The sequence below is a fragment of the Elaeis guineensis genome, chromosome 11 (genome assembly GCF_000442705.2).
Source record: "Elaeis guineensis isolate ETL-2024a chromosome 11, EG11, whole genome shotgun sequence".
Lineage (NCBI taxonomy): Eukaryota > Viridiplantae > Streptophyta > Magnoliopsida > Arecales > Arecaceae > Elaeis > Elaeis guineensis.
The window spans coordinates 20951367-21023455 of record NC_026003.2 but is presented as its reverse complement, the minus strand read 5'-3'; the positions used below and the strand labels follow the sequence as shown (position 1 = coordinate 21023455).

Genomic DNA, 72089 nt, shown 5'->3' with positions numbered 1-72089 from the left:
GAATGTCTCTGATGGGATATAGGTATAAGTGTCCCTTAGACTTGAGATCGCCTCAGTGACTTGCAAGCAACTCACTGTGCTTTGGTACTGGACTAACTGAATTTCTAATTCAGAGACGGAAGGCTTCTGGGCACAGTCAAGTACTTGCGAAGTCAGAGTGTGATCGAGATGGGATTGACCACTCCAAGAGTTGGAGAAGAATGAGTCGCTGTATTTCAATTTAGCAAAACCTTGGCCAGGGTAATCCATCAGATGGATTTGATATTTTGAAATACAATGTGGACAACCTGATCAGAGTTGACAGTTGAGCTCTGGGGTGTCCTATGATCATTTTGGTCAAGGGGATGAATTATATGAAAACTATATCCGCATGGGTTCTAAGGATGTTGTTCTACACATTCGACCTATCCGGTCGTCAGGTACCATTGCTAGATGGTCACTTCGATTGGTATAGGAATTTGTTCCTATGCTACCGGCTTAGGTTCGGACCTATGAGGTCACACACATTAGAGTTCATGATCCGATCAGATGGATGATCAACGATTAAGAATCATTCTAGGGTTAGATGATCAATACGATTGATATTTAACCCAGTGCAAGTGTTGCAGGAGGATCGATTAGCAATTCGATTGCTAATTGGCTTAATTTGATTAAGCCAATGGGCTGAGATTAAGTCTAATTAAATATGATTTAATTAGATTTGGTTTGGGTTTGATTGGATCAAGTTCAATTGATTTATTGGATAAGCCAAGTGCAAGGAAAAACTAGTCCTAGTTCAACTAGGACTTGGGTCAATCTAATTTCTAATTTGATTAGAAAATTAAATCAGATTTAAATCTAATTTAATCTGATTAAATTAGGTTCTTAATTGGGTTAAGACCTATTTTAATTAGGTTGATCTAATTTTGATTTGATTTGGTTTGGAAAACCAAATTAAAACAAGTCATGAGACAGAATCCTAGTAGGACTAGGATTCCACCTTGCGCCACATAAGCCTTCTCCACGCCCTCTCTCTTATTCAACGCCAATCTCCACTTATTTTGTGTGACAAAAGCCCTCTCCCAGATCTCTCTCACGTTCACAAAAGGTCTCTTCTCTTCTTTCTTACATGGAAGGTGGTTTGGATCAAATCTAAAAGGAATAAGTTTGGATTTCGAATTCTATGAGATAGAGTTTTAGAAATCCAAAACTCTTTCAATTTTACATCGAATTTATCCAAATTTTTTTTGAAATTTTTGTGGCTTTTAGGGTATACATTATGTACCTTTTTCTTATGATCCATGCACGAAAATATGGAGGAGGTGCTCAAGAGTTGGGCGTTCCTTAACTTGCCATGTTTGGATAAGCCTTGACTAGGTGTTTGACCTAGACAAAGACTCTATCATATCTCTCTATATAAGATGAGTTTCTTTGTGAAAGTTTAGAGGGAGATAGATATTTGAGAGACCTTTCTGTCATCCAAAAATTAGAGAGAAATACCTTTGGGTCGTGGAGATATAAAAGATGCAAGTTTGGGTGTCTAGAGAGAAAAACGTGAAGAAGAAGAGGGTCTTCTTCTAGGGTTTTTATTTTCATATCTTTCCTCCTTCCATCTTGAGTTTCCTGAGAGCATCTCAGATCTGAAACTTCTCCTTCTACTTTTCATTTTGAAAGAGTCCAAATCAAGAAGAAGGAGGCACCTGATCAACCATCAAAGAAGGATCAGCGCAGTACTAGCATACTGTGCTGATTTCCTGAAGCAGGACTTCTGATCGAGATTCGTGGGCTCGTGTGGACGACTCCTAGAGGCCGGACGCGTGTGCGGCTTGCAACATCATCCTTAAGCCCGGATCAGCAAGGTTGGAGCATCTAACTTGCAAGGTAATAGATCTGATCTATTGTTTAATACATACATTAGATGTAGTATAGAAACATGTTGATATGATCAACATGTAGTTCATGCTATATTTATATATTTTAATTTCTGATTTAATGCCATGTAATAATCATGTAATAGGATCTTAGATCTAGAGATTTTTTTATCTTAAAAAATAAATTTTGATTTATTTTAGTCTTCCGCTGTATGATCTTGAAAAAGTTTTAAGATCTAACCCTCTTTTTCAAGATCTAACCCTGAAACCCTAGATCTGGTTCCTTCAGGAAGTACAAAAAAATTTCACAGCCGAAGTTGTCCCCTTGAATCTTGTGCACGATCACCCTCAGATATTTTGGTATTTAATGCGTGCGTGCCGGAGCCTTTTTCCAACCGGGGCGATCCGAAGGGTCCTTTCGAAATTCCCACCGGAGCGTAGTCCCAAGCATCACACCATAATGGTCCCGCCAGCGGTCAGCTCTATGCCGCGGTGAGTGGGACACATGGCGGGCACTGGTGGACTTAGGGATATCCGCCACCATAACTGCGCTAGGCCCCGTCGCTTATTTAAGCCCCCTCCTTTCCTCCTGAGGCTTCACTTCGCCTGAGAGTTGGTGCCCTTCTTCTGCCTGAGAGTTTAGCCACCCCCATCGGTGCCCTTTTTGACTCCAAGCACTCTTCGCACCAGTTTTCGCCATCCCTACCGGCTCCCCGCCGCCTTCAGTCTTCCGAGCCCCTTCGGGGGGTTCTCCCGTCGGAGCATCTGCCCCGGAGGCCAACCTCGAGAGGATGCCACGGACCAAGAGGAGTATGAGGGGGAAAACGGCGGCCTGTGAATTCTCCGACTATCGAACTGTCACTGAGGGTTCCCATCACCTCAAAGGGGGCTCGAGGGAGAATTCCTTCAATAACAGGGATTTAATAACGGGGACAATCGGTGAGCGCATTCCGCCCGAGAATTTCGGAGTAGTTGAACAGAGTGACACCGGTCAAGGGGGCAGAGTTGTTGTCACAAGTTGTGGCAGAATTCTTGATGTCGTCGGGGCCGAGGGATCAGAAGCAGTCGGCGCTGACGGCGGGGCAGTAGAACTTGTTGCGGGGACGGTGGAAGTAGTGCATGCCGACCTTGCTGGAGTACCTAGGATGGTGGTTGTCGTGGAGCACACGGTGGTGGTGCATGCCTCCGGCGCCATCGCGGCCTCCCGGGTGCCTCCGGTTCTTCTTGATGCAGGTCGTCATCGCCGCTGTCGTTGCCATCACTGCCCTTTGAATTCTATCCCCCCTTTTCCCCCTAGGGCTGGGGTTTCGACGATGGAGTGGAATGAGGTGGGGGGTGAGAGCTGAGGGATTTATCACACGCACTGAAAAATGCTACCGAGAAGGATGGAACCGGAAGGAGAAGTTGGGAGCTCGAAGTGGTCTCCAACGTGTTCCTTTTGAGTCTTGTAGTAATGTTTTTTTTTTCTCGGCCCCCAGGGCCTTGTAACATACACCTTTGTTAATCAAGAATGAGAAGGAGATTTGGTTACTTCGTCCGCACTTTATCGAATTGCTGCCTGCCGAACTTCTTTCATTTACCATTGTTATTGTTGTATTCCCTTCTTTTTCTTTTTCTCTCTTTTTTTTTCGACGTCGTCCAGAGGTCGCTGGTCGTTGCCGCGTCGGCTCGCTTTTTCAGTCATCCTTCTTCTTCAGCCTTAATGGCTCTGTAATGCATATTTAATAAATAACATGAGAAGAAAATCTTCCGCTACCTCTTTTACTCATGTGTTGAATTGTCGCTTGCCGAGCTTCTTTTGGCTTTTGCCTTGCTTGAAATCGATGCCGTTCGGAGGTACCCGATTGCCGTCACATTGACTCATCCTTTCATCCATGGCCGCAGATTTGCCCGGGGCCGCTCGGGTTTGATGCCCTCTTTCAGAGTTCGAGCTCGGAGGTCCGAGCTTCTCGTCACCCTGAGAAAGTCATCTCATCTCGGGCTTGCATTGAGGGCTTTCTTGAAGGCCGGAGTTTTTGATAAGAACCTCAATCCTTGCTGGGACGAGGTTCCCTGCATCTTTGATACCGTTTGTTTTCCATTCGTCGCTGACGCAGTCCGTCGCTTTTCTTTTTAACTCCCCTCTCCTTTCTCCTTTTTCTTTTTCGAGTGGGGGTTTTCCCTCTGCTCTTGGTGGGGTTGCGGGAGCGCGAAGGGGCCGCTGGGAAGGTCTCCTTTTTCCCAACCGATCTTGAATGACCAGACCTTAATTGGTGTCAGGACGGGGTTCTTCCCCTATTTCTGACGTAATCGATTTTAGCTCAGGTTAGGACGAGGTCCTCCTATTGTCGCTAACGGGGCTATGGGGGCACATATGGGCGTTGCGGGGCCTCTTCCCCCATCCGGTCTAAGTGTGACCGGGCCTTCGATCTTGCTCAAGTTAGGGCGAGGTTCTCCTCCTGTCCCTAACAGGCTGTGGGGGCACATATGGGCGCTGTTTGGCCTCTCCCCCCATCCGATCTAAGGAGAACCGGGCCTTCGACTTTGCTCAAGTTTGGACGAGGTTCTCCTCCTGTCCCTAACAGGGCTGTGAGGGCACATATGGGTGCTGTTTGGCCTCTCCTCCCATCCGGTCTAAGGAGAACCGGGCCTTCGACTTTGCTCAAGTTAGGGTGAGGTCCTCCTCCTATCCCTAACAGGGCTGTGGGGGCACATATGGGTGTTGCTTGGCTTCTTCCCCATCCGGTCTAAGGAGAACCGGGCTTTTGACTGTGCTTAAGTTAGGGCAAGGTCCTCCTCCTGTCCCTAACAGGGCTGTGGGGGCACATATGGGCGCTGTTTGGCCTCTCCCCCCATCCGATCTAAGGAGAACCGGGCCTTCGATTTTGTCAAGATGAAGTTCTCCTCCTGCTCCCGATACGGTTTGTTTTGATTGTCCTGTCGATATAGGCTCGTGCCAAGAGAGGAGACATGTAGATATGAAACTTTTATTTAAAATAAAGTTATCGATAATACATTCGTAAGTTTTTCGAGCTCCATGATCGTGGGAGGTCTGATCCTCCGAGCTCCTTGAGGTAATAAGTTTCGGGCCGGACTACTTCTTTGACTTCGTACGGGCATTCCCAATTTGGGGCGAGCTTTCCTCGATCCTGAGGTTGCGAGACAGCGGCTCGTCGAAGCACTAGATCTCCTGCTCTAAAGATTTTATTCTTGACCTGAAAATTGTAATAGCGGGCGACTTTCTGTCTGTAGGCTGCCATCCGAACTTGAGCTACCTCCCGCTTTTCTTCCAGTAAGTCGAGGTTGGCTTTAAGACCTTGCGAATTGTGATGTTCGTTGAATGCTACGACTCGTGCCGACGGGAGTTTAAGCTCAATTGGGATAACAGCCTCCATTCCGAAGGCTAGAGCGAAGGGGGTCTCCCCCGTGGGCCGTCTTTGGGTAGTTCGGTACGTCCACAGCACATGATAAAGTTCGTCCGCCCAAGTTCCCTTCGCCTTTTCGAGCCTTGTCTTGATCCCTTGCAGCAGGGTTCTGTTGGTCACTTCAGCTTCATCGTTCGCCTGAGGATGGGCTACTGATGTGAAGTTGTGGGAGATGTTTAGATCTTCACAGAATTCGGCGAATCTTGCTCCCGCAAACTGCCGCCCATTATCAGTGATTAGGGTTCTTGGCAGGCCGAACCTGCAAACGATTGACTTCCAGATGAAATCTTGTACTTTAGCTTCTGTGATTTTCGCCAATGGTTCGGCTTCAATCCACTTGGTGAAGTAGTCAATGCTATCAAGAGGAACTTCCTCTGCCTCGATGCCATGGGAAAGGGTCCAAGGATATCCATCCCCCATTGCGCAAAAGGCCATGAGGCACTCAAGGGTGTAAGCTCGGTGGCGGGCTGTCTCTGGATGTTGGCATATCTCTGACATCGGTCACTCTTTCTGACGTATTCAATCGAGTCATGATGCATTATCGGCCAGTAATATCCTTGGCAGAGTAACTTGTGGGATAAAGATCTTGCCCCCAGATGGCTTCCGCAGATTCCTTCATGCACCTCCCACAAGGCGTATTTAGCTTCCGAAGGTCGGAGGCATTTTAGAAGGGGCAAAGAGTATGATCTCTTGTACAACTTGTCCTCATAAAGGATGTATCGGGAGGCTTGATTTCTGAGCTTCCGAGCTTCTTTTGCATCATGAGGGAGAACTCCGTCCCTGAGATATGCCATCAGTGGGTCGATCCAATTGGGCTCGTGATCAATTTCTATAACGGGCCGCGATTCTTCCGTACTTGGGCACTTCAGAACTTCAAAGAGAACACCCTTGGGCAATTCAGCTGGAGCCAGCGTAGCTAGCTTGGAGAGAAGATCGGCCCTGATATTTTTCATTCTTGAAATCTGCCTGATGTGGAAGCTACTAAAGGTGAGGACGAGCTCTTTTACCTTTTCAAGATACTTAGCCATGCTGTCCTCCCGTGCTTCATAGTTTTCGTTAACTTGTCCCACTACCAATTGGGAGTCGCTGTGAACTTGGAGCCGATCTACTCCCAATTCTTTGGCGATCCTCAACCCTGTGATCAGAGCTTCATATCCAGCTCCATTGTTTGTTGCGGGGAACTCGAAACGTAGAGCGTACTCTGCAACGATCCCCTCTGGACTGATCAAGATCAGGCCTGCGCCTGCACCCGACATGTTGGAAGACCCGTCCACGTAGAGGGCCCAAAAGCAACCAGGGAGGTCGGCCTCTTCTTCAGGGGAGTTCAGTCGGGGCTCGGGGTCGTCCATTTCACCCTGTTCTGGTTCGGCCTCCTCTGAGATAGTGCACTCTACTATAAAATCTGCCAATATCTGGACTTTTACCGTCGGTCTAGATCGATAGTTGATGTCGAATTCGGTGAGCTCGATCGTCTATTTCGCCATCCTCCCGGAGGCATCTGCCCGATGCAGAATCGCCTTGATCGGCTGGTCGGTGAGTAACGTTACGGTGTGCCCTTGGAAGTAGGGTCGGAGCCTCCGGGCTGCAATCAACAGGGCGTAAGTTAGTTTCTCTAATTTAGTATACCTGATTTCGGTGTCTCTCAACGCGCGACTGACGTAGTAGATCGGCCATTGAATTTTCGCCTCCTCCTTAACAAGGACTGCTGCGAGAGCCATAGGGAGACCGCCAGGTACAAAAATAGCTCCTCTCCAATCTCGGGCTTCGCCAACAACAGAGGCGAGCCGAGGTAGCTTCTTAGCTCTGCGAATGCCTATTGGCACTCAGGGGTCCAACAGAAGTTCTTCGACCACTTGAGGGTTTGGAAGAAGGGTAAGCACCATTCGGCCGACCTCGCGACGAAGCGATTCAGGGCTGCTACCCTCCCTGTAAGGCGTTGAATCTCTTTTATCGACTTCGGGGCGACCATTTCCTGGATGGCGTGAATTTTCTCTGGATTGGCTTCAATCCCGTGCCCCGACACCATGAAGCCCAGGAACTTCTCCGAGGTCACTCCGAAAGCATATTTAGTCGGGTTCAGCTTCATCTTATATTTTCGGAGGGCGCCGAAAGTCTCCTCGAGGTCGACGACGTGGTTTATGGAAGATTTGCTTTTCACAAGCATGTCGTCCACGTAGACCTCCATGTTGCGGCCGATCTGCTCCTTGAAGATTTTGTTCACCAACCGCTGATAGGTCGCACCTGCATTTTTGAGGTCAAAAGGCATGACCCTGTAACAGTAAAGGCCATGGTTAGTGATGAAAGCGATCTTTTCTTCGTCTTCCGGTGCCATCCTGATTTGGTTATAGCCGAAGAATGTATCCATGAAGGTGAGAAGCTCATGGCCCGAGGTCGCATCCACCAGTTGATCAATTCTGGGCAGAGGGTAGCTGTCCTTTGGGCAAGCTTTATTCAGCTTTTTGAAGTCTATACACATCCTCTACTTGCCGTTTTCCTTTTTGACTAGGACAACGTTGAAAATTCAGTCAGGATAATTAACTTCCCTAATGAACCCAGCTTTCAGGAGTTTGTCCATTTCCTCGGCTATCGCTTTCTGCCTCTCCGGTGCATGACCTCGGATTTTTTCTTTCATCGATCGATGTTTTAGATCGACGGCCAGACGGTGCTCCATGACTTCCGTGTCAATCCCCAGCATGTCTGCTGGGACCCAAGCAAAAATGTCCGCATTCTTTCATAGAAAATCGACGAGATGCGCCCGCACCTCTTCCCCCATGTTGGAGCCGATCTTCACCACATGCTCCGCATTCTCGTCGTTCAAAGGGATCAAAACCAGATCTTCGATTGGGCCGCCCCTCTCCTCAGCGAGGTCATCGCGGACGTCCAGCCCATCAACTGGGCAGAGGTCGGATTGGTCACTTCTTTGCAAGGCTATGTTGTAGCAGTGTCTGGCCAGGGCCTGGTCTCCCCTGATCTCTCCGCCCCCCTGGTTGGTAGGAAATTTTAATTTCAAATGGTAGGTTGACACGACGGCCCGAAGAGCGTTGAGGCCAGGTCAGTCGAGGATTGCGTTGTAGGCTGACGGCGCCTTTACCATCAGAAAATCCACTAGAGCACTGGATTGCCTTGGATATCGACCCACAGCTACAGTCAAAGTTATTACTCCCTCCACCGGGACAGCATCGTCGGTAAACCCTACCAGAGGAGAGCTAATCGACCCAAATGGCCGTCAAGGATGGGCATTCTTGAGAAAGCGTTGTAGAACAAAATATCGACCGAACTTCTATTGTCGACAAGAATGCGGCGGACGTCATAATTAGCTATATTCAAAGAAACTACAACCACGTCGTTATGAGGAAATTGAACTCTCCGAGCATCTTCTTCAGTGAAAGTTATGGATTCCTCCATCTTTTGCCGCTTGGGAGGTCCGGCCAATACGTCGGTCGTTCTCCGTCGGGATTCTTCCGAGATGGTGTTGGCGAAATCCATCGGAGGCCGATTGTCTGACCGCTCCATGCCGACGGCCGTCACCGGAGGAGGAGGAGCCTGAAGAACTGGAGGCGAGGTCGGAGCCTGAGATCTGGCCGCGGAGGCCATGGGTCGCCATATGGATGCCTCGCGGAAAGGCATCGGGCGAAGATCTAGTGGGGGAAGGAGGAGAGGATGCCAGAAAAGATGACCGGAGGCGGTCCCGTTGAGCGCTCCTTTAAAAACAAGGGTACTGCGAAGATACAGGCCCTTCCTCTAGCGCCAATCCTGTTGGTGCAAAAATCCACCTGCGTCGGAGAAGCTGGAGTCGAGGGAGTCGCGGTCGCTGCCGGGACCTACAAAAGAAGTCTAGACCGAAGTTGGGGTTGCTCCGACAAGACCCTCCGATGCTCAAGTCAGTTCTCTGCCTCAACAAGAATGGAGTGCTCGAACGAAAATTTTAGCAGAGTTTTGGGATAGAAAATTAGAGCTTAGAGAATAACGTATCTGGGGTCCCCTTTTTATAGGCAGAGGGAGCAACGGATTGATAGCGATGTTTGTAACCACCTAGTAGTAGGCCGCTCGGGGCTAGGAAGAGTTTATTATGAAGAGTAATGGGGGGAGTCATGGCTGTCACTATGGCTCGCCACGTGGAGTCAGTTGCGGAGAGTGGAGCGGCGTCCGTTGTCGCGACTCGTCAGGGAGTGGTGGAGCCGCACAGAATCTGTCGCAGGAGGTGGAGCAGAATCGTGGCCATTATTGCGGCCAGCCAGGGAGTGATGGAGCTGCACGGAATCTATTGCAGGAAGTGGAGCAGAGTCGTGGCCGTTACTACGGTCAGTCAGGGAGTCCAGGCCTGTCGGTCGAAGCTCGGTTGATGCATCTGGCGAAGAGAGGTGGCTATCCCTCTGAAAGGAGCTCAGATGTTGCTGGCGGGCCGTCCACCGTTGGGTGCCTTGAGCGTTAGTACTATAGGTGAGGGCCATCTGTGATTCAGAGTCGGGGATGAAGTTCGACTCCCGTAAGAGTCCGGATGAAGTCTACCTGCAGTAGAAGTCAGGGACGAAGTCCGGCTCCCGTAGCAGTCCGGACGAAGTTCACCTGCAATTGAAGTCGGGGGTGAAGTCCGGCTCCTGTAGGAGTCCGGATGAAGTTCACTTGCAGTAGAAGTCGGGGACGAAGTCCGACTCCCGTAGGAGTCCGGACGAAGTTCACCTACAATTGAAGTCGGGGGTGAAGTCTAGCTCCCGTGGGAGTCCGGACGAAGTCTGCCTGCAGTAGAAGCCGGGGACGAAGTCCGGCTCCCGTAGGAGTCCGGACGAAGTTCACCTGCAATTGAAGTCAGGGACGAAGTCTGGCTCCCATAGGAGTCCGGACGAAGTTCACCTGCAATTGAAGTCGGGGGCGAAGTCCGGCTCCTATAGGAGTCCGGACGAAGTTCACCTGCAATTGAAGTCAGGGACGAAGTTCGGCTCCCGTAGGAGTCCGGATGAAGTTCACTTGCAGTAGAAGTCAGGGATGAAGTCCGGCTCCCGTAGGAGTCTGGATGAAGTTCACCTGCAATTAAAGTCGGGGGCAAAGTCCGGCTCCCGTAGGAGTCCGGACGAAGTCTGCCTGCAGTAGAAGTCGGAGACGAAGTCAGGCTCCCGTAGGAGTCCGGACGAAGTCTGTCTACAATAGAAGTCAGGGACGAAGTCTGGCTCCCGTAGGAGTTCAGACGAAGTCTGTCTGCAGTAGAAGTCAGGGACGAAGTCCGGCTCCCGTAGGAGTCCGGATGAAGTTCACTTGCAGTAGAAGTCAGGGATGAAGTCCAGCTCCCATAGGAGTCCAGATAAAGTTCACCTGCAATTGAAGTCGGGGGCGAAGTCCGGCTCCCGTAGGAGTCCGGACGAAGTCTGCCTGCAGCAGAAGCCGGGGACGAAGTCCGGCTCCCGTAGGAGTCTGGACGAAGTCTGTCTACAGTAGAAGCCGGGGACGAAGTTCGGCTCCCGTAGGAGTCCGGACGAAGTCTGTCTGCAGTAGAAGTCGGGGACGAAGTCCAGCTCCCGTAGGAGTCCGGACGAAGTTCACTTGCAGTAGAAGTCAGGGATGAAGTCAGGCTCCCGTAGGAGTCTGGATGAAGTTCACCTACAATTGAAGTCGGGGGCAAAGTCCGGCTCCCGTAGGAGTCCTAACGAAGTCTGCCTGCAGCAGAAGCCGGGGATGAAGTCTGGCTCCCGTAGGAGTCCGGGCGAAGTCTGTCTACAGTAGAAGTCGGGAATGAAGTCCGGCTCCCGTAGGAGTCCGGATGAAGTCTGTCTGCAGTAGAAGCTGGGGACGAAGTTCGGCTCCCGTTGGAGTCCGAACGAAGTTCACTTGCAGTAGAAGTCAGGGACGAAGTCCGGCTCCCGTAGGAGTCCGAATGAAGTTCACCTGCAATTGAAGTCGGGGGTGAAGTCCGGCTCCCGTGGGAGTCCGTCTGTCGTGAAGAATCTGATCGACGCTGGTGGGGGTTTATCCATCGATAGAACTCGAAAATGCTGCGGAGGCTCGGCCACCAGAGAGATTCGAAAAGATGTCGCCGAAGGTCGGAAGTTGGCAGAATCCCCGGAGGGTCACTCCTGGTGCGAACTTCGGCTGTTGGGGTATTTTGTACCCAACAAGGAGTATATATTGCAAAATCGATGAGCTTGAAGGATGAATAAACCTTTAAGTGAGCACATGTGGTTGATTGATATTCATACATTTGACTGTGCTTGAGTAAATGAAACTTGGTTCAAATGAAACTTGGATGAACACATTGTTAGAAATCGCTATAGTTTCATACGTGTAGTTTAAATTTTTTTCTAAAACTTTATGCAGTGAAAATAAATAAATTAAATTATTTTTAATTTAAAACACATACCTGATTTGATCTGAAAATTATACTTAAGATCTTGACACAAATATGTTACCTTGATCTGAAATCTGAAAAGAAAATAATGTCAGTGAAATAAAATTGGAGATCAGATCTCCATACCTTCGAATCCTACGGATGTTCAAAATTTTGATCGTTAGCCATGCACATGTCCGATCTTTGTTGGTATCTATACAGAGATGTCTGATCGGAGCATCGAGATCATCAGTGTACTAGCATCTTACAGATCTCACTCCTCAATCTTGAATCTACATCTCTTCTTCTAGATCTCGAAGAAGATGATCGCTGCACGAACTCCTTCGCACAGATCCATCGGGATCTGAACTAGATCACCAAGAAGAGAAGAAGAACCTTTCTTCTTCTCTTCTTCTCTCTCTTTTTCTCTCTTAGATCTAATCTCTATCAGGTGTTAGGCATGGAGATGTAAGGAAGAAAGAAAAAGAGGCACTGGGATGGTCTTTGTGTCCTAAAGAAGCCGTCCACTCCTTCATGCCAAAAACTCATGCCTCCTTTATTTTTGTCACATAAAATCCTTGTAATATCATGCCTAACCTCTTCCTAATACCTTAATAGATCAAATCTCATTTGATCTTAGGTGTTCAAATCCAAAGGGAGGGGTTAGATGCGATGAGATTAGGTTGTGTGGCAAGAAAGGAGACTCCCAATTAAAATAACGCACACCCCTTCTCTTCCCAAAATTTTGTCGCACAAAATTAAGGTCCAAAAACCTTTTCTTTTAGACATTATCTCCCTCTTAGTTTGAATCAAATTCAAATAGAAAGAGAGAACAAAATAAGAAAAGATGCACATAGAGGAGGGGCGCCCTATTTCCTTCATGCATGCAAATGTGCGCTCTCCTTTCTCTAATTTTTTTGTCGCACAAAAAAACAACTCCCACACTATATCAGATAATGATTTGATTCTATTTTAAATTAAATTCAAATAGAAAAAAAATCAAGAAGAAAGAAAATCTCAGATGGAGTGGGGCGCCAACTATTGGTGCCCCTCCCCTTCACGCATGCAAAAACAAAAGAGGGCACATCTTCATGCGCTCTCTCTTTTTTTATGTAAAAATTAGAGAGAGAGTCTTAAAAAATTTGAGCTCTCTAAGTCATGGTTCATTTGATTCAAATTGATCTCAATCAGATTTAAATTGAGTCTGAATCGAGTCGAATTCGAAAGGCTGTCAATCTTAATCCAATCAAACTTGAAATCCAAATCTGATTTAGATAATTGAATCTGATTAATATTAAATTAAATTAAGTCTAATTAAATTAAATTAAATTTAAATTAATTAATATTTAATTAATAATTTAATCAATCTCAATAAAATTATAATATTTACAATTAAGTCTCTGTACTAATAATTAGCAGCTGTCAAAACTGTAATACTTACAAATTAACAGTTTTTAAAATTTAAATTATCAATCTGATTGATAATTCGAATATAATTCAAACCATTGATCAGATCATGCTCTTTTTATGTATGACCCCTCAAATTCTATTCTGTCTGGTAGTGAGACATACTGTGATCTCCATCATAGTATCATCGAAACTTTTTTCGATGAGTTGGAACGATTCCAACTCACCTCAACAAGGATCGTTGATTTGAAAATAATTCTAGTGAATTCTCACAATCCATTAATGATGTCTAGTAGTATACAGTAGCAATCTAGTAGAACAAAAAAAATGAATCCTTAGGTGCAGTTATCGTATGATACAATCTCTCTATTGTGAGTTTCGACTAGACGGAGGTCATAGAGAACTCGTCAAATCCATCATCAGTCATATGCTAGATTGGCTCGACTCGAGTTCATCTGTAAATTTTATGAAAATTCTTTTTTAGTATTCACTCTTACTCTAGCCATAGATTTTTTTTGAACTCAATCTTGTGAATTGCATAGGACTTCTCCTTTTTTGTCAAGATTGATAGATTCTATTTAGGTGCATCCTACTCCAAACAACGAACTTGAATCTACAATAGCCAACATATACAGTAAAGACTCGAATGGCTAGGGATCAAGAGAACGTGCAGTCAAACTAAGTAGCCTCGCTATGAATAGCCAACACACTGCAGGTTAAAGGACCAGGCACACCACTGCAGTATCGAGAAAATCACTGACGAGTGAGTAACATCTAAGTTGTTTCTCATGTTGGTCACACTCAGTGTAAATTATTCTCTAACAACTATCTGTACTCTTATTTCAGTATCTCTATACCACAAATTCGAGACTCATCTGTCCTAAAGGAAGGTGATCCGTGCACAGATCTTGAATGGATTGATCACTGTCCTCCGTGATAATTCTTCGATCGAAAGTATTTAGAAATTAATCACTAATGATGTATATTTCAAATTCTCAATACCTTTAGAATATACAAAATTATCTTTATTAATTTCTAGGATAAATCAAAGACATATATGATATGATTGGTTATAAAGACTGCCCATCAAGTGTAAAATATATCCTAGAGAAAGGTACGTGTCTGTCAAGATTAACTTCTAGAGTACACATCTAACATACATATGTTCTCAAATGCTTATCAAGATTACAATAATCCTTTGAATTTCAACTTTAAATGTTGTAAAATAAACTTTACATTTGTGATTGAAGAAAAGGAAGAGATATACTAAAAACATGAGCATGAACTAAGGGGAAGCAAAGTTTAAAATTCTGAAAAGTTTACACTCTTATTAAATTAAGCATATTTCTCTTGAAACTAATACTGATATATTTAATTTCTATGTCAATTGCATATACTCAAAGTTTTGTCATCATCAAAAAGAGAGAGATTATTAACTCTAAAGATTGATTTTGATGAATAATAAAATATTTGAGTATATATTTGGACTAATGATTTTCTTAAGATTATGTTTTAAAAAAATTGTAGAGTATCAAGAGAGTAATTTTCAAAAGTGCAATCAAAAACAAATGAAAAGAATCCGAAAGCTTTTGGGTGTGATACATATCTAAAACAAAGTTGGAGAAGGGTATCCAAAGGTTGGAATCAAAGAATATTTCAAGTAAAAAAGTTTATAAAAAGTTTAGTACAGGGCACCTCGAGTCGACTCAAGCTAAAAAATAGAAGAAAAAAAAATTTGACATATAAAAATTTTAGCTGGCACGTCCTCGAGTCAACTCAAACATGATCCAAGTTGACTCAAATAGAGAATGACAAAAATATAATTATCTGAAACAGAAAATTAAAGCACCGAGCTGAAGGTCAAGTCGACTCGAGTTCCTTGAGTTGAAGTTATAGAAAAAAGATAGAGAAGCATGTTTTCGGAAAGTCAGGCTCCAAGCCCAATCCGAGTCGATTCGAGCCCAATCTAAGTTGACTCGAGTTCCAACGACTAGTTCTACAGAAATTTTATAACTGTACAGAAATGCTTTTAATGGCTCTTTTTCAGATTCCAACGGCTAAAAATGACTTTTTGAGGTTCCAAACAGTGGTTTATTATCTCCAACAATTGTTTGAAGTGATAAGACAAGAGAATTAAGGTGAAGAAGCAAAAATCAAGTGAAAAAATTCAAAAAGTATTGAAAAGAGAGCATTCAATTCTCAACCATTTGAAACATCAAATCAAGATATTTTCTTCAACAAGAAGATAAGCTCATCCCTCTATAAGCTTTCACAAAAGAAGAGTCACAACCTTCAACGATATTTATTTGCTTATTAAGGAGCCTTTTGTTTTCAATTGTCACTCTTTCTTTTTTTTCATTGTAACTAGCTTCAATTAAATTTTGAAGCTAGGAGATAGGCCCATTCAAGTCTGAAAATTAGGTTGTAAGTCAAGGATTGGCTTTGTGTAGATTGTGATTAGTGATTCGGTGTAAAACCAACTGAATTTTGGATAGTGAACTCGAAAAAACTATTCGACTGTAATCTTGGATAAATTATAGTGAAATTTCTAAGTGGATCTTAGGGAGTGAACGTAGGTGCTGGGGGCATCAAACCACTATAAAAATTATGGTGTTTATTTGCTGCTTGCTTGCTCTTTAGCTCATCATCTTTTTACATTTTAGTTTACTTAATCGCATAACTTTCAACACTTATTATTACTTCACTATTTTGCAAAAATAGCATATGTTGGTGCAAAAATCTGCTTGCGCCGGAGAAGCTGGAGTCGAGGAAGCCGCGGTCGCCGTCGGGACCTGCAAAGGAAGTCTAAATCGGAGGTGGGGTTGCTCCGGCAAGACCCTCCGATGCTCAAGTCAGTTCTCTGCCTCAACAAGAATGGAGTGCTCGAACGGAGAATTTAGCAAAGTTTTGAGATAAGAAATGAGCTTAGAGAATAACGTATCTGGGTCCCCCTTTTATAGGCGGGGGAGGTAACGGATTGATGGCGACGTTTGTAACCGCCAGGTAGTGGGCCGCCCTTAGTCAGGAGGAATCTACTGCGAAGAGTAGTGGAGCGGAGCCGTGGCCATCACTGGGGCGTGCCACGTGGAATCTGCCGTGGGAAGTGGGATGCAGATGCTGCGGCGTCTTGCCAGCGGATGGGAGAATCATGCGATATCTACTGCAGGAGGTGGAGCAGGATCGCGGCCGTTTATCGTGGCCTGTCAGGCAGTAATGGAGCCGCGTGGGCGCGGGATCCGCCGCAGAGAGTGGAGCAGTGTTGCGACCGTTACTGCGGCCTGTCAGGGAGTGATGGAGCTGCGTGGAGTTCGCCGCAGGAAGTGGAGCAGGATCGTGCCGTGATTGTGGCCTGGGAGTGCAGATCTGCCGGCTGAAGCTCGACAGCGGTTGGAGTTCGGCCCTCGTATGGATCCGGGCGGAGTCCTCCTTGCGATTGGGGTCGTGGGTGGAGCCCGGCTCCCGTGGGGGTCCGGACGGAGTCCGGACATAGTCTGTCTGTAGCCGTTGAAGTTGAGGACGGAGTCCGGCTCTCGTAGGAGCCCGGACGAAGTCCTCCTGTGATTAGAGTCGAAGGAGAGGTCCGGCTCCCGTAGGAGTCCGCTTGCAGTTGACGTTGTTGGCAGAGTCTGGCTCCTGTAGGAGTCCGGACGGAGGCTACTGGCAGCTGTTGGAGCTGAGGACAAAGCCTGACTCCCGTAGGAGTCCGGGCGGAGTCTTCCTGCAATTAAAGTCAAAGGCGAAGTCTGGCTCCCGTAGGAGTCCGGACGAGACTTACCAGCGGTCGACGCTCAGGACGGAGCCCGGCTCCCGTAGGAGCCCGGGCGGAGCTGTCCTGTAGTCGACGTCGGCGGTGAAGTCCGGCTCCCGTAGGAGTCCGGGCGGAGCTGTCCTGTAGTCGATGTCGGCGGCGGAGCCCAGCTCCCGTAGAGTCCGGGCGGAGCTGTCTGTAGTCGATGTCGCGGCGGAGCCGGCTCCCGTAGGAGTCGGGCGGAGCTGTCCTGTAGTCGATGTCGGCGGCGGAGCCCGGCTCCCGTAGGAGTCCGGGCGGAGCTGTCCTGTAGTCGATGTCGACGGCGGAGCCTGGCTCCCGTAGGAGTCTGGGCGGAGCTGTCCTGTAGTCGATGTCGGCGGTGGAGCCCGGCTCCCATAGGAGTCCGGGCGGAGCTGTCCTGTAGTCGATGTCGGCGGCGGAGCCCGGCTCCCATAGGGGTCCGGGCGGAGCTGTCCTGTTCGTAGTCGATTCCACTGAGGATTTCGACTGTGGGTATTTTATACCCAACATCAGTCCCCCTACTTTCGAGTTTGACTTTCAAACGAATGAAGTACAGAGAGAGAGATGGGCACAGCCGAAACCGTCCCTTCGAATCCTGCGCACTGCCGCCTCCGGATATTTTGGCATTAAATGTGTGCGTGCCGGAGTTTTTTCGAATTGGAGCGGTACGAGGGGACGCTTCGAAAATCCTGCAGGTACTCTGGCCTAGGTATGGCGCAATTATGATCCTGCCAACCGTCAGCCGCTTTTAGCCGTCTGCCAGGGGGAGTGGGACACGTGTTGGAGGCGGACTGGCCTGGGGGATTCGCGATCATTATGGCGCCGGATCCCAGGGTCTATTTAAACCCGTCCTCCCTCCTTTAGGCGTCCTACTCCATTCCTGAGTTTTCGCTGGTGTCTGTCTTCTCTTCGAGAGCCCTGCTTTAGTGAGCGTCTTCTTGAGCCGTAGGCGCCTTCCGTTTCTCGTCCCCCAGGTCCCTCAGAGTAATATAGGTTAGTGCCAACCTTCCTCTCACCGCCTAGGGGCTTCTCCTCTCATCATTACCTTTGTGCCTCCCTCCGAGTTAGCCTTCAGCTTCTCGTTCCCCTTTCGGTCCGTCCTTTTAGGGTCCTTTAGATCCTCCCTTCGAAACTACTCAAAATGTCCTCTGGCTCTTCTGCTCCCGGTAGTTCCGAGAGTTCTTCTGCTTCAAACCCCCAAGTCCCTGTCTCTGCGGACGAACCCGCGTCCGGGGCTGGGCCTCGCCCGGTTTTCGCACCGGACGTTATTCCAAGTTCGTCGACTTCGGAGGAACTCCTTCTGATAAGGGTTCGGTATGGGGTTCCTCCGGAGTACGACCTGGAGCTACCTGGCCCCTCTGACCGGGCCAGCACTCCTCCTTCCGGTCGCTTCTGTTTGTATCAGGAAGCGTTCCGTGCCGGACTCCGACTTTCGCTTCCTGCCTTTGTCGCTGCCTTCTTCCGCTTCTTGGACATTTCTCTCGCTTCCGTGGCCCCGAACTCCTTTAGGTTTCTGATAGGTTTTTCTCCCTCTGCCACATAGTCGAGGTTCAGCCGTCCCTCTCCTTGTTTAGGCATTTTTTACCTTCAAACGCCATCCTTCGGCGAAGGACTGGTGGTACTTCTCCCCCCAGTTCGGTAAGAAGGGGTTGCTGAAGGGCGCCCCTTCTTCGATTCACAATTGGAAGGGGAAATACCTCTTCGTCCACTATCCGACCTTGGAACTGGGCCTACCCCCTTGGGGTTCTCTGAGGGATTCCGTCCGTCGGGCTCCCAGCCTGGGGGAGGATGACCTCCAGGCCGCCCAGAAGCTTCTAACTTATCCCGCTCCTTCCCTTCCTAATCTTCTGAGGGAGCAGCTTCTTTTCAACATCGGCCTGAGCCCTCAGGATCCAGCGAGTATTCATCTTATCTTTTCTTTTCTTGCCTTCCTCTTCTTCTTCTCTTTACCTCTTTTTCCTTCCCACTCTCTTCTTTTTCTTTTTTTCTTCTTTTTTTTTTTTTTTTTTTTGACTCTTGATTGATCGATGTTGCTTCTTTTTCCCTTTTTTCTTCTTCCTTCTCCTTTTTTCTTTTCTCATCATTTTTTTCTTCTTGTAATGAGTCGATCTTTGATGCTTGCATCTTCCGATGGCAGTGCCCTGCTGAAGCACTCCCCTTGCCCCTAGGGGTCCCGCTGAAATCAACAATCCAGCGGTTGAAAAAGGAGGTCCTTCACCTGACGAAGAAGTTAAAGAAGACGGAAGGCGAGCTCCGCAAATCAAGAGAAGGTCATTCTGAAGCCGCCGCTGAGGCTGTCCACTTTCGGAGTCTCCATGTGAAGGCGATCATGGATTACAGCCGGAGGAAGGCGAACTTCACAAAGGAGCTCGAGGAATGCAAGAAGAGCACCAGCGATCGAATTTGGGCTCAAGAAGCCAGGATCAACGCCCTTAAGGTGGAACTGTCAGCTGCGAAGAGGAAGATCGGCCAGCTGGAAGGAAACTCATCCCGGCTCTTGGCCCGGGTCGATGATGGACAGAAGTGGTCGCAGAAGGTTTCCGACCTTCAAAAGCAGCTCCAAGACGCCGAGATGAGCCACGACGTGCAGCGGGCCAGCTAGCGCCGGCAAGTGAAAGAGTATAAAGGGAGATTCCGGACGGCGGCTGACGAGGTCGTTCGTCTCCAGAGGCAGCTGGCTAATAGGGCGCAGCTTACTTCCGCCCAAGATTCCGAAGAGCTCCAAGCCCTGAGAGGCACTGTTGAAGGGATTTATGTCTCCCTCGGGGAGAAGACAGCCGAGCTGCAATAAGTAAAGATCCAACTGGCACTTGAGCGGCAGGCCATCGCAGATGCGGAGGCGGAGTCCGAAGTTTTGCGGAAGTGGCATCGAGAAGCGGAGGCTGAGAGCCAGCAACTTCGTCGGGCGCTCCAGGATGCGCTGCGGAAGAGGGAAGAACTAGAAGAAGCAATAGAGAACCTGAGGCAGTCCTGGTTGAGGATAGAGTAGATAACCCTAGGTCGGAGGGAGCAGGGCCTCTTTAGAGCTCTTTTGTCTTTATGTCTTATCATGTAGTTACTTCCTTTTTGTCGTTTTGTCCTTCTTTCTTTGGCCGTCCTGGCCTTGTAGTGTGTATATCGAAAATAGAAAAAAGAGCGTTTTGTGTTATCTCGTCCACGCGTCGTACTGATATTATTGTCTGCTGAACCTTTCTTGTCGTTTGATGTAGACGTCGTCGGGGGGTGGGGGCTTTTTCTCTTCATCCGATCTTGTTAGGCGGTCGGGTTTCGCCACCATTAACCCCCGCTGCAGAAGTCGTGGATGGAGCCCGGCTCCCGTAGGAGTCCGGGCGGAGTCTTCCTTGTAGGCGGAACCTGGCTCCCGTAGGAGTCCGGGTGAAGTCTTCTTTTGCAGGCGGAACCCGGCTCCCGTAGGAGTCCGGGTGAAGTCTTCCTTGTAGGCGGAACCCGACTCTCGTAGGAGTCCGGGGGAAGTCTTCCTTGTAGGCGGAACCTGGCTCCCGTAGGAGTCCGGGTGAAGTCTTCCTTGTAGGCGGAATCCGGCTCCCGTAGGAGTCCGGGTGAAGTCTTCCTTGTAGGCGGAACCCGGCTCCCGTAGGAGTCTGGGGGAAGTCTTCCTTGTAGGCGGAACCCGGCTCCCGTAGGAGTCCGGGTGAAGTCTTCCTTGTAGGCGGAACCCGGCTCCCGTAGGAGTCCGGGTGAAGTCTTCCTTGTAGGCGGAACCCGGCTCCCGTAGGAGTCCGGATGAAGTCTTCCTTGTAGGCGGAACCCGGCTCCCGTAGGAGTCCGGGTGAAGTCTTCCTTGTAGGCGGAATCCGGCTCCCGTAGGAGTCCGGGTGAAGTCTTCCTTGTAGGCGGAACCCGACTCCCGTAGGAGTCCGGGTGAAGTCTTCCTTGTAGGCGGAACCCGGCTCCCGTAGGAGTCCGGGTGAAGTCTTCCTTGTAGGCGGAACCCGGCTCCCGTAGGAGTCCGGGTGAAGTCTTCCCTGACGTTGGGACCTGGCTCCCGTAGGAGTCCGGGTGAAGTCTTCCTTGATGTTGGAACCCGGCTCCCGTAGGAGTCCAGGCCTTCCATTTTGCTCGAGCCGGCGTGAGGTTCTCCTCTTGTTACCAGCCTGGCTTGTAGGGGCGCGTTAGGACGCTGTAAGGCCTCTCCCCCATCCGATCTAAAAGAATCGGGCCTTCGACTTTGCTCATGTCAGGACGAGGTTCTCCTCCTGTTCCTGACATGACTGTGGGGGAACATTAGGGCGTTGTAAGGCCTCTCCCCCCATCCGGTCTAAAAGAACCGGGCCTTTGACTTTGCTCAAGTTAGGGCGAGGTTTTCCTCCTGTCCCTAATAGGGCTGTGGGGGCACATTAGGGCATTGTAAGGCCTCTCCCCCCATCCGGTCTAAAAGAGCCGGGCCTTTGACTTTGCTCAAGTTAGGGCGAGGTTCTCCTCCTGTCCCTAACAGGGCTGTGGGGGCACATTAGGGCGTTGTAAGGCCTCTCCCCCCATCCGATCTAAAAGAACCGGGCCTTTGACTTCGCTCATGTCAGGATGAGGTTCTCCTCCTGTTCCTGACATGGCTGTGGTTTTTGGAGGGGTCGTATCCAGTCGTAACAAATCCATGCCAGGTGGGAAGAGCACGTTAGGTAGAAAGAAAATTAGATTCAAGACGAAATCGTAAGTGATACATTTACAATTTTCCCGCTCCTCCTTGAGGCCCTCCGGTGATGGAGTCGATGGTCCCGATGGGAGGCCGGTCCCCAGGTTGCTCCTCCCTTTTCTGCGATTCAGGCTGTGGGAGGGCTCTTGGCCGGTCTCCTCTACCCTCAGGCCTGCGGCGGATGAATCTGTCGAGTCGACCTCGCCGAATGAGCTCCTCGATCTCGTCCTGGAGCTGGATGCATTCTTCGGTGTCGTGGCCGTGGTCGCGGTGATAGAGGCAGAACTTGTTGGGGTTGCGCTTTCCGGGATGTGTGCGCATCTTCTCCGGCCTAGGGAGCTGCTCCCTGACCTCCATTAATACCTGGGCCTTCGAGGCGTTAAGGGGGGCGTAGTTGCGAAATCTCCCTGGTGGGGAGCCCCGCCGAACCCCGCGGTCCGGACTTCTCTGCCTGCGTGCCCGGGGTGGAGTATGGGCGCGCTTATGTCCAGGAGGGGATCGAGAATGCGGTCGGGCTTCCTTTGGCCTTTTCTCAGCTGTGGACTTACTCGAATCTCCCGCTTGACGCTCCCTTGCTGTCTCTTCGTCCTTCATTTTGAAGGCTTCTTCCGCTCGGGCGTATCCTTCAGTCCGAGCCAGTAAATCGGCAAAATTCTGGGGTACTTCTTCTCAGGGAGTACAAAAGATCATTCTTCTGAAGGCCACCTTTCAGGGCGGCCATGGCAACTGATTGGTCCAAGTTCCGGACCTCCAACGCCGCGATGTTAAAGCGGTTGACGTAGGCCCGTATGGACTCTCCTTCCCTCTGCTTAATGTTGATGAGGGACTCCGAACCCTTTCGGGGACGCCGGCTGCTGACAAAATGGGCCACAAATTGGTGGCTCATTTGATCGAAGGAAAAGATGGTACCCGACTTCAAAGCCGAGTACCAGTTCCTCGCTGCTCCCTTCAAAGTATACGGGAAAGTCCGGCATAAGATGGCGTCAGGAGCGCCGTGAAGCAGCATCATCATCCGGAAGGCCTCCAGATGATCAACCGGGTCCGAAGTCCCGTCATAGCTTTCGAACTGGGGAAGCTTGAAGTTTGGCGGGATCGGTTCCTGCATAATCATTTGGGAGAAGGAAGGGTCAGTGCAAATATCCTCACCATAAGCGGGGGGCGCGTGGCGGAGTTCTTCAATCCGTCGGTTCATCTCTTGGAGCCTCTGATCCAGAAAATCCTCTCGACTTCGAGTCTCCAGGGTCCTTTGGCAGAACGGGGGCAGGGATCTTCCAGGGGTGGAGTCGTGGTCCGATTGAGGGCTCTCTACCCTCGGATTTGCTTTCCCGGGAAGGACGGGGCGGCTGGCCCAGGTGGCCCGTTCCGCCGCTGGGTTCTGGCATTCTGGCGATGCCCTTTCCGGGTGCGCTGACGCCTGCGGTTGCTGCTGCTGCATTGCTTGCACAGCTTCGACGAGGCCTCTGACCTGCTGTGCCAGCAAGTCAAATTGCTCCGCGCCGACCGCCGCCGCCGGAGGGGGAGGAGGAGGAGGCTGAGAAACAGGAGGAAGGCCGGAGCCTGAGATCTGGCCGCGGAGGCCGTGGACCGTCGGGTGGACGTCTTGCGCAGAGGCATCGAGTGTCGATCTCGCGGGGGAAGATTAGGAGTGGGTGACGGAGAGACGGTCGGAGGCGGCTCCGTTGAACACTCCTTTAAGAACAAGGGTGCTGCGAAGACACACCCCTTCCTCTAGCGCTATCTTATTTAAATTTTTGAAAATCTAATTCAACACCTCTCTTAGGTTGTCTTGCTGGGCAACACCTTCGAACTCAACTGCATCTTCCCCAGATCGGACAATGTCCAAAGGAGCATTCGACTATTTCGGCTGCATTGATGAAACCTTAAAATGATGGAGAAACTTAGTTCAGCATGCGACCGTAAGACCCAATCACTAGACTACTTCCTAGTATGAATACTTTAGACTGGGAAGTGGGGGGGGGGGGGGGGGCAAGTTTTAGACCATATTTGGTCTATCCGATGATGTATCCAATTTTTGAAGATGTGCAGACACTTGGCATCATGACCTGACAGTTCAAAGCACGTGATTTAAGCACCATCATGTGATTCGAATGGTGTCACAGATATCGACATCCAGTCGACCACCACACGAGATCGATAATGCGGCGATGTTTACATCATCCAATTTTCACTGATTTTATACCATTTTCGTCCTTGCTTTCTACAAGCCTTCCCCCAAATCGGATGCTCCTAGGAGCACTTAGCACATGGATCTTGCTGGGTCAGCATTCTGCTACGTAGGCCTACGATCCCTCCGGACATGGGTGGTAAGTCCCATGGCAACCTAATGACACCTCTCCTGGCTCTGACAGTCACAACTTTAACTTTGGTGGTATCCACTATCTTGGTTCTGATAGTCACTATCACAATACGGATATGCGCCAACCGTCTAGCAGGCTCTCTCCTGCAAAAAGAAAGATAGGAAAAAATAAGGAGATTTTTCTTTTTTTCAACTAGAGACTTGTTCTCACCATCTTTCCTTTATTGTTCTCTCTCTATGACTACCCCTAACTTAATCATTAGAGCATTTCTCATTAGAAAACCCTCCATTTTATTATTCGATACACGCAGACTTTTTTTGCATATGCTCGAATCAGACTGATACTTATCGCTCCAGCAAAGCACTGCTTCGAGCTGTTCGATCCATCTAGCCATTCCATCGCCTCACCAAGCATCAGAGAGGCGCAGCAACATCTCCGGTGCCGTTGGAGTGCTATCGTTCACTCTAAACTTCCTTGCCCCCCTTCCAACGTCAAAGAGATGCATCCACGCAAAATTCTTGTTAATCCAAAATTGCTTGAGGAGCTATTTATAATTGCTATGTACCTAAGGAGTTATCAGTAAAAATCGGAAAACAGTAAAAAAAAAAAGTACGACTCTTCTCATTCCCCAGATCGAGAGCCCCTCGCCCATCCCAGATCCAGCGTCCTCCTGGTTCGGAAACTGCGCCAGCAGAAGTCGCATCCACCGGGGAGAGACGAGAAATAAAAGGCGCAAATCACCACTGCGATAAACCAGCAGCAGATTCGCCTCCCAGCCGTCATCCCACTCCCTCTGTTCCCCATTCCCCTTTTCTACTCCATTCCCAATTGTCATAGTCCTCCAGATCTGAGTCCGAGGGAATGGCTTCCCCTCCGGCGGAAGCCGATTCCCATTCCCGGCTGAGTCTGGTGCTGATCCCCGCCCTCGAGAAGATCATCAAGAACGCCTCATGGCGCAAGGGCCACTCCAAGCTCGCCCATCAGTGCAAATCCCTCATCGACCGCCTTTCCGATCCCTCCTCCGCCTTCTCCTCCCTCGACCCCCCCTCCCCCGACTCCTCCTCCTCCCTCCCTGGCCCCCTCCATGACGGCTCTGGCTCCGACCTCTCCCTCGCCGACTCCGAGTCCATCCTCCTCCCCCTCATCTCCGCCTCCTCCTCCGGCTCCCTCAAGATAGCTGAACCCGCCCTCGACTGCATCCAGAAGCTCATCTCCCACTCCTACCTCCACGGCGAGGCCGACCCCTCCGCCGGCCCCGACGCCCGCCTCCTCGCCAGCCTTATCGAGTCCATCTGCCGCTGCCACTCCCTCGCCGACGACGCCGCCGAACTCCTCGTCCTCAAGACCCTCCTCTCCGCCGTCACCTCCACCGCCCTCCGCATTCACGGCGACTCCCTCCTCCAGATCGTCCGCACCTGCTACGATCTCTACCTCGGCTCCAAGAACCCCGTCAACCAGACCACCGCCAAGGCCTCCCTCATCCAGATGCTCGTCATCGTCTTCCGCCGCATGGAGGCCGATTCCTCCACCGTGCCCGTCCAGCCCATCGTCGTCGCCGAGCTCATGGAGCCCACCGACCGCTCCTCCTCCTCCGCCGCCGCTGCCGCCACCGTCGACGTCAGCTTCGTCCAGAGCTTCATCACGAAGATCATCAGTGACATCGATGTTGTGCTTAACCCGTCGACCCCGCTTGCCCGGACGGGGTCTGCCGGCAGGCATGACGGGGCCTTCGAGACGACGGCAGTGGAGCATACCAACCCGGCTGACCTGCTGGATTCGACCGACAAGGACATGCTGGACGCCAAGTACTGGGAGATCAGCATGTACAAGACGGCACTGGAGGGCCGGAAGGACGAGCTCGGGGCGGAGGGGGTCGTGGATAGGGAGGACGACATGGAGGTCCAGATCGGGAACAAGCTAAGGCGGGATGCGTTCCTGGTGTTCCGGGCTCTCTGCAAGCTCTCGATGAAGACTCCACCCAAGGATGCGGCCGCTGATCTGGCGCTTATGAAGGGAAAGATTGTGGCATTGGAGCTGCTCAAGATCTTGCTGGAGAATGCTGGAGCTGTGTTCAGGACGAGTGACAGGTACTTCGCAGTTGTAGTGTTTATTTAATTATAATGCTGAGGAATTTGTTTTGTGCGACAAACTGGATGTAAGCGCTGTTGTGTTTAGAGCAGAAGATACGAGGGATACATGTAGCTTTAATTTAAATTACTATGTGCTAAGCGCTAGTTCTACACTTTGAATTTTGACAATCTTTTATTATATTTATTCAGTAATATTCATCAAAGTGGTGAGATTATGGCAGGAAGCAGGATGACACCATTTAACCAACCAATGGTTATGTGAGGAATCTAATTAAGCATCCAGAAAAAATCTTATCAAGAGATTGGCAGAGTGTTAAATAAATTTTGCATTCAGAGCTACTGTTATATTTCACTAAATCATGCATTTAAGTCATGATGCTCTATCTGTTTATTCTCATGAATTCAAAACCCACGAGATTGTCAGCCCTGAGAGCAAACAATTAAAGGCATTGACTTGTGGAGTATTAGCATTTGGACTTTAATGGATAACCCCAAATCAAAGAGATGAGAAGGCTAACAAGAAGGAATTTATGCAGTTAAATTGTGGAACTTACGTTGACAAAATTAGCATGACACTACCTAGAGTTGTTTGATGGTCAAAATAGCATAGAAAGTCTTATAGTCTCATTTCATCAAGTTCTGCCTGTATTTTTTTTTTCTCCATACAAAGGTCTATCTTTGGAAGGTTTTCTGAAATTTGTTACAGTACATATAGCTCACACAATGAATCTTGGCAGCATTGGTATACAGTGATTCATTACTTCCATGAATTTCTTGAATATCATAACAAACAGATTAGTAGGAGGCAACAGACTTAATTGGTCGAGAAAGCAGTCCTGACTGGACTTGTGATTAGTGTTTTAGCTCATACCATACCATCATAGCACATACAAATCTATGAAGTGTTAACATGAATTAAAACTATTGCACAAAGAAAAAATGCATCTTGGCTTAAATTGAAATCTTTATCTCTATATGTATATTTATGTTTGTACATAATGGCGAATGTAAATGTATGTTTGTGTAACCATCCACTGCCTAATGTGCCTTGATTTTTCTCCAAACACCGATTAATGTGCCATGTGAGGCATTATTGTTTGAATCTTAATATCCACAATCCATATCTTATGACCTGGTTGAACATGGCCTAAATAATCTTACTGTCATCCTTGAATCAGGATGAAAGAGGATCATGGTGGGTGGGTGGGTGTGCCTGTGTATAAGTTTGTATATATATAAAGAGAAAGAGAGAGAGATACATGTATATGTATTCATTACTTATATGTGTGTGTGTGTATGTATATGTATAGACACACACACACACACACACACACACACACACATATACATATATATATATATATACATATATACATATAGATATATAGATATACATATATACATATAGATATATAGATATACATATATACATATAGATATATAGATATACATATATACATATAGATATATATAGATATACATATATACATACATATATATATAGATATGTATGTATGTATGTGTATATATGCACACATACATGTATATATATACATGTATATGCCTATATTTATGTATATATGTACATATATAAATATGTATTATATGATCCATTAAATTATGGCACCCAATTTAACCATGCTATTTGCATAAGTAAAGGGTCCATGTCGCATGATTTATTTGACTTGGAGGCTTTTAGAATTATTTATTTTCCACTAAGAAGGATGGAGTGCATAAGGTTGACAATTTTAGTTATAGTTTTTAACTTACAAAAAGTAAAAGAAAATAAAGAAAAGCTGGAGCTTATGAAGTTAATTGTGAGGCAAATATTCCTATTCTTGAAATCATTTGTGTAAGTCAAATTTTTCCCAAGATATTCTACCTCCAGGATAATTTAGTATATATTTTCTATGTGGCAATACACAATATCTTCAATAACTAGATATAATGCTTACTTTATTAGGCATGCCACATGCAGCCTTGTGATGGTGAAAAATGGATTTCCTATGTCTGTAAGTGATTTTTTTTCCCTCTATTCATTACTCTATAACTGACTCATGTTTTAAATTTTTGATTTTTATTATTCTAAAACTTTTAAAGAAATGCAAAGAAAAATACTTTGGAAAAATGATTTTGCAATCTGTGATTGGATGGTTGATCTGATATAACCTGAATCTGTCTACTATTTACAACTCGATTTTGATCTTGACAATATTGGTGGGAAATTTTCTATCCTAACTTATAAATATAATTTGACCTGTTGATGATTATCATAAAATGCATTTCTCAGTTTTTTAAGCAGATCGAAAAGATCCAGTAGAACAAAGGAGAAACTAGCTTTGACCATCATGAATGAAATGTTTAAGAAAAAAGATTCTTCAAACATGAAATTAAAGAGAAAGTCTTGGTTGGCTACATCTTTACGCAATAACATGTCCAAGCAAAAAATATTTGTGACTGTTTTGTGTTAAACCTATCATCAAAATTTGGATTCTCAAAGATTTCCCACCCACCACATTACTATGGTGATATGTACAACATCTATTCTTTTTGTGTGAATCCAATCTGACATATACCACATTTTAATATGAAGGAAAGAGAGGTCTACTGTTGGATTACATCATCAAATTTGAAGAGTCACAATATTACTTATGTTCTTGTTACACATAAATAATGCAGCCATTTTACATTGATTACCCATCTGCTGATGATCACAAATCTGTATCCAATCAACAATGTGCATATTATTATTATTATTATGATCATGAAGCCTTAGGCTTGGGTTTCTATTTTTGTTGCTGTTCTCTCTTTTATGAATTGTACTTTGAGTCTTTTTTTTTTTTAAACTGATTTTATCATTTCAGATACATATATCTTGATCTGATTAATTTGTTTGCAATCAAGCAGGTTTTTAGGTGCTATTAAGCAGTATCTATGCCTATCACTTTTGAAGAACAGTGCTTCAACTCATATGATTGTTTTTCAGCTTTCATGTTCCATTTTTATGAGCTTGGTATCAAGATTTAGACCGGGATTAAAAGCAGAAATTGGTGTCTTCTTTCCAATGATTGTTCTCAGAGTATTAGAAAATGTTGCTCAACCAAATTTCCAGCAGAAGATGATCGTGCTTCGATTTTTGGAGAAGCTGTGTGTAGATTCCCAAATCTTGGTAGACATTTTCATTAATTATGACTGTGATGTGCATTCATCAAATATTTTTGAGAGGTAACTTATTTTCATTCATGTGCTTTATGGTAAATACATTGTTCATCATAATTCAGATCTTTGCTTTGTTTGACGTGTTTGCAGAAATCATTGTTATTGGCATCGCAGGACATCTATTTTGATCATTTAGGAACAGGAGTCCTATTTTTCTTGGCTTATTATTTTAACTATTGTACGTTTATATATTTGTATGTTTTCCCATTTGCTGATGGTCACAGAATGGTAAATGGCCTCTTAAAGACTGCCCAAGGGCCTCCCCCTGGTGTTCCCACAACGCTAGTGCCACCTCAGGATGCTACTATGAAAATTGAAGCCATGAAATGCTTAGTTGCTATTCTGAAGTCGATGGGAGATTGGATGAACAAACAGTTGAGAATTCCAGACCCTCATTCTCCTAAAACAGAAACAGCAGAGCAGAGTACTGAAGGTGGAAATGAATTTCCTGAGGCAAATGGCGGAGGAGAGGAGTCTGTTGAAGGAACTGATTCACAGTCAGAAACTGCAAATGGAGTCTCAGAAGTTGCATCTCTGGAACAGCGTAGGGCATATAAGTTAGAACTTCAGGTAGAATACTTTTTTCATATTAGATTTCTTTTTCATTAGCATTTCATTGCTGATATAATCTTATGCTATGTACTGTCATCCAAACATGAATAACAGGAAGGCATTTCTCTTTTTAATCGGAAACCTAAGAAAGGACTTGAATTTCTTATCAATGCAAAGAAGGTTGGTGACACACCAGAGGAAATAGCTGCTTTTCTTAAAAGTACATCTGGCTTGAACAAGACAATGATTGGTGATTATCTTGGAGAGAGGGAAGAGTTGCCCCTAAAAGTCATGCATGCATTTGTGGATTCATTTGATTTTCAAGGGATGGAGTTTGATGAGGCCATCAGATCCTTCCTACAAGGATTTAGGTTGCCTGGTGAGGCACAAAAAATTGATCGCATCCTGGAAAAATTTGCTGAGCGTTACTGCAAATGCAATCCAAAGGCCTTTACCAGTGCAGATACAGCTTATGTCCTTGCTTACTCTGTAATAATGCTCAACACAGATTCTCATAACCCAATGGTTAAGAACAAGGTAAATTATCATTCATGAAATTTCATATATATCATTGATTTATGATAGTATCTGGTGCAAGAAAATGATTTTTTTTTTTGGTTGATGTAGATGTCTCAAGATGACTTCATAAGAAACAATCGTGGTATTGATGATGGGAAGGATCTGCCAGAAGAATATATGAGATCATTATATGAAAGAATTTCTAAGAATGAAATTAAGATGAAGGAAGATGATTTGGCTCCACAGCAAGCACAATCTATGAATACAAACAAGATCCTAGGCTTGGACAGCATTTTGAATATAGTTATACGCAAGCGAGATTCACCCATGGAGACTAGTGATGATCTTATCAGGCACATGCAAGAGCAATTTAAGGAAAAAGCTCGCAAATCTGAGTGAGTTATCCTATCAAAAATCAGTAAATTCATGCCACCAGAATTGCATTATTTTTTGACTAGTTACCCCTTTTGCCTTTTTTTTTTTAAATTTTTTTTTTTAATGCATAAAGTCCTGTGCCATGTTTACCTCTTAGTTCACATATTTTAATTCTGAAAATGAGTTTTCCCAAACTCATCTCCAGATTTAATGTATTGTACTGCTGCTTAAGGTACCAAAGTTTAGATTAGCTTATTTTTTGGAATAATTTTGTGAACTTCAGGTCAGTATATTATGCTGCAACAGATGTGGTAATTTTGAAATTCATGATTGAAGTGTGCTGGGCTCCCATGCTAGCTGCCTTCAGTGTTCCACTTGACCAGAGTGATGATGAAGCCATAATATCCCAATGCCTTGAAGGATTTCGTTGTGCAATACATGTTACAGCAGCTATGTCTATGAAAACTCAAAGAGATGCTTTTGTTACTTCACTTGCAAAATTCACATCCCTCCACTCAGCAGCGGATATCAAGCAGAAAAATATTGATGCAATAAAGGTTTGTTCTGGTTATATCCTATTAATGCCAAGAATTTTGTTTGATAATATCATGTTTTTTGAAAGCTATTTATATTTTTAACCTGATTTATGGTATTAGTTGAAATATAATGCATTGAATGCATTCTTCTCCTAGAAACTTGATCACATCTATATTTCTGTATTGCCCTTGCAGATTGTTTCAATTAGATTTGACTCAATATAATTAGTTGGGGTAAGGCTTTTGGGGGAAGTTCTTGTTCCAAGTCTTAGACATTTTTTTTTTTCCTAACAAACTAAAACCCAAGGTCCGTACTGGTATTGGGACTTATACTGGCCAACAACCGGTTTGGTACGGTACTGTACATACGGTACCGAGCTGGGGTGTACTAAACCAAATGGAGAGAGAGGGAGAGGAGGAGTGTGAGAGAAGGGTGGAGGGAGGGAGAGGGGCTTACAGAGAGGGGGAAGGGGGAAGAGGGGGGGGAGAGAGAGGATGGAAGGAGGGAGAGGAAGGGGGGAGAGAGAGGGAGGGTGGCCCATGGAGAAGGGGAATAGGAAGGAGTGGGGGGAAAAGAGGGTGGTAGGGAGGGAGAGGAGGGGGGCTCACAGAGAGGGAGAAGATTCAGAAGGAGAGAGGAAGAGAGACGGAGGGATGGAGGGGGAGAGATGGGGGCATACCTCAGCAATGGTTAGCATTGAAGAAGGGAGAGAGAGCCCTCTCTCAAATATCCGGCCGAATGTGGTGGGAGGGGTTTATAATTCAAATTGACCCACCGAACCATTCTAATTTGGTGTTGGTTTGATTCAGTATGGTTCGAACCATCCGATTGGGTCGGTTCAGTGAACACTGTTGAGACGTTTTGGGTTGAGATGCATTTATTGCTAAATAACCACATGAAAATATGACATTTTGGCCAGTGCAAGTATTTACTCAATATGTCCTTAGAGATCACAAAAATAGTTTTGCCTAGAGAGGAGAAAATGGTTTTGCTATTAAGTTACATTTTCTATCTTTCTAGCAAGTCCTTCATTTTCGATATATAATGTACCATATAAGTAAAAATCTCCTTTTTTTTGTTCCTAAAGTTGCTACAAAACAAGGGGCATAGTTTAATGTTCCCATGAAATTGAATCCCAATATTTTGTTGTAGGCAAAAAAATTTAGATATACAGGAAACTTGCATGATTTTCTGTTGAGTTCAAGGTTTCCTGTACCGGTATTGATGGCCGGATCGGCCGGCCGGCGGTATGATACGGCATGTCTCCATTCCGTTCCGTTCCGAACCGAGACGAACCGACGAAGGAAATCGGGAAAGAAAAAGAGAGAAAGAGAGAGAAATAGAGAGAGAGAGGGAAGGAGAAAGAAAAAGAGGGAGGAGAATCCGTCGGAGGTCCTCCGGCGGACAGCCGTGGCCGTCGGGCGGCGGAACGGCCTCCCGCGGCTCCGCACGGGGAACAGGGGTGATCCGTCCTGTTTCTTGATTTTCTTTTTAAAAAGCTTTTTCAAAATGAAGTCGGCAAGTGGTTTGCCGACTTAATTAAGTAAGTCGGCAAACCACTTGCTGACTTCGTTTTGAAAAAGCTTTTTTAAAAAAAAAATCCGAGAAACAGGGCGATCCGCTCCTGTTCCCCGCGCGGAGCCGCGGGAGGCCGTTCCGCCGCCCGACGGCCACGGCTGCCTGCCGGGGGGCCTCCAGCGGCCCCTCCGGCGGATCCCCTTCCTTCTTTTTCTTCCTTCCTCTCTCTTCCTCTCTTTTTCTTCCCGGCAACGGCATGTACCGTTTTGCATGCCGGAACCGTCTCGGTTCCCCGCCGGGATGGTTCGGCCCGGTATGGCAAACCCTGGTTGAGTTTGTTAATTTTTTAAGAATTTAAGATTTTGGTGGGTATCTTGAACATTCTCTTTAATCGATGGTCTTTGTTGAGCAAGAATTTGACTAGTAGAAACATCTTCACAAAGTAACGTGACTAATCAAGATTTTAAATTCCGTGGAATGGAGGTGTACCGATATCTCCCAACAACTGTCCGTCCCAACAACCGTCTCGATCATGCATCCCAATAGATATCCTCTATCTCTCTCTCCTCTTCTTCTTGCTTTCTTTTTTTTCTTTTCCTTCTTTCCTTTCTTTTTCTTCTACCTTCCTTTTCTTTTTTTTTCTTTTTTCGTCATTCCTTTCTTTTTTTTTTCTTTTTTCTTCTTCCTTCTCTTTTTTTTCTTTCTTTTGTCCTTCGTTTTTTTTTTCTCCCTTCCTTTCTTTCTTTCGTTTTTCTTCTTCTTTCCTTACACTTTTCCCTTTTTCCATCTTCTGTTCTTTCTTTCCTCTTTCTTCTTCTTTCCTTACATGGATGGGTTTCGGAGTCCCGACCTTGTCCTAGTCCTGTTTTCTCATAGGAACGGGACGGCAGGGATGCCCCCTTTCCCGTTGGGATGTAAACCTTGTGACTAACCATAAAGAAATCATTAAAATGGCTTACAAATTGGAGATATGGAGTCAGGACAAAGATCACAAGTTATTGAAAGTGATGTTATAATCAAACCTTTTTTTTTCATGATAAATTAGACTCTAAATTTTGATTATTATTTAACTTATCACTGAAATAAGTGTGTGTAAAAAGTAATATGTAGCTCATATTGATTAAAGTTGAGTTGTACATTCTTACATGCAGTGTGTGATCCATTCCTTGTTACTTTGTCAAAGACGAGCATGAACTATTGCTTCACTTCTTGGTCTTCTGGAGGATAAGAGAGCTTAGAAATAATATGCAAAATCTGATCATGAAATAATGAGTAATTAGGCCGCATCCTCGCTGTGTTATATGGACACTTGCATCCAGCTCTAAGAATGCACGTCAGATATGTATCCGAATCTGATATGCATCAGACACCTGGACACATCTTTTTTTTTTTTCAAGTATTTATAGATAGGCGGGTAATTTGACTCTTCCAAAAAATGAGTTCAGCTACCATGATAATGTCCAAAGTAACCACCCTTTTTTTTTTTCCTAAGAGAATGACCAAAGATATAGATACCAAAATAACTCTGTAAGATATCCTTCTTCTTGTATCTCTCAACAAATTAGGAAGTTCAAAAAACATATACAGTGTAAAAACTTAATATATTCTAAAATTTTCTTCCACATAATATTTAAATATAATTATATAATTTAACTAAAATTGTTTTCCAACATTCCATGTATCTCCTCTTCTCTCCTACCATGTTAGACAGTTGGACACATCTGAATCTGATTCTTCTATCCGTGTCCTTGCAAGTTGCAACACTCATCTTAGTCAATGACAATTACTAGTGTCACCTGGATATGACCTTGTTGAGTTTATTCCATCTTCCCGTGGGGACACGACACAACACCCTGGGTATGTTGTGATATGCCACAGATGTGCTTCTTAATCTCCCACGCTTTGTCCAAAACCCTAATCCACATGACTTCTTAATCTCTTCCAATGTCATTGGGGTTCCTAGTCTCGCAATAACAGAAGCCTTGTTGAATTAAAGAAGAAAAGAGAGACAAGGATCTGCATCTTGTCTCTTTGTGCCCGATTAATCCATAGATGAAAGGAAGAGAAGGAAAGAAAGGGCGGAATTGGAAAGAACGGATTAACATACCCTTCTCAGCCTTTTCACCTCCAAGCAGCAAGTAATTTCCTTGTTCTCTCACTCTGTTTTTCTTTCCTCCCCTTTTTTCCCCTCTTTCTCTGATCATCTGGAGAAGATGGCATAGGGGATTTGAAGCTGAGCTGGTGCATGCCTCGCATAGGGTTTAAGCCCATTCTTTTAAGCGATGTCGGACAAATAGGAGCCAGCAATTGTCTTAGGAACCCACCATCGCAGGCACATGACCTTTTTATGTTGAAGCCTTTATATATATATATATATATATGTATGTATGCATGTATATATATATGTATATATGTATGTATGTATACATATGTATATATATACATATATACATAGATACATATATACATATACATACATACATACATGTATGTATGTATACACATATACCTACATACATATATACCTACATATATATACATATGTATATGTATATGTATATGTATGTATGTATGTATATCTATATATATGTGTGTGTGTGTGTGTCTATACACACACACACACACATATATATACATACACAGACACACATTTTATATATATATATATATATATATATATATATATGTATGTATGTATGTCTGTATGTATGTATATGTATATGTGCGCGCACACACACACATATATGTATGTATGTATATGTGTATGTGTGTGTATGTATATGTATATGTGTGTGTGTGTATATATATGTATATATACATATATGTATGTATGTGTATGTATATGTATATGTGTGTGTGTATATATATGTATGTATGTATGTATGTGTCTGTTTCTGTGTGTGTGCATATATGTATGTATATAAATATGTACACACACACGTGTGTGTGTGTATTATATGTATATGCACACACACACACATATATATGTGTATATGTGTATGTGCATGTGTATATATATGTGTGTGTGTGTATAACTGTGTGTGTATCTCTCTCTCTCTCTATATATGTGTATGTATCTATATATATATGTGTGTGTGTGTGTCTGTATAGGATCAGACTAGAATCAGGTCAATCAGATTTGGACTCAGATCCGATCAGATCAAAACTTTACAATAGGGGTCCTACATTAATGATTCAAGCCGTTGGATGTGATTTACTACTTCAAAACTGCTTGCACATAAAAAATCATATAATTTGGAGGCTCCTAGCCTAACTTCAAATAGTTAAAAATTGGACAGTATAAATAAAATTAAATTAGATGTATTTTTTAATCACTTGATGTATAGACTAGGGGTCTTCAAATCATATGATTTTTGGTGTGCAAGTAGTTATGAGGTAGTAGATCACATCCAATGGCTTGGATCATCGATGTATGATCTGCATTGTCTAGTTTTGATTTGACCGAATCTGAGCCCAAATCTGATCGACCTTACCCAAGTCTGCCCCTATATATATATTATCTCTCTCTCTCTATATATATATATATATATGTATGTATGTATGTATGTATTTCTATATATATGTGTGTGTGTATATGTATATCTATATATATATATGTATTTGTTTGTATGTATGTATGTAGGTTGAGATATTCATTAAGCTCATATGCCAATTATATCCTCCAAGTTCAGTAAATAACCTAATTAAATTCCTTCTGAATATCATATATATGCATATATGTACGTATGTGTGTGTGGGTGCGTGGGTGTTTATGTATGTACACACACACATACATATAGACACACATGTGTACACACATGCATATATGTATACATGTTTATCTCCCCAGCTATCCTCATCTCAAAGCTAGGGCTGGAAGTGGGCTCGGGCCGGCTTTGGGTCGGGTTTTGGGCTCGGTCCAAAACCATTCAGGCTGGGCTCGGGCTAAAAAATAGGGCTTGTTTTGCTTTCGGGCTGGGCTCAGGCAGACCTTTGGTCCAGCCCGAGTCCGAGCCGAAATATAAATAAACTGGAAGGACTGGAGGTGGAGAAGGGGAAGGGGGGATGGTATCAGTCGGGGCGGTGGCGAGGTCGAGTAAGCGGAAGGTGAGCGATGGAGGAGGCGGAGGGAGGTATAGAGTGCCTTAAGAACCCCGCTGTGAGTATCGAAGGCCATGCGGTGGACGGATGTGGGGAGTTCATGGCGATCGGTGTGGAGTAGTGCCCCTAGTTCTCCCCTACTATCGGATGTTGGCGGTGTACTTGCACTCGCACCACCACATGGCGACCGCACAGCAGCAGCAACACCGGCCTCCACCGCTGGTTTTGCCATCAACCTCCGATAGCGGGGGACACAACGGGACGATCGGGAGGATATTTTGAACCCAATGATGGGTGGCGGAGGCATCGACATCAGTGGCAGAGGGAGGGCATTAGGGTTGGGGAAGAATTCGAGCGGAGGGCTGCTTTCCTGGAGGTGGGGCGACCTAGTGCTGGGGATGGCCGGGGAATCGAGGAAGATGGGGGAGCTGAGCAGGAGAGAAATCGGGCCTAAGCCCAATTGGGCTCGAACCGGGCTTGGGCCTATATTTTACCAAAAAAATTGGGCCAAAGCTCGGCCCGAAGCTCGAAAAATTATTTCGGGCCGGGCTCGAGCAGGGGTAGGACCCGGCCCGACCTAGCTCAGTTCCAGCCCTACTCAAAGCATGAAGCAAGCTTTAACTCCTTGCTAGTCTCGTCCTTGCTCTCCCCATATGCGAGATAAATGGATTACCCTCTCTCTTCTATTCGCTTTCTTCTGCTATCCTATTCTATCTCTCTTCTCTCCCTCTTTCCCTATCCTTGTCTCCTTTTTTTTGCCCACTCTCCTCTATTCTATCCTTCATTTGCTCTCTCTCCTCTGATCATTTGTGATGTAGCACTAGGGTACAATTGGCAAGTACTATGATCAATTAGACTAAGATTCACTATGCTCATACAAGGGCTAGAGCAATATCGGCCGGTGACACGGTTCGGTACGCCTCCTATGCCATTCTGTGTCGGATTTGTACCGACACAATAGAGAGGGTGGCAAAGAGAGAGAACAATAGAGAGGAAGAGGGACACTTGTTGGAGGGTTGTGGAGGCTATTGAAGGGCGTCGCCCTTAGGCTAACTGAAACAGGGGCTATCAACTTCACGAAAAATCAAAAAAAAAAAGGGGCCATGAGGAGAGAGAGCAAATGAAGGAGAGAGAGCTATCTCCTGCCCTCTCCCTCTCCCTCTCCCTCTCCTTCGCCAGTTTTTTTATTTCAAATGCCAGAATCGTCTTGCTTCGCCAGGGGTGCAATTCGGAACACCCCTAACTGGGTGGTGTGGGATGGTTCCACATTCCTTGAGCTGGGCCATTAGAGACAATATCAAATTTGACCAGGTTTCTATATTTGTAGTAGAATAATTCTAACTTGTTTCTTTATTATCATGTCTTATTTCAAATATGATTTGGGTCAGGTTTGATGCCGGAATTAAGGTGTGGGGTCATGTTTTATATATATGTGCCTAATATTGTATGGAACAACCTTTTGACATTAATAAAATTTCTTTGAGGAAATCTCCTTCATCAAGTGAAGTTTTCTTCAATCCACTGTGCTTCTATTTGTGTGAATCTTTGAAGCGCAATCCCGATGATCAAAATTGCCCCATCAGCCTTTCCCGCTGCATCAAGTTAGCTCCCAGTTCCCCTTCTTCTCCTCTCCCTCCATCTTTGTCTATTCTCTCTCCTTCTTCTATGCATCTCCTGCACTTCCCTCTTCTTTGAGCCCCCCGTTCAGCATATCTTCATTAGAGGTTTTGGGGCTTTGGCCTTGGGACATTCAATAGTTGGTTGATTTATCATGCGGGTCAGAAATCTAAGAAGGTGAGGTGATTTATGAAAGAGGAAATTCAATAAGGAGAATAACTAAGTGAAGCTATTCTTCATCCATGTTGTGATCGAGAGAGAGTTTTAGATATTGTTTACCAAGGGCTTTATGTTTGATAGCTATATATTGCTAGTTGAGATTTCCAATGTAATGTTCACTCAAAAAGAGATTTCCAATGTAAAGGAATCTTGCTACATATAGATGTGACTAATATTTCTTTTTTGTTGCCTTATCTAATTATGATGAGCAACCATATTAATAAGAATAAGAAATATTTAACAACAAGAGTTGGTCTTTTGAGTAACATTTTTTAGATATTGAATTACTTCACTGAATTCCATTCTCAGTTTCACTTTGTAAGCCATTGCAAGCTAAGAAAAGAAGAAAAAGACAAAATATACCAATTTTCACTTTGATGCTACTGCCTTGGTATTTTAGTCCCTAGTCCACTTTATTAAGTTAATTCTGCACCATGCTTATGGTAGTAGGATATTTATCATCAAAGTAGATTGCAAGATGTATCGATTGCAATTGACTGCATCTTCATGTGTTTTCTATTGTCAAGCATGATGTTATAGGAACAATTTCCTTATGCTTCTTTAAATGTTTTTCTTTGTGAGTGGTTCCACAGGCAATTCTGTTGATTGCAGATGAAGATGGAAATTATTTACAAGAAGCCTGGGAACATATTTTGACATGTGTTTCTCGTTTTGAGCATTTGCATCTTTTGGGAGAAGGGGCTCCACCAGATGCTACATTTTTTGCAATACAACAGAATGAACTCGATAAATCTAGACAAACTAAGTCATCTATACTTCCTGTACTGAAGAAAAAGGGACCTGGGCATATTTCAAACACAGCTGCTACTGCCAGAAGAGGTTCCTATGACAGTGCTGGTGTTGGTGGTCATGCTTCTGGAGTGGTTACCTCTGAGCAAATGAATAACTTGATCTCTAACTTAAACATGTTGGAACAAGTTGGGATGGCTGAAATGAACCGTATATTCACACGAAGTCAGAAGTTGAACAGCGAGGCAATAATTGACTTTGTGAAAGCTCTTTGTAAGGTTTCAATGGAAGAATTGCGCTCTACATCCAATCCACGAGTTTTTAGTCTGACAAAAATAGTTGAGATTGCGTAAGAAACACTCACAGGTTCATTTCTAAAATAACATATTTAAAAGTTATTCATGTTTTGTATTGGTTTCTTTCATTCAGGCACTATAACATGAACCGTATCAGGCTCGTGTGGTCAAGCATTTGGCATGTGTTGTCGGACTTTTTTGTTAGCATTGGATGCTCTGAAAACCTTTCAATTGCAATCTTTGCAATGGATTCCTTGCGGCAGCTGGCAATGAAGTTCCTGGAGCGAGAAGAATTGGCCAACTACAATTTCCAGAATGAATTTATGAAACCATTTGTTATTGTTATGCGGAAGAGCAGAGCTGTTGAGATTAGAGAGTTGATCATTAGATGTGTTTCTCAAATGGTTTTGGCTCGTGTTGGCAATGTCAAGTCAGGATGGAAAAGCATGTTTATGGTATTTCCATTTTCCTTGGTTCTATCTGTCATGATCATAAATTATTGCCCTTTGTCAGTAATCATCAAAGTCACTATTAGAATAACTTTTTTTTTTAATTGTTTTCATTTTCATTCTTGCTCACCTGAGTAATTCAGCAAATGATAAATTTTGCAGGTATTTGCAACTGCATCATATGATGATCACAAAAATATAGTACTTCTAGCCTTTGAGATTATTGAGAAGATTTTACGGGATTACTTTCCTTACATAACCGAAACTGAAACTACCACTTTTACAGACTGTGTTAATTGTCTGATTGCATTCACGAATAGCAGATTTAACAAAGACATTAGCCTCAATGCAATTGCTTTTCTTCGATTCTGTGCCTCAAAGCTTGCAGAAGGAGAGATTGGCCTGTCTGCAAGGGTTAAGGACAAGGAAGCTTCTGGAAGTAATGGACCACTTTCACCTCTCATGGTAAAGGATGGAAAACATGACAATCAGATGTTTATTGATAAAGATGATCATCTACATTTTTGGTTTCCATTGTTAGCAGGTGGATACTACTTTGTTCTTTTGAATGGATATACATTTGGTAGTTTTACAACTGAACAAGTATTGATGATTTTCTTATTTCTTGCAGGTTTGTCAGAACTTACGTTTGACCTTAGACCTGAAATCAGAAAAAGTGCATTGCAGGTGCTATTTGATACATTACGCAACTATGGTCACCTTTTCTCATTGCCTTTATGGGAAAAAGTGTTTGACTCGGTCCTTTTCCCAATTTTTGACTATGTAAGACATGCTATAGATCCTTCTGGGGGGACTTTGGAAGGACAGGGATCTGAAAGTGATGCAAATGAGCTAGATCAAGATGCTTGGCTTTATGAAACATGCACGCTGGCCCTCCAGCTAGTTGTGGATCTCTTTGTAAAGTTTTATGATACGGTGAATCCGCTACTAAAGAAAGTGCTGGCGTTGCTGACAAGTTTTATCAAGCGCCCTCACCAAAGTCTTGCTGGCATTGGCATCGCTGCATTTGTTCGCTTAATGAGCAATGCAGGTTCTCTCTTTGTTGAGGAAAAGTGGCTAGAAGTGGTTTTATCTTTGAAAGAAGCGGCCACTGCAACACTACCTGATTTCACGCATATATCATCTGGAGTTTACCTTGAGAGGGGATCAAGGGAAAATGGAAATTCTTCTTTCATGCAGGATAATGATGCATCTAGAGAATCAACAGATGATGATTGGGAAGGCCTAAGAGCAAGAAATCTGCATTTTGCAATCAATGATGCCAAGTGTCGTGCTGCTGTCCAACTTCTCTTAATTCAGGTCACAGCATTTTCTTTCATTTCAAACTACTTTGTGATTCTTGGATGCTCTTGCTTTTGTGACAGAAAATGAGAATTTTATCTCTTATTTTCTTAGCTTACTCAAGGTCTCAGGGGGCCAAGGAAAATCAAATTGTCTAGCATATACTAAGGCTAATGCCAACTGGTTTTTATGTGCAGAAAAAGCTGAGAAAGGGCGTGTTTGGTTTTGCTTAAAAAAGTTTCTTTTTCTTGTGATTTTCAAAGACAAAAGGCACATTCTGAAAAAATAAGTGTTTGGTAACAGTATAGGACACTTCTTGAAAAATAAGTGTTTACTAACATTATTAGAGAAGTTGCTTCTACAAGAAGAAAAAAGTCAAAAAATGCTTCTAGAAGAAGCTAGAAAATTTAGCTTCTGGCTTCTCTTTTTATAAAGCAGAAGCAACACCAAGCACGCCCTAAGAGAGAGAACAAAAAGAAAATGAATAAGGGTACGAAGTAGAAGAAAGTGATTGGAAGGATGATTGAATGGAGAGAGAACTTTATTGTTGTCTTGAACTTCCACTACATACCGAAGAATGAAACCCTTGCATAAATCACGCATTAGTGGAGCAATAAACCTTTAATAGCATGTTGCCAGTAAAGACTTTGAATAGGAATTAGAGAACTTGTGGTTAATGTAGAACAGGAATTGTAAGGCATAATGTCAGTAGACTACAACAAATTAAACTAATAGTGAGGGATAGTAATAAGAATAAAGAGAGTGGATTAAGAGAATTCTTGAGTGAAAAAGGAAGGGAGAAAAAGAGGAACCATATGCCGGGGAAGAAGAAAGAAAGCCCTTGTCTTTTATTCCATCTCCAAGATTGCTACTGTATTCCAAATAGAAGAGTTAAATAAGAAAAGGAATCCTAAACCTACTTTGTAATCCCTTTACACGTCTAGGATATGTCCATTTCTTTAATCCTAACAGTGTACAAGTGGGAATATTTCCCAACTTTTCAATTCTCATAATACCCTTTATTGGATTTCTGTTAAACAGTGTGCTTGCTCTTAACGAGGAGTGGTAATTTATGACTTGACCAGCCAAACTGACTCGCAACTGACCCTATTTACATGGGTTCAGCTTTGGCATAAATAGGGTTGGGTTGGGTTACTTGTTTAATAGAGAGGTAGGATTTGTTTTTGGATTTTTTGACTTGTTTAATAAATAGATTGATTTGGGATGACACATTTTTACTTGACCCATATTCGACCCAACTTGTATCCACCACAACTCATATCTAACCTGACCCAACTTACCACAATTGTCACTTCTATTTGTAACCTTGGCACCCTTTTCTTAATTCTAAGCATGTTATTGCTAGGACCATTGCATTGCCATCCTTCCTGCTAGGATCCCAATCCCTCTGCTGCCTTAACCTAAATGGTGTCCCCACTCTCAACCTTGGCATTCTTTCTGATCCTAGGTTTATGATCACTAGGATGCATTGCCGATCTTTCTACCTAACAATCTTAACCTCTCTACCAGATCGAAATCATAGTCCTAGAAATCTTTAGCTTTACCAAGTTGGCTATTACAACTCTTGGCTTAGTATAACCATTTTTCTCCAAAAATTATTCTTTCATTCATTTTGGATCATTAAAAATTTATAATAATGTTAAATTACCCTATGTTTTAAATTTTTAGCAACCACATGCATTTTGCATGTGCACCTTAACTAGTGGAAGAGGGAAAAAAAATGTATGAACCCTAGAGTGTACAGATGTCCAAAGAGAAAGAAATGGGGCATGTGCTCTTCTTTCTTAGTGGCCCGGCTTTCTTAATGGGCCTCATAACTTGTCTAAATAGGCTGATGTGGCCTATATATTCGGGTCATAATGCATTAGCATCCTATCTAACTCTTATTCTGCTTCGAGGTCTTCTAATTTCAGCTATACACGCTCTAGACTTGCTAACCCTGAAATAAAACAAATAAAAGATAAGTTACATCAAATGAAAAGATCAAAACTAAATCTATCCTTGATGTCAATGATTTGCATCGCTTTAGTGCATTAGCTATACTTAATTTTGCTGTAAAAGATTTGTTTGACTCATGTCACTAGTCCTTATCCCTTTGATTTGGATTTTAGATCTCTGTTTCAAACTAGATAAATTTAAGACATATTCGCACGCATATAGTTACACGAGACTACTCTTTGAGAATATTTAGCCCCAAATGCTTTTAATTTTTTAACCATGCTTTTAGCTTTTAAAATAATAACATGACCCTTAATTTTTTTCCTTCCCTAATTGGTCTTTCCCTATTGTTGTAATTAAGGTTTTCAAAGCCGGTATCGGACACTGTTCTTATCGGCCGGCGGCATGAATCTGTATGGTCCTGTATTGGACTGGATTGTAGAACCGACAAAGGAAGGGATGAATCGGGAAGGAGGAAAAGAGAGAAAGAGAGGAAAAGAGAGGAAGAGAGAGAGAGGAGAGGAGGGAAGCAGGTTGAGGCGGTGGAGATGTCGCTGATGGGCATCAGAGGGCTGCGGTAGCCATTGCAGCTCCGCGTCGTCTGCGGGAGAAGAGAGAAGAGAGGGGGGAGGGAAAGAAAAAGACGGAGGGGGTCCGACGAAGAGGCTATCGAAGGGTCTCCAACTAGTTGTCATGGCCACCGGGCAATGTAAATGCTACCTGCAGTTCCGCGGTCGTGAAACAGGGACGATCGCTCATGTTTCACGGGTCTTTTTAAAAAAGTCCGACAACAGTGAAGCCGGCAATAGGTTTGTTGGCTTTACTGTTTCTGGATTTTTTTATAAAAATATTTAAATAGTGAAGCTAGTAAATCCATTGCTGGCTTCACTATTTCTCGGCTTTTTTTAAAAAAAATTGAAATAGTAAGGTTGGCAAACCTACTATCGGCTTTACTATTCATTATGGTTTTTAAAAAACATGATGCGAGGAACAGGGATGGTTGCCCCTATTTCACAGCTGCAGCTCCACCCATGCATTTTTCATCCTTGGTGGCCACGGCGGCCACCTAGCGGCGTCGGAGAGGCCATGGCCACCAAGCGGCGCCGGAGATCCCTCTGCGCCACCATCCCCGCCGTTCAATAGCATCCTTCCCCCCTCTGTCTCTCAGGGTTAAAGCCCCTATTAGGCGACATCGAGTGCGGACACCTCTGCGTCCCTTTGGCGGCCTCGGCGGGCTAGCGCCGCCCTCCGACGGCGTCGTTTGGCGTTTTCCTCCCCTCTTTCTCTTCCTGTCTTTCCCTCTCTTTTTCCCTCGGCGCCGGCATGTGCCGCTTTCCAAGCTGGAACCGTTCCTGTTCCTCACCGATCCGGTTCGGCATGCCTTGGACTGTTCGATTCGGGATGGTTCTCAAAATCATAGCTGGAACCCTGCCCTACCTACTTAAAGTCATAACTCATGATGGAACTTTCAGCCACCTCCCAATCATTCATCTTGCCTTCAGCTCCTACTGCATACCTCTCTCCATTTGGGCATTCAATTGCCTTTTGTTGAGTGCTTCAATCTTGTCAAAACATCCATTGCTCATCCTCTTCGCTTTTCCCTTGTCTGTACCACGATTTGCTCTTTTTCAACTGAGATCCTGTGGAATAGGTTCCTTGTTTGGGCAATGGATTTAAGGTTGCTGCTTGAGGTGACTGGTGGTAGGATCTCAATTGAGATCCTGTTGGTGGCTTCCCTTGCAATGCTTTAGATAATGGATCTTAGCCAAAATGGGCAATGGTGGTTGTGTTGAAGGTGATATTCGAGCCTAGGAACAGGGGTGGAGGTGGCAAATAGAGAGGTGGTGTTGAAGAGAAGGGGTTGAGCTTTATGGTGGAGAATGGGTGTGGTAAGATAGTTATTGGTTGGTTGATTGAGGGAGCAGAAAAGGAAGAGAAAGTGGAGGGGACCAGATGGGGGGGGGGGACGCGGAGGTTGTTGTAGTTGATTTGAGGCACATGGTAACAGTTGTCTAAAGGGGTGACAATAACAATGTATGGTGGTAATTGGTCGATTGAGTTTTTTTTTTTTCATTTGGGGGGTGGGAGTGTATCCAAGGTGGTTGGGGATAGAGGGTGTTGTAGTTTAGCATTCAATATTTCCATTTGTTTTATTTTGTTGGGGTGGGGGGTGTCCACACCCATTTTAGTCGTTGCATGCAAGTCACTTGATGACATTGCAGGTATTATTAATAAAATTAGAGAGCACCAAACCTAGGACTAAATGTTCTATATTTAAAGAAGAAATCAAGCTTGGGTGGCTAGGATTGATTGGGGTGATTAAGATTGAAAAGAAACCCTAGACCGGTCATGCCTAATTCCTCCCTATCAAGCCATACACCCCATTCTTCTTTCTTCTTTTCTTTTGAGCATACAGATGCCTCCTCTTCTTTATTTTGTACTCCCCTTTTTTCTTTCGTCTGGACGGGCTAGGAGGGACCCACTTTTTCTTTCTTCAGCTGAGAGATCCTATTCTAATTCCTCCAAGTTTCATGCATCCTATTCCCCTCCCTACGAATAGCATACCTTAATTGGTGTAGGAACCCTAGAAAACTATTAAGAGGGTCTAGTGCTGCACAAAAGGTAGAGCTGATAGTGTTTTGTTCTTTGTGGCTGCTGCTGCCTTTGTGTGCTTCTCTAGCATCCTTCTGAGCACCTTGGTGTGTGGATCTAAAGGCCTAGTCTCTCGCCATTGGCTCTTTCTCCACGTGGCATGGAGGTCACTTCGGAGTAGCGGGTCCATCCCCTGGTGACATCCTTTCCTCTTTTTGTTGATCTTTTCTTCCCTAACTTGTTTCAAAATCGTTCATCTTCTACTTAGTTTTTGAGTTTTTCCTCTTAAGTCTAGTCAAGATTGATGGATAAGCTATCCCACAGTTGATTTTGTTATTGGAGATCTATGTTACAGAATAATAAAGTTAAATGAAGTTATGTATAATAAAATATGAGCTGATTGGATAAAGCGGCGAGGCATTTTTAGTATTATATGATTAAAACATACCTTGGTGAATTGAAGGAAGATTTTATAAGACAATTATAAGACTTGCAGATTTCGTTATTTGAGATCTATTTTATAAAAAAAATTAAAAAATAGAGGTAGATAAAGTTGTGTGTAATAAAATAGGAACTGATTGGATAAAATGAAGAGGAGCTTTTGGTATTGTATGATTGAAATAGACCTTGGTGACTTAAAAGAAAATTTTATAAGGCAATTATAAGTCTTGCAATACTCTAATGCTTGGAATGTTGGCCACCAAAGGGGGTTTAACAGAACAATTTGAAAAGCACAGATTTAAAAATGATTATATTAGAAGTGTTGCAGGGGATGTACAACTTCGACAAAGCTATGCTTAATTTATTGAGATGGTCTTGATATGTACAAGCAAGAACTGAGGTGGCCTTTAGTATTAATGAGTAATTTATTGAAGGATGTAGGAAAAGGGAGGAGGATACCTAAAGTAACATGGAATGATTTCCAGAAAAGTTATGAAAAAGCTTAAATAATAGTAGAGGTAGCTTTAAATAGGTATTTTTGGTAGAAAAGGATTTATAAATCCAATCTTGAATGGTTGGGGGAAGGCTTGATGTTTATGATGATGGATCTTCATTTATTATGGTTATAGACTTTCTACTTTGATCAAGGTTTTAAATCCCATAGGATGAAAGTGTTCTGATTTTTCCATAGAACAGGATGTCTTGCTGTCCTGTCCCATTCAGACAGCAGTCTTGGTCATGCATCCCAATAGGTATCCTTTGTCTCTCCCCCTTTTCTTTCCTCTCTTTTGCATTTTTTTCCTTCTTTCCTCCTTTTCTTTCCTTCCTTTCCTTTTTTTATTCGTTTTCTTCTCCCCTCCTTTCCTTCTTTCCTCTTTCTTCTTCTCTTTCCATGTGGGTAGGTTTTAGAGCCCCGAACCCATCCCAGTCCCATTTTTTCACAGGATAGGACAATTGGGATGCCCCCCATCTGTCGGGATGCAAAACATTGATTTTGATCATGTAACCCCCTACTTTGATGTTTTTGATCACATTGGAGTGTGGAGGACAAGATCAACTAGTATTTTAGAAGGCAATTGTAGTTGTAGGCATTTAAGGCCTCAAGGGATTGCATAGTGTGGTACAAGGGCATACATTCTGTTATATATGTGGGTGTATTTTTTAAACACTTAACATGAAGATACAGAACAATGATAATAATAATAATAAAAAAAAAAAACCCCAAGCTAGCACTTGATAGGGAAATTGGACATTATTAACAAAGTAGCATTGGTAACAATTCTCAAATCCAGTGTGCCCAAAACCTGAATCCAGCTTACTTAAAACCAATATCCATCTTGACCATCTCACTTTCTTAAATTCATGTAAAAGTGGGCTGCATTACATAACCACATAGTGCTAAGGGGGCTACCTGTTGAGTAGAATCCACATATGTTGCCACATACCTCACTTTAAAAAACACTAAGACCAACTTATGTAATGATATATCATTCAAATTGTTACTTTCTACTAACTTACGTCTTATTGATATGTTTCATCTTTTGAAAATAACTGCTATTAAAGATTTCCCCTTATATTTATTAGTCTTTGAATTTGATTATTTGGGCCATGTTGACCTCTAGTCATTGGACTTTTGTCTACCATTACAATCTTTCTATAACATTGTTAATTGATAGTTCATTTTTTTGGTGAACGCATGTTTACGATATCTTCAATTGTGAATATTCTTTTTATTATCTACCACATGAATCCTTTGATCATTTTTTTTTCAAGAAGTTTTTGGTGCACTATCATTTGCTTTTACCGTATGATGACTCTTCATGTGTTGACTAAGATTGGATTGGAAATTTTCCTTGTTAGTTTAATAATAAGTAGGTTTTTTTTTTAATGATGTTGTCTCATTGTGGAATGTTCTGCTATATCCCATCATTATATGGATCCATTGACATGAGAGTTGCTGAAATGATTTCAACTCCAGTGTAACTGTATCTTTGATAGAGTGGTTTTGGATGCTCTTAAATGAGCTAAGACCTTGCATTTTATTGAAGCTCCATGGTGCTTCTAGAAGATGTCTTGGCACTTAGATCATTGTAATCTTGACATCATTATTGTCACCAATTAAGACAACATATGCTTTGCTTGGCCATAATTTGATGGCTTTATTGTATCCAAATCATCTAGTGAATTTGTTTTAGGTATTCTCAGTTATATAACCGATCTTCTAGTGCCATCTCCATTTTCCAAGCATCGTCCATGACATATCCAACTCTACAAAATGCTTGGGGAAATGATCCTGCTTATTATTTGGAGTCTGAAATTAATTGACCTTTGGAAAAGTGTGCATGGTGGAACTACTGATGTATGATCAAGCAGAATGCGATACATTTGACTAAGTAGAATAGATCAATTAGTAAGATGATTTGTGTAGTTGAATGATAGTTCTCCCAGATGAAGAGGTTTCAAGATAGTCAGCATGATCCTTGACTAGGAGACTTTCTTTATACCTTTTTCTTTCCTATGTTTGGAATATATCTTTGTTTATTGCCATCATGAAATCGCATGCCTCTTCATCACTTTACCCTTTAAACATTGTAAAAATATGATGTATTTTAGGGCCGTTCTTTTGAGGGTGAAAAAACTTATCCAGAAATTTATATGTTTCTAGGTAAATATTCTTCAAGCAATATTTAGAAAAATAATTTATTCATATTCTTTTATGCATAGAAAAATGGTTTGGAAAGTTATTACCCATGTTTTTTTGCATTACTAATTTCTTAGATAAGTTGCTAAGATCTATCCACATTTCCCTTAATACCCTTTATTATATATAATAATATAGTTTAAAATTTTATATTATAATATATTATATTTTGTATATTATAATATATAATATTATATAATATATATTCATAAATATAGATTGTTATATATACTATAATATAATAAATTATAATATATAATAAAGTAAAATATATTATAATATAGTATGTAATATTAATATATATTAAAATAATATAAGATATTAATTTTATATTCTAATAATAAAATAAGATATTATACTAAAATATTATATTATTATAATAATATAGTACACTAAAATAATGAAATAGTATTGTCCGATAATAATATAATATTATATTATACATAGGATAGTATTATATATTATTATATTATTATTATAAGATTAAGGGTATATGAGGAATGAAATAAAAATGTTATTTTTCTGATTTCTTAGGTGGGTATGACTTTTCCTCCATTTCATGGATAAATGCTATCTATGGAAAAGTAATTTATCTATCTAGAGAAGTATGAGAACATAGATAAGTTGGTCAATGGAAAAGTTGATTAACTTTCCATGATATTTACCCATCAAAGAACTGGCCCTTATGTTCTTAGAAGGGGAAAAAGTTATAACTAAACTAAAGCTTCCACTAATCTGGAGGGAAATTGTTAAGCTTGATATATATTGTTGATTCATTCCTTGTCAGCTTAAGCTTTTGGGTCAATTCGTTAATTAACATGGTACCAGAGCTCATTTGTTGGAGGTCACAAGTTTGAATCCCTCCTATCCTAATTATGTATTTAATTTAACACGGTTGTTATGTTGACTCATTACAGTCATTGCATTTGTTATCTTGGCTCATTTTCAGTCATTGTGGTCCCTCCAAATGCGTGATTCAGGCTGCACATGAGGGGTGGTGTTAAGCTTGATATACATTGTTGACCATTCCTTATTTTAGGGTCTATTGGTTTGTTGGCAGAAGTCAATCTTATTTTAAGTACCTAGCTTGTAATCTGTTTAAGTGTAGCCACATCCCACAATTGGCCTCCAATCGTACCAAGGTCTGAAAAATTTGTTGACACGATATGTATGCATTTATATGTATTAGGTTAATGCCTTGATGGTACAATGGGGCGTCGATTGCCAAATACCACCTAAGCCACACCAAAATTGCTCAAACTGACCCCAACGTCAAGCAGTTTAGAGTGGATTGAGATCTACTTGCCTGGAATTGAGCCAGATCTAGCCTTGAACCAAGTGGTACCAAGGCTCATGATGACTAAACAACCTCTTCCCAAATTGTTGTCCATCGTTTGGAGTTGGAAATGAAGTGAGGGAGAAGGAAAGAGTGCCTAGGAGATTCGCGTATAGGATCGAAGTTTCTTTTTTGATTTTTGGGGCTACAAGTTCATTCTAGTTGGGTAAATCTTCTCCCTCTCTTTCTTATTCCTTATTTCTACAAAAAATTCAAGTGGAATTTTATGTTTAATTGAAAAAATCATGGTTTTTTTTTCCCCAAATGAGGACTAATTGTTGTTTGACTGTTGGTTTCATTAATTAGAGCATGAATCCAGGATCAAGTCAATAAATTTTGAGGTTTTGGGGCAAATCCTGAAACCTATGCCCAAATATTATGTCAATTTCAGAATAATCCAAAAAGGCGTACAGAGGGTGTAATGGCTCTATCTTTGCACATCCATGAATACCTTTCTTCAGCACAATCCTTGATACCCAATACACACTGTATGTTCCCCTGGTTAGTGTGCCCCAGTATATTGATATTTTGAACCTTGATAGTTTTTTCCCACTATTATTGAAGTGTTTTGTTAAAAACTGTTTAAGGCAGATTTTTGTGGTGCTCCCAAAGTAATGTTTGTGTGTCTTAGAAGCATCATACTGTTTCTTGGAGGCGAGATAACTTGCTCATATTGTTTATTGCTTTAGTCAGCAGAATTTTTGAGGTGGTGTGGTAAATCATCTGACAAAAATATTATATAGATTGGTAACTTCACCTGTAGAATTAAATTCTCAGCTTATGCATGAGGTATACCTGAAATTTTACATACTTTGCTGGTTTCTAAGTTCAAGTTGACAATGACCTTATGCTGCATCTAGATGTTACTTGTATGCAACTTTGCAATAAAAAATCTGGTGCCTTTAAGTTCTAATAAATTTGGCAAAGACATGTTTTTAGGACGAGTGGTGATTCTGTTCCTAAGCATCTTGTGGAAATGCCATGTTTTTAGTCTCTACAAGAACAAGAGGTCAAGCATCTAGAAGAAAATCAGTTGCTATATATTGTTGAAACCCAAATATGAGGGTATATTATTAGTCTATTTTTTATGTTGTTGTGCTGCTATTTATTGCAGTTATTGGATGCCAGCTTTATTCGCTTCATGAGTTAGATTTTCGTCCAAGGAAAACTTTTCTGCTGGATCAACTCTAAATCTGGAAGGAAGTAATTTAATTGCCAGAAGACCAGATAATAAATCATTGCTTATTAGGCTGGTTGAAAGGCTTTGAGCATCGTTTCAGAATTTGCAATCTATGTGGTCATCTGCTTTCCGTGTTCAGTAGATGAGAATGCCACATAGGGGTTGTTGCTGTCTGTTGAATGCTGACTCAGTCAAACATATGTGAGATGTTTAATCTCAATGAACTGGAGGAAATCTTGTTTAAGTTTTGCCTCCCTTATCTTAAAGTTGACTGCATCTGATAATTGCATATTGTGCAACTATCCTGCATTTTTTCTAGCAGTGGGAGCCATAAGAGTTACATGTCATTTGCTCTAGAATTTGATGGGACTGTTTCCAATCTTTTCACCAACAAAATCTCTCTTATGCTCACCATAATATATAAAAATTATGAAGAGTTTGGTATGGTTACCTTTGACCGGTCCTGAGAACACAATATGAAGGGTATTTTATGCCTAGAGAAGGCCAAGATTTTTTTCCCTTATCATATATATACTTTTATTTAACATATTATGCCTTGATGCACTGTATGAAGCGAGCCACAAGGCTATGATAGTATGATACTAATATTAAAGGGGTTATAGAGAGGGTTTTACAAATACATCACACGATTTTGATAATTGCATTCTCCTTGGGTCTCTCTTGCTAGATATGTCTAATATGATGGGTTAACTTGAGCAGTGAACTGGCGGACAAGGGAAAAGCTGAAAACAAGAATAAAGGCAAAAAATCATTAAGATCTTAATGTATCCCAACTTTTATCCCAACTGTCCTCTGTCATGTTATAATCATGCAGGAGCATGCAATCGATGAAAATTTCTTGATAAACAGTCCAATGAACCACATCTCTTTTATGCATCATTGCAGTTTCTTCTCATTTATGTGAATCATAACTTTTGATGAAACTGCCTCCTCTCTCATGGGTAATCTTATTCATTTACCGGAGGTCTGTCTGGTTATGCTGGCATCACCTCATATGTATCTTCTGTGCTAATTATTATACAGCCCAGTTTTTGGTGATGATAATTTAGCATCCAATTACCATTTTGCTTTTTGTTCTACACTGAGGGAACGCTAGTTCTGGATATTTATCTAGATTTGGGAATTAACAGAAATGAAATGGATGCCGTACATGACAATCAAATTCTTTTGCAGGCCGTGATGGAGATATATAGCATGTTCAGGGCTCGACTGTCAGAGAAGAACACTGTTGTACTTTTTGAGGCTTTGCATGCTGTGGCATCTCATGCTCACAAGATAAACAGTGATAATGACCTCAGGTCCAAGCTTCAGGAGTTGGGTTCTATGACCCAAATGCAGGACCCTCCGTTGCTACGTCTTGAGAATGAGTCCTACCAGATATGCCTTACTCTGCTACAAAATATTGCACTCGACAGACCTGTTGACGGGGAAGTAGAAGTGGAGGCACACCTTGTTGACCTGTGCAGAGAGGTCCTGCAGGTGTATCTTGACACTTCAAAATCCGGGCAGCTTGTCGAGGTTTCAACTGGTTCCCACCCAAGAGCTCATTGGCTTGTCCCAGTTGGTTCTGCAAAACGAAGAGAACTTGCAGCTCGGGCACCCCTTGTTGTGGCTACCCTGCATGCTATATGTGCACTAGGGGATTCCTCTTTTGAGAAGAACCTGGCTCAATTCTTCCCCCTTATTGCATCTCTGATAAGTTGTGAACATGGGTCGAGTGAAGTACAGGTGGCACTTAGTGATATGCTTAATACATGGGTAGGTCCGGTATTGCTGCAGTCCTGTTAAACCTGTAAACCTGGGAGAATCTAATCATAGTATTTTGAGATGTATGATTTATTTTGATTTATACAAGTTAGTTTCCTTTCTTGCTCAACATTTTTCATTGTTTCATCGTATGTGATGGATTAGTTTCTTTCATACTGTATGAATAGCTATTATCACATGGCACTTCAATTTGGTACTGAAGTTTGCTGCGAGATGTTTGACGTTGTATCATGCTTCGGTTGGCGGAGGTGGTGCACAAAGAATTTCACATGTTTATAGACGTGGAGTATGTTATTCCACATGAAACTATTCTATGCTGGACTTGTGGGCTAAGGCTATTCAACGTTCAGCTTATGCCAATCACTCGCACCCATGTCACTCTTTTAAATTGTACATCTGAAATTAGTTTCTATTATATATTATATTACATTATATTATATTATATATATAATATATATATATATATATATATATATATATATATATATATATATATATATATATATATATATATATATGATGACTAACTATCACGTGAAGTATTACTAACATATTATATGGAATATTACAAGTATGATTATTTTTTTTATTTTATTACTATAATAAATATACTCATGAAAATATTATTTTATATTCAATTTATGATGTTTAAATATATCTTGATATGCTATCATAATTATTAATAATTTTATTATAATGTGAAAATAATTTTGGAATGTTATTATATTTATTTTAATATCAATATTTACTATAAGACACCAAAATTAATGTCATCATATTATTAGGATTATGTAGTATTATAATAATAATGTTAGGTTATAATATAATATTTAATATTAGTCTTAATTTTTATATTTTCATAATAATCTTATAGTAAAATAATATTATAATATTATCATTTAAGATGGATATTAAATAAAATATTTTTATTTAATATAAAATATTACTCTTTAATATTATATTAAACATTAATATTGATAGTGTAAATATGCTATAACTCTATTTTACTATCATATGTGATATATAATTTATATAACATTATTTTTATTGTTTGAAATATTAACATTATGGTATAAAGTATATTATAATTAGGGATTATAATTTTAGCTGATTCGTCGGATGTGCAACTCGATCCGATCTGAATGGGAATGGATTTATCTGATTTGATTAAAATTTGGGGTAGATATGAGTTCTACAAAAATTATTTGAGATGAGTACAGATCAAGTACACATAATGGTATATCCGATCTTGAAATATGATCCAATATAATTTTAGTTTATATTTTTTTTTTCAAAATTATAATTATTTTATAATACTTATATATATATATAATCCGATCCAATTTTTTTTATCTATTCAACTTGATCCGATTCGATCCGAAATAGATGCGGTGTAGGCATGGATATAAGATTTTTAATTACAGAATGGATATTGGTATCGAGGACTCTATCTATATTTGATCCCCATCCTTCGTTATTATAACTGATTCTCATTTAAAAATTAATAGCTCATTTTAAATTTCAATTTATTTTAAAAATTTTTATAACAAAACAGAATATGATTTTCCCTATACTATTTGGCCTAGCTTTCCATATTCCAATCTTCCTTAAGCTCTCATGAAGCACCAGTAAATGTGGCCTCAATTGATTTCTATCTGTTCTTTTTTTTTCCTGATAAAAGACGACGACGAGATCTCCGTTATCTCGGCAAAACCCCAACCTCCTCCTCTACATCTTCTTTGGCCTACCGATTTCTAACTGTTTATTGCTTTTTGCTATTATCGTACTATATATTTAAGAAAAAGGCTTACTAATTTCTACGGTTCACTGCTCCTTCGGGACTGGCAAACATTGTCTGCAAGGCCGTCGAAGTATTGTCCCACAACTTCGCGTCTACAAACTCAATTCTGGATGACGTCTAACTACCCGATGCGGAAAGCTGAGATGGGACATAATTTTTGAGGTACATACCCTTACGCGAAAGTTAATTGTTATTTATTGGTGGGGAGAGTCCATGTTAAGACTGGGTCTAGGTGCATGCTTTTGGGCTGTCTTATGGCCTTATATGATTATTGTGTGTTGTAATAGAGTGTTTTCTTTTATCTCGTTGGACCTACATGACTTCCCTCCTAACTTTGTGAGTATCCTATCACTTCTAGAAAGTTTTAAAATTAAATTTTATATGTTATTGATAGAAAATTGGCATTTGGAACCATATGTATTTTATTGAATCATTACCCATTTTATATGATTGCTTTTGAAACAATGTTGGGAAAATACGTACATGCCTAGTCTTTTATATTACCATTTTTCAAATGTACATGATGGAGTTAAATATTTGTACGTGGAATATTTTTTTATATGGTTAACATCTAAATGGTGATATACTCTTGGAACCCAGTCATTTCTTGAAAAATAGATATGAAACTAAGCAAGAAGCCTTATATTGTTTGTGTAAATAGGATGTTTTTATATAAGACGGATAGAGCATAAATACAGTAAGCAAAGTCATAAATTCATTTAATGTGTTGGAAATGTATTTTTGAAGTTCATGAGATTTTGATAAGCAAATGATAGATTTTTGAATTAAAAATTGTTACATGAGGATGGTTTGGTATTTTGAAACATCATTAGTTAACTTTAATGGATGGTTTCATGGTCCAATCATGGATTTGGGCCTCGCTAGTTAAGCTGTTGCCAATGATGTTTCATTTCATACTAATTGGGAGGACTGATCATTGACAATATATTATTTGGGCCTAGCCAACCAAATTGATCATTGGTTATCCATGATTTATTTAAACCTATGTAACATAAAGCCAAATTTAGTTTTTGGCCTTTATACCGGAGTAATTGTGACCATAGCCATAGTCTTAGGTTGCGTTTGGTAGCTGGCAATTTATCTAGATTGCTGGTAATTTAACATGGACCCAACAGATTACTATGTTTGGTATGATTTTTGGATGGCAATCCAGATTACCTTGGCAATCTAGATTAACTCTCAAGAGGTAATCTGGATTGCCTTAGAGAGAGGTGGCCATCCAGATTACTACTTTGTTGCGGCCAATCGCCTCGTCATCTGATCGTCGGAGAACGAGTGCCTGCAAAAAGGGAAGTCCACACTGACCGGAGGCGGCTCCGGCGGGGACCCTCCGACGGTCAAGTCAGAGAGGTGACTGGGCAACAGTGAAATGAAGACAGAGAGCTCAATCGAGAGAGAGAGAGGAGCGAGCCTGTGGTTTCGAAGTCGAGAAGTGGAGATCCCCTGCACTGTTGCCTTCCCCGATTTATATAGTGGAGCACGGTATGGCGCCGTCATTAATGGCGCGGACAATTGAGGAATTGTCAACTCACTGTAGACTGTCAGAGTCACCGTAAATGTGTCATATCGCCGTGGGGCTGTCAAATCACTAGGGTTGACAATGCCCTAGGCGGGACAATGCCCCTAGGTGGCAGTGCCGCATGTTGCTGTCAGAACTGACAAGCTCTGGCGGCTGTACGGCGATCGGAGGAGTCGACCGACCCTAGGTTGGTGGCCAGCTGAGCGACGTCGGACCCCTCCGTTGGTCGGCGAGTCTTACGTGAGTCGGCCATCGGGCTTCCAGGTCCAATCGGTCGGGAAAAGTATGCCCGACCGACACATCCTCAGTCGGTTGGGGGCCGTTAATTGGCCGGTGATGGCGTCTGTCGGTCGGTCCCTCCGGCCGTCAGTCGGTCGATCGGTCGGTCCCTCCGGTCGTCAGTCGATCGGTCGGTCCCTCCGGCCGTCAGTCGGTCGGTCGGTCCCTCCGCCTGTCGGTCGGTCGGTCGGTCCCTCCGGCCGTCAGTCGGTCGGTCGGTCCCTCCGGCCATCGGTCGGACGGTCGGTGGGTATTCCCCAACAGTTGCCCCCCTCCACTCCTGAGTCAGACGGTGAGCTGGCCGATGCCTTTATTTGGGCAGCAACCCCGGGCGAAAAGGAGTGGATTCGTCGTATGCCAAATTTCGACCGTACCGCGGGTTGATACGATGTCAGGCGTCTCATGCATGCCGAGCGATTCGCTGGTGTCAGACGTCTAGTCGGTGTCAGATGTCACGTCGGCGTCAGGTGTCAGACGTCCCATCTTGTCGTCGTCAGACGTCCCGTCTGCGTCAGGAGGTCGGGTGCCGGACGTTTCGGCGTCAGACGACCGGATATCCGGTGCCTTCTGGGGAACGCAGACCGTCGCGGTGCACTGTCAGGCATCCCATCGGGAACGCGAATCGCCGCGGCGCTTTAATTCGGAACCGCGGCCCCGTTTGCCACGTGTCGGAGGTGGTTGGGCCGGCGCCCCTCGCATTTAATGAGGGCGGTGCGGCCGTCCCGGGATGGGCGTGCCGAATCATCAGGCTGAAAGGAGGGCCCGGAAGCCGCCACGTGTCGCACATCCGTGAGGCTTCGGTCGGTGCGGAGGCATCTCGGCCGTCGGATGGCCCTATATATATAGGACCATCCGGACCCAGGACCTCATTGTTGACGTTTTGCTGCAGAAACTCTGTCCGGGCGATTTCTCAGTCGTCGCCGGCAGTCGTCTTCCCTCCTGCTTCCAAAAGGGTTCATTGCCGGTTCGTGGTCTTCCCTTCCTCTTCTTCTTCTTCCTCTTTGCTTCTTCTTCTTCTTCGCTTCTTCCTCTTCTTGTTCGGTTCTGGTGTGATGGCCGGAAATCCGACTCGGGGAGCTCGGTCGGGAAATCCGACCGACGACTCCCGGTCGACTCCGGAAGTTGAGGTTTCCTCGCTTTCGGGGCCGAACGTTGATCGGCTTCGGGAGCAGTATCGCATCCCGGAGCAGTTTCAACTCTCCGCCCCAGGGGCCGGCGGTCGGGTTAACAACCCTCCGCCGGGCCAACTGGCGCTGTATGTCGAAGATCTTCGCGCGGGTCTTCGGCTCCCGATTTCGGAGTTCGTCCAGAATCTGCTGAATTATTACGGACTTTGTCCGGCGCAATTGGCGTCGAACTCTGTCCGACTGATAATCAGCTTCACGCTGTTGTGTCAGCTTTTGCCGACCAACCCTCGTATCTCGCTCTTCCGGGCATTCTTTGTGCTCCGACCCCACCCTAAGGCCCGAGGGTGGTGGCTCTTCAACCCCCGGAAGGGTCTTTCCTTCATCACTGGTCTTCCATCGTCCATCCATGGGTGGAAGAACCAGTTTTTCTTCGTCTCATCTCCATCCTCTTGGGGCTTCCCTTCCCACTGGGGCGTGCCCTGAACCGAAGCAAATGACAACAGCCGGGTGAAGGCAGACGATCGGGAGGACTTCCACCGACTTAAAGATATGTCGGTCCCGAAGCAGAGGGAGCTTGTTACCGAACAAGCTCTCTATGACGCCGGCCTGAGCTTGGTCCCCCGACTAGGTATCGCCCGATCCCCCGGTCTTCTTTTCATTCGGCCCTTGGTCCGGCTCTTCGATTAACATATCTGTCGGTATCGCAGGGACACCTCCAAGGATGCAGCCAACCGATGCCGAGATCCGACAGTTTGCAACAAGGAAGAGGCCAGCATCGGGGGCAGGACCTTCGCGTCCTCCGAAGAAGCCTACTCCAGCGGCGCCGACCGTCGAAGCATCGGCCACCGACCAATCAGAGCCAGTGATAGCGCTCGCGGCTCCGACAGCGCATGCGGAGGAGAGGCTGGTGGAAGAAGCGGTCGAAGGAACATCGACGGCCTCATCGGCGGTGGTGGAGCCGGATGACGTTCGGGAAACCGAACATCATCCGGCGGTGTCTGTGGCCGCAACGGGGGGTGCCGGTTCAACCTCGAGCATCCCCTCGCTACCGGTTCCGTCGGTCGGGGCGGCCGATCGGGGGAAGGCCCCGATGGACCCCACGAACGAAACAAGGTCGGGGAGTCGCACTGTGCCGCCCAGCGCACAGTTCCCCGAAGGTGCATCGGCGTTGGCCGACCACAACCTGGCGAGGAGGCTGTGCCAGGGAATCCTCCTCCCGGCCGATGTGGAGGCGTTGAGGTCTCGGCAAGTGATCGAGATGTTGTCCTCGTTCTACCCGACCATGATCGAGGTAAGTCTTGTTTCGCCTCCTTTTTCCTTAGAATTTTCGTCACTTTGTTTTCCTGACGAAACACTTGCGTCGGTAGCTGATCTACACCATGTCGGAGCTTGAAGCCGGATACCAGAGGTTCGGGAACGTCCGAGCGGCTTGAAGGAAAGGTCGGCGGTGGCCGAAGCCGACCGGGCAATGCTGGTCAACCACTTGAAGCAGTCGGCTGACCGGGAGGTCAAGTTGGTGGACGAAGTCTCCCGACTCGGGTCCGAGCTAAGGTCGGCCAAAAAAGAAGCCAAACGCAAGGGCCGGACCATGCATCGTCTGCGGCGGAGTGGGGTGGCGTTGCCGTCGAACTTGAAGGTGAGCGCGAGCAGCTTCGGGTCAGCCTGGAGAAGCTCGCCAAAGCCGAGGAGGATCTATCGATCGCCCAGGCTGACGCTGACATAGCGAAGGCAGATGCAGAGTCGGCAAAGGACTCGCTTGGCCGGGCGGAGGAGGAAGCAAGGTCGGCGAAGGAGGACTTCCGTGCCACCGATCAATACCGGGAGGAGATGCTGGAGTCCGGCTTCGCATCGTACCGGGTGGGGTACGAGGACGGTTGGGATGCGGTCCATGCCTTGTACCCGGAGCTGGACCTTAGCGGTATCGTCCCGTCGGGGGCCGAGGAGCAAGCCACCGAGGAGATGGCCGACCAGCCATCGGGAGGCATCGTCGTGGCGGAGGAAGCCGTCCCGGAGCAAGTGGCGCCGACTGCCAGTCCCCCGTCGACCGACGGTCCTGCTTCGGCCGTCGACCCAGCGCCGATCGTGGTCGATACACCAGTTATCCCCGATCTTCCGTCGGTCGAGGAGATCGACTCAGAGGGATGATCGCGGCCTTGCCGACTTTAGTTTCTTTTGTCTTTTCCTTCTTTAGAGCACTTGTAATCGGGCTTCGACCCGACTTTGTAAACTTCCTTTTGACTTTGAATGAAAACTTCATTTACTTTTTCTTCTGCTCGGTCTTCTTCTTGTGTATTGTTGAATGTCTTCGTAAGTCGCTAACTAATGTAAGTCGCTAACTCATATAGGTCGGTTAGGACGTTCGGCAACTGGTGCCGCCACGAAGGTAGAGTAAGTCCCGACTTTGGATCGGCCTTTGATAGTCAAGGTCGTCAGTCGGGCGCGTCTGTTGAGTCGGGAGCCGACCGACCATGGTAAAGGTTCGGTAGTCGGGTCCCCTCTGACGCGTTCAGTCGAATGTCGTCTGGCGCATTCGGTCGAGGGAGCACCGATAAGTCGGACCCCGATACCCTTGTGTCGGGTATACTTACTGCGCCTCGCGATATACGGTGGTAAGCCGAATATCTTCCGGCCGACCGTAGCCCGATCGGTGAATCATGAATGCGACTGAGGTCGCATTGTGCGATAGACGGTGGTAAGCCGAATATCTTCTGGCCGACCGTAGCCCGGTCGGTGAATCATGAATGCGACTGAGGTCGCATTGTGCGATAGACGGTGGTAAGCCGAATATCCTTCGACCGACCGTAGCTCGGTCAGGAGTCGCGACGTTGGTCGCGCAGGCACTTTGCCTTTCTTTGGTCGGGGCCCGATCGGCGTGTTAGCCGATGGTCTGGCCCGAAAGTTCGATCGTAGAAGGAGTGTCAACTCCCATCAATATAGATGCATCGGTCCTCGTAAGAGTCCGATGTGTCATCGAAGGAGTGTAGCTCCCGTCCATATGGATGCATCGGTCCTTGTAAGAGTTAGATGCGTCACCGACGGTAGGGTCGTCGGTTTCAGACGGATACCAAGTCCAAGTCGACATGTCGGGGTTTGACCTTGGCGAGCGCCGATCGTTAGTCGAAGAGTTAAAACTCTGAGATTTCAAATTGGATTTGTATTCTGACTGGTCAAGTACAGAGTTCATTGGTAGTACAATTTCAGGTTGTCGGCGTTCCACGTTTGGGGGATGGGTTTCCCTTCAAGGGTCTCCAGTCGGTAGGCTCTCGGACCATAAGTGTCTGCTACCTTGTAGGGCCCTTCCCAGTTCGGAGCCAGCTTCCCCTGGTCCAGGGGCTTCGAGACCTCTGCCTTCCTCAGGACCAAGTCGCCAGGCCTGAAGAGCTTTGGTCTGACCTTGGCATTGTAATACCGAGCAACCTTCTGTCGGTACGAAGCCATGCGAATTTGAGCCTCGTTTCGCAGTTCTAGGAGGAGGTCTAGGTCGGCCCTCCGACAATCGGAGTTGTCCGGCTCTTGATACCGCTCGACCCTTGAAGACGGCAGTCCAACCTCGAGTGGGATCATAGCCTCCGTCCCGTAGGCCAAACTGAAAGGCGACTCCCCGGTCGGAATGCGTGGGGTCGTTCGGTAAGCCCACAGGACGGAGCCTAGCTCGTCGACCCAGAGGCCTTTGGCTTCATTCAGTCGGGTTTTGAGTCCGTGGAGTAAGGTCCGGTTGGTCACCTTGACTTCGCCGTTGGACTGTGGGTGCCCGACTGAAGTCAGTCGGTGCGTGATGTGGAACCTTGCGCAGAAGTCTCGGAAGTCTTGGTTGTCGAATTGCCGCCCATTGTCGGTGATGATATTATGCGGCAACCCGAACCTGAAGATGATGAATTTTTGGATAAAGTTCTCCATCTTCCGCTCGGTGATCTGTGCCAAGGGTTCGGCCTCCACCCACTTGGTGAAGTAGTCGATGGTGACAACTATAAACTTTCTTTGACCTGATGCTGGAGGAAAAGGGCCGAGAATATCGACCCCCCACTGAGCGAAGGGCCATGGAGCAACAATAGGAGCGATTTGGCTGGCCGGTTGGTGTTGAATGTTGGCGTACTTCTGACAAGGTTCGCACCTCCGAACCAACTCGGTCGCGTCCTTCCTCATAGTGGGCCAGTAGTAACCCTGTCGCAGGACTTTGTAGGCCAGAAATTTGCCCCCCAAGTGATTCCCGCAGATCCCTTCGTGCACCTCTCGGAGAGCATAGTCGGCGTCGATCGGTCCCAAGCACCTAAGCAAGGGGAGCGAGAATGATCTCTTGTAGAGTCGGTCATCCATGATCACATATTGGGAGGCCGACCATCGAAGCCGCTTGGCCTCCGCGGGATCCTCGGGGCCGATCCCGTCGGTCAAATACCGAACGATCGGGTCCATCCAGCTCGGTTCGGCCGTTAGTTGCTGTACTTCTTCGACCTGGTCGATGCTCGGCCGCTCGAGGTTCTCCACGAACGTCCGACCCAAAGAGTCGAAGGCCGAAGTCGCCAGTCTGGAGAGTGCGTCGGCACGGGCGTTCTCCAACCTAGGGATGTAGGAAATTTCAAAATACCTGAGGCGTGCCACGAGGTCCTTCACTTTCTGAAGGTATTTGATCATGGTCGGATCTCGCACCTTAAATTCGCCCCTGACCTGCCCCACGATCAGCTGAGAGTCGGAGAATGCCCGGAGGCCGTCGACGCCCAGTTCCCTCGCCATCCTCAAGCCAGCGAGGAGTGCTTCGTACTCGGCTTGGTTGTTGGAGGCCTTGAAGTCGAATCGGAGGGCGTACTCGGTGACCACCCCATCTGAATTTGTGAGCAGGAGCCCGGCCCCGCTCCCCTGAGCGTTTGAAGCTCCGTCGATGTGCAGTACCCAGGTGGAGACCGGATCTGGCTCGGAGACCGCATCTCATCCCGGGTCCGCAGCTCCCGACCCTTGGTCGGTTGTCGGGCACTCGGCGATGAAGTCGGCCAAGACCTGAGCCTTCAAGACAGGGCACGGTCGGTACTGAATGTCAAACTCGCTGAGCTTCATCGCCCACTTTGCCAGTCGTCCAGATGTATCCGGTCGGCGCAATATCGTCCTCAGGGGCTGGTTGGTGAGAACCACTATGGCATGAGCCTGGAAGTATGGACGGAGTCGTTGTGCGGAGACGGTCAGGGTGAAAATCATCTTTTTCGTCTCCGAATATCTGGCTTCGGCACCGTGGAGCACCTTGCTGGTATAGTAGATAGGCTGATGGGTTCGGTTCTCATTTTCTCGGACGAGCACCGAACTGACCGCCTCAGAAGATGTGGCCAAGTAGAGATACAAGGTCTCCCCGACCTGCGGCTTTACGAGCAGCGGTGGGGAAGCCAAGTACTTCTTCAGGTCTTCGAAGGCCCGTTGGCACTCATCCGACCAAGAAAAACCATTTGACTGGCGCAAAGTTTTAAAAAATGGGAGGCACCTTTCAGCTGATCGAGAAATGAATCGGCTAAGAGCGACGATTTTTTCGTTCAGCTGTTGGACCTCCTTCTTGGTGTTCGGATGACGCATGTCGAGGATCGCCTTTATTTTCTCAGGGTTGGCCTCAATCCCTCTCTGAGAAATGAAGAATCCGAGGAACTTCCCTGAGGTCACCCCAAAAGCGCACTTGGTCGGATTGAGCTTCATTCGATGTCGTCGTAGGGTGCGGAAGGTCTCCTCGAGATCCCGAACATGATCCAGGATCTGCGCACTTTTCACCAGCATGTCATCCACGTACACCTCCATGTTGCACCCGATCTGGTCTTTAAAGACCTTATTGACAAGTCGCTGGTAGGTGGCGCCGGCGTTCTTCAGTCCGAAGGGCATCACCCGATAACAGTAGAGGCCCTTGGGAGTCACGAAGGCAGTGTGCTCCTCGTCTTTAGGCGCCATCCGGATCTGATTGTATCCAACGAAGGCGTCCATGAAGCTGAGCAGTCGAAATCCGGACGTCGCATCCACCAGCTGGTCGATCTTTGGGAGTGGAAAGCTATCTTTTGGGCAGGCTCGGTTCAGGTCAGTATAGTCGATGCAGATCCTTCACTTCCCGTTGGCTTTTTTGACCATGACAACATTGGCGAGCCAATCGGGATACGTGGATTCTCGGATGAAGCCCGCTTCGAGTAGCTTGTCCACTTCTTCGTCGATGGCCCTCTGTCTCTCTGGAGCGAAGGACCTTTTCTTCTGCCTCACCGGCCTCATCGTCGGGTCGATGTTGAGTCGGTGGGTTATTGTCTCTGGGGGGATGCCCGACATATCGGCTGCCGACCAAGCAAATATGTCGGCATTGGCCGTCAGCAGCTCCGTCAATCATCGTCGTTCGGGGTCGGGCAATTGAGACCTGACCCATACCTTCCGGTCAGGATTTTTCGCTATCGAGATCGCCACGAGCTGCTCGACCGGCAATCCCCGCTCTTTTTCCTCCCGTTGGTCCAGCTTGTCAATCGTCAGGGAGCCCTTCAACTCGTCATTTTGAGCGGAGATCTGGAAGCATCGTTGGGCGAGCTGTTGATCCCCACGCATCTCTCTGACCCCATTTTTGATCGGAAACCGAATGAGGAGATGGTACGTCGAGATGATTGCCTTGAGGGCATTTAGTCCGGGTCGTCCAAGTATGGCGTTGTAGGCCGAAGCACTTGAACGACTGCAAAAGTTAAGTGGACCGTGCTTTGTCGCGGTTCGGTGCCGGCCGTCACAGGCAGGGTAATTTCTCCTTCCATCGTGACAGCATCCCCGGCAAAGCCGATCAAGGGCATAGAGACCCTCTTAAGTCGGTCGGTTGACAGTTGCATCCGGGAGAAGGTCGAGTAAAACAAAATATTTGTCGAACTTCCATTATCAACAAAAATTCTTTTTACATCATAATTCGCTATTGTTGCCGAAACAACAACAGCATCGTCGTGGGGAGTTTGGATGCCCCGAACGTCTTCCTCCATAAAAGTGATTACGTCGTCCGGGCGTGGCTTTTTCATCGGCTCCCCTCCCGCAAACGTCCCTGGGCCCAGCCGCTTGGAGATCATGTTGATGACTCCGGCCGTCGGCTGATTAGTCGCCGCCTCTTCAGTCGGCTGGGGTCGTCGATCGGCAACTGGTTGGGTCGGCGGGTTCTTTCAAAATTTACCGAGATACCCCCGGCGGATGAGAGCTTCGATCTCATCCTTAAGCTGGATGCACTGCTCGGTGTTGTGGCCGTGGCCTCGGTGAAATCGGCAGTACTTCCGACGGTCGAGGCCTTTTGCCTTCAGAGGCGGAGGCCGTCGCAGGTATTCTTCCCACTCGATCTCCATTAGAATCTGTGCACGAGAAGCGGAGAGAGGAGTGTAGGAATCATACCTGGGACATGCCGGCCTTGGAGTCTGTTGCCGGGGTGACTTTTGGTTTCATCGGGGTGGCGAGACCCGACTTTCGGTCGGGGGCCTACTGGGTTCGGCGGGTTCCCGACCCTTCCTCCGCTTCTCCTTCGGGCCACTGGGTTCGGACAAGCGTCGGTCGGAAGCTCCTTCATCCGTGCGCATGTACTTGTATGCGCACTCCAGCAGCTCGACGTACGTTCGGGGGAGGGTCTTGTCCAGAGAGTAGGTGAATCGGGATGCCCTCAGCCTCCGTTTCATGGCTGAGATAGCCATGTCTTCGTTGAGGTCCCGGACCTCAAGCGTGGCCGTGTTGAATCGCGCCACGAAGTGTCGGAGCGTCTCATTCTCCCCCTATTTGAGGGAGAAAAGGCTGTCCGATGTTCGCGACGGCTTCCGGCTGGTGCTGAAGTGGGCCACGAAAGAGTGCTCGAGCTGTCTGAAGGAGTGGATGCTTCCCGATCGAAGATCGGAGTACCAGGCCCTGGCAGCCTTGCGGAGTGTGGCGGGGAAGCCGATGCAAAAAAGAGCGTCGGTTGCCCCTTGGATCGTCATGAGAGCTTTGTAGCTCTCAAGGTGGTCGATCGGGTCGGTGGAGCTGTCGTATGGCTCCACGTGCGGCATCTTGAACCGACTGGGAATCGGTTCGTCGAGAACTAGTCGGGAGAGAGGTTGGGCGGTCCGGAAGTCGACGTCGTTCGAAGACTTCTGGCCATCCACCTGCAACTGCGCAAGCCAACGGTCGTTTTCCTCGAACCTGCGCTCGTAGTCGTCTGTCCGTCGGTGCTGGGAAACCCCAGGAGTGGAGTCTCCGGAAGATTCCGACAGGGAGGCGGACGGCGTTCGCGGTCGCTTCTCCTTCCTCGCCCATTCCAGCAGGGAAGGAGAGGGCTGCTGGGACCGTCGGTCATCGCGCCATGGCCGTCCCTCCTCCTCTCCGTGGGAGCGCTGTTGCGGGCGCTCGTGTGGAGGCGACGGGGATCGGCGCGGGCGTCGGCGGCTGCTCCTGGAGGGCATCGGACGGGCCGCCGGTTGTTGCTGGAGGCTCTTGACCGCATCCGTCAGTACGGTCATCTATCGTACGATGGCCGCGATCTGCGCCTCCGTGGTCACCGTGGGGTGTGGAGAGCTGGGCTCCGTCGCTGAGGGTGGCGGGGAGGCCTCTTCCCGCGGGAAGAGCGCCTCGCCGACCCGGTGATCCTCGATTGCTGGGCTCTTGTCTTTGTCATCGTTTCCCCCCTACCTGGCGCGCCAATCTGTTGCGGCCAATCGCCTCGTCGTCTGATCGCCGGGGAACGAGCGCCTGCAAAAAGGGAAGTCCACACTGACCGGGGGCGGCTCCGACGGGGACCCTCCGACGGTCAAGTCAGAGAGGTGACTGGGCAACAGTGAAATGAAGACAGAGAGCTCAATCGAGAGAGAGAGAGAGAGGAGCGAGCCTATGGTTTCGAAGTCGAGAAGTGGAGATCCCCTGCACTGTTGCCTTCCCCGATTTATATAGTGGAGCACGGTATGGCGCCGTCATTAATGGCGCGGACAATTGAGGAATTGTCAACTCACTGTAGACTGTCAGAGTCGCCGTAAATGTGTTATGTCGTCGTGGGGCTGTCAAATCACTAGGGTTGACAATGCCCTAAGCGGGACAATGCCCCTAGGTGGCAGTGCCGCATGTTGCTGTCAGAACTGACAAGCTCTGGCGGCTGTACGGCGATCGGAGGAGTCGACCGACCCTAGGTCGGTGGCCAGCTGAGCGGCGTCGGGCCCCTCCGTTGGTCGGTGAGTCTTACGTGAGTCGGCCATCGGGCTTCCAGGTCCAGTCGGTCGGGAAAAGTATGCCCGACCGACACATCCTCAGTCGGTTGGGGGCTGTTAATTGGCCGATGATGGCGTCTGCCGGTCGGTCCCTCCGGTCGTCAGTCGGTCGGTCGGTCGGTCCCTCCGACCGTCAGTCGGTCGGTCGGTCCCTCCGCCTGTAGGTCGGTCGGTCGGTCGGTCCTCCGGCCACCGGTCGGTCGGACGGTCGGTGGGTATTCCCCAACATACTTGTTTGGCAATGTTGTAAAAAAATTTTGGACAAAATTATTTTTCAAAAAAAAAAATCATACAAAATCCATCCCTCCACCCCCCTCTCCGATGGCTCTCATCCTCCCCTTATTATATATAATAATATGATATAATATAATATACTATTATTATATTATTATTATATTTTTATAGTAATTATATTGTATTATAATAATATAATATATGATAATATATATTATATGAATCCTATTATATATAACAATAAATTATATTGTATTATATTATATTATTATATTATATTATATTCCATCATTATTATATTATTACAATATTTTATTACTATATATTATTTGATTATTATTATAATATATTATAATAATATATATTATATTATATTAATATCTTATATTAAAATAATATATTATATAATATAATATTATTATATACAATAATATAGTGTATTATATTATAATAATTTATTATTATATAATCATATCTTATTATATATTATATTAATATATTGTAGTATATATTATATAAATATTATTCTATATAACAATATATTAATTATATTGTTACATTATTATATTATAATATATAGTAATATATTAATATATGAATATTACAATATTTTATAATAATATCTTTTATTAATATAACATAATATATAATATAATATTATTATATATAATAATATAGTATAATATATTATATTAATATATTATATTAAAATAAAATAATATATTATATTATAATAGTTTATTATAATATTATAATATAATACTACAAAATACTATATTAAAATATATTATGTTATATTAATTATATAAATATCATTAATATTATATTACCTTATATTATTATTATATATTATAATAATATATATTATATTATATTAATATCTTATATTAATATAATATAGCATATGATATAATATTATTATATATAATAATATAGTATATTATATTATATTATAAAAATTTATTATTATATTATCATATAATATGATATATTGATATATATTGTAATGTATATTATATAAATATTATTCTATATAACAATATATTAACTATATTGTTATACTATTATATTATAATATATTGTAATATATTAATATGTTAATAATATAATATATTACAGGAATATATTTTATTAATATAACATAATATATAATATAATATTATTATATATAATAATATAGTATAATATAATATATTATTATATTATTAAAATAAATAATATATTATATTATATTATAATAGTTTATTATAATATCATAATGTAATATTACAATATACTATATTAAAATATATTATATTATAATAATTATATAAATATCATTATATATAATAATATAATATAATATATTATTATTATTATAAGATTAAGGGGGTATTTTAGAAATTTAATTTCATATTATCGATAATCTGATTGTCATACCAAACATGTCAATCAAAATTTTTAATAATTTTACTGCAACATTACCTACATATACCAAACATAGTAATCAACATTACCGATAATTTAGTGGTGGCAGTCTATCTTGAAGGCAATCCAGATTACCTTTCCAGATTGCTTGACGATGCATCAAATGCAACCTAGGAGAAAAGTTGATGTATTTTAGCATAATGGTATTCAGCATTTCTACAGAACTCATTAGTTTTTGGGTAAAAAGTAAAAATCTCTTTATATTTTATCTCAATTTGCAAATATCCTCCTGCATGTTCAATTTTAGTAATGTCAATCTTGCACTTTGCAGATCATTGTAATGTCCCCTTCCGACCATCGAAATTGGATCCAACCTCACTGCTGGTGCCTATGTGGAAAGTTAAGAAGCATAGTTATTCGACATGTCAAGTTAAAAGCCATATGGAAGCTGACATGGATGGACTTAGATGGATAAATATTCATATGTGACTTGTACATGGTCATTCCTACCATCTGAAGTACCTTTCTATCCCTCCCAACTTCAATTTATTGCTATCAATCCCTTTCCCCCAAATTTCTTTCAAAATACCCATTGTATTATTCATGCTCTGTGCCGTGAGTTGCTTGGAATGACTAGAAAGAGAGACTGCTCTAATCTCAATCTTGATTTGGTTCAAGAAACCTTCATTTTGGTTGAGGTATGCTTTCTTTTCTAATTTTATTATTTCAAAAAATCATCCTATAACAATCTGATGATTTGTTTGAGTTATACCTCCTTTTTGATATCTATTTTTTGAATCACGATCCTATTCCATCGATTTTCTTTATTTTATTTTTTTTATAATTTTATTGAAATTAGAGTTTATAAATTTGATTTTTTTTTTGTTTGCATCCTTGTATCCATCTATATGTTTTGTTTTTTATTCTTTTGCATGTCTTGGATTGCTATTGCACATGATTTTGTAATATGGAAATTGTAGATGTTCAAATTAGCGGATAATATGCTCACTATGAATAATATGGGTGTAGTGGCATGTTATAATATTTAGTTAATGCTTTACCTCCATGGTTTATCTTATTATTTTTGCTTATTATTATGGTATTATGGTCCGATATTCCATCATAGTAGATAATTTTTTAACTTGCACTGCATTGTGTCGTATGTTCTATTATTTTTCATGTTATATATTTATGTGCTTTTTTATCTTCAATGTAGATATGTCAAATTCTAATGTAGTCTCTTTTCGATTGCAGTGTGAAAGAAAGTTTGTTGAGAGGCCTCGTAAGAGGTATATTGATGGAAAGTTAAGATTTTACTATGATTTTGACAAACTATGTTTCTTATTTTGAGAGTGAGGATATTGTAAAAAACTTTAGTTATATAAAGGAGGATAAGCTCTTTTACTTATTGCCACATAGCCCAATTCAAATTGTTATTAGGCCTATTAGAAATGATAAGGATTGCATGGACATATTAGCTTGTCATAAACATAAGAAGTAAATTGATATCTATACACAATCCACTTAATCTATGAGTCAAAGTCAAGTAGTGCAATTAATTGTAACTCAAAATCCTAGTGCAACTGATAAGGAGCTACATGGGATAGAAGATTCAAGTGAGAATGATGCTGACAATGAAGAAGAAGATAGTAATAATGAACAAGAAAAAATGATAATGAAAAAGAAGAAAGTGATAATGAAAAAAAGAAAGTGAGAAGAGAGATGGAGAACTAACTGAAAAGGTATCTGAAAAAGTTGCATGGATTTATAAGGGTAGTGAAGAAGATAGTGAGGGGGATGAACAATTTGATGACTATGGGATATACTTGACTGAAGAATCAAGTAAGAACGAGGACCTATTTGATGTAGGGGCTAACCACACAACCAAATCACCTTCAGTTGATCCTAATATTGGGAGTGGTAGTGAAGTCAAGAGAAATAAGCATAAAGAAATTAGGATGGATATACATGAAAATTTTGAGGAAGCCCTAATTGAAGAGTTGTACAGTCCACCACCTTCAAATGATGATACCCCTAAGAGACCCAAGATACTAAATTTGATTCAAGAACCATTGATGATCCTCAATTATGTGTGGGATTATTGCTCAAAGATGTGTATTAGTTCAGAGAAGCATTAAAAATATTTTACTATCAAGGATGGTAGGGATATAGTATTCATCAAGAATGAGAAGACCAAAGCAATTACTGAGCATAAGAAGAGATGTGGGTGGAGGCTTCATGCTTCTAATTTTATTAAAGAGATGTCTTTCCAAATTAAGACTTTTCATCAAATTCATAATTATGAAAAAAATTTCATAAATAAACAGGTCACAACATAGTGGTTGAGCAAGAAATATATGGAGAACTTGAGGTCTGATTTTGATCGAAAAATCAAAGCTTTCAAAGACCAAATTAGGGGAGAGTATCATATATGTATGAGTAGACATATGGTCTATAGAGCAAAGAAGCAAGCTATGGAGGATGTTTATGGAGATAATATGGAGCAAGACATTAGAGTTTGGGACTATGCTGAGATATTAAAAAAGCATAACCCAAATAATTGGATAAAGGTAGCTATTGAGAGGTCTGAGAGGTCATTGTATCCTAGATTTCAAAGAATGTTTATTTACCTAGAAGCACAAAAGCAGAGATTCCTAAGAGATTCTAGGCCCTTCATAAGTTTAGATAGATGCTTCATAAAGAATGAATTTGGTGGATAAATTCTAAGTGCAATAGGAAAGGATGGCAATATCAATTTCTTTCTTCTAGCATATACAATTATTGAAGGTAAAACAAGAAGCTCATGGAAGTTTTTTTTAGATTGCTTGTTAGACTATATTGGCCCAATGGAGTAGCATGGATGAGTTTTTATATTAGATAGATAGAAGGTATGTACTAGACTTTAATATTTGTTGTTTATTATATGATTGACTTCTAATTTTTCTTATTATGTTGTAGGGTTTGATAGACACTTTTGATAGTGTAGAACGAGCAATAGAGCAAAGAATTTGCATGCAGCATATGTATGCCAACTTCAAGGATAAGGGACATAGAAGTAAAGGTTTAAAAGATGATCTATGGATTGCAACATCTGTATATATTGAATTTGAATTTAACATAATTATAGAGAAGCTAAAATATAAATCTAAGGCAGCTTATGATTATATTGTAGGCATAAAGAGAGAGACATGGGTAAGACACACATTCAACACAAGGAGCAAAGTACATATGATAGTGAACAATCTTTATGAGTCTCTTAA

The 72089-nt window shown here is 44.0% G+C and overlaps 1 protein-coding gene across 1 annotated transcript; it reads left to right on the top strand.

Moving 5' to 3' along the window:
- The first annotated feature begins 24370 nt into the window (after window positions 1-24370).
- Window positions 24371-53368, top strand: LOC105034722 (brefeldin A-inhibited guanine nucleotide-exchange protein 2). The gene is made up of 11 exons (XM_010909978.4): window positions 24371-25805; window positions 28716-29033; window positions 29252-29597; window positions 29694-30116; window positions 30207-30493; window positions 30757-31030; window positions 39059-39564; window positions 39645-39966; window positions 40123-40504; window positions 40592-41280; window positions 52666-53368. Exons 1-11 carry the CDS (start codon window positions 24580-24582, stop codon window positions 53278-53280), a joined length of 5388 nt encoding a protein of 1795 aa, XP_010908280.1. The 5' UTR covers window positions 24371-24579; the 3' UTR covers window positions 53281-53368.
- The last annotated feature ends 18721 nt before the right edge of the window (window positions 53369-72089 follow it).

What these genes read in the sequence shown, in the direction of transcription:
- LOC105034722 (XM_010909978.4), top strand. Translation starts at nt 24,580, where the DNA reads ATGGCTTCCCCTCCGGCGGAAGCCGATTCCCATTCCCGGCTGAGTCTG. An exon ending in CATATAAGTTAGAACTTCAG is followed by an intron (nt 29,598 to 29,693) that starts GTAGAATACTTT and finishes CATGAATAACAG; the next exon opens with GAAGGCATTTCTCTTTTTAA. An exon ending in TCCAACTTCTCTTAATTCAG is followed by an intron (nt 41,281 to 52,665) that starts GTCACAGCATTT and finishes ATTCTTTTGCAG; the next exon opens with GCCGTGATGGAGATATATAG.